Here is a 67,946-nt window from a genome sequence, read left to right on the forward strand (position 1 = left end):
GCCCACACACAGTATTATTTGCTACACAGTGGCCCCCAAACAACATTACAGTGGGGCAAAAAAGTATTTAGTCAGTCACCAATAGTGCAAGTTCCACCACTTAAAAAGATGAGGCGTCTGTAATTTACATCATAGGTAGACCTCAACTATGAGAGACAAAATGTGCAAACAAATCCAGAAAATCACATTGTCTGATTTTGTAAGAATTTATTTGCAAATTATGGTGGAAAATAAGTATTTGGTCAGTAACAAAATTTCATCTCAATACTTTGCTATATATCCTTTGTTGGCAATGACAGAGGTCAAACGTTTTCTGTAAGTCTTCACAAGGTTGGCACACACTGTTGTTGGTATGTTGGCCCATTCCTCCATGCAGATCTCCTCTAGAGCAGTGATGTTTTGGGGCTGTCGCTTGGCAACACGGACTTTCAACTCCCTCCAAAGGTTTTCTATAGGATTGAGATCTGGAGACTGGCTAGGCCACTCCAGGACCTTGAAAGACCCAGCCACGTTTCATCTTCAATGCCCTTGCTGATGGAAGGAGGTTTGCACTCAAAATCTCACAATACATGGCCCCATTCATTCTATCATGTAGCCCGGATCAGTAGTCCTGGCCCCTTTGCAGAGAAACAGCCCCAAAGCATGATGTTTCCACCCCCATGCTTTACAGTAGGTATGGTGTTTGATGGATGCAACTCAGTATTCTTTTTCCTCCAAACACGTAAAGTTGTGTTTCTACCAAACAGTTCCAGTTTGGTTTCATCAGACCATAGGACATTCTCCCAATACTCTTCTGGATCATCCAAATGCTCTCTAGCAAACTTCAGACGGACCCGGATATTTACTGGCTTAAGCAGTGGGACACGTCTGGCACTGCAGGATCTGAGTCCCTGGCGGCGTAGTGTGTTACTGATGGTAGGCTTTGTTACATTGGTCCCAGCTCCCTGCAGTTCATTCACTAGGTCTTACAGAAGAAGTTACAGGTCTGTGAGAGCCAGAAATCTTGATTGCTTGTAGGTGACCAAATACTTATTTTCCACCATAATTTGCAAATAAATTCTTACAAAATCAGACAATGTGATTTTCTGGATTTGTTTACTCATTTTGTCTCTCATAGTTGAGGTCTACCTATGATGTAAATTACAGACGCCTCTCATCTTTTTAAGTGGTGGAACTTGCACTATTGGTGACTGACTAAATACTTTTTTGCCCCACTGTATATGCCCACAGTTGCCCCTACATAGTATTATATACTCCACAATTTCCCCCACACAGTATTATATGCTTTGCAGTGGCCCCCACACAGATTTATGTGCCTACAGTGGCTCCCACACAGTATTAAAAGCCCCCATGACCCCCTCCCCTAGAGCTGGTGCTATTATTTACTCTTATTAGCTGCCTGTTTTCTTGTGACATGTAATGTTCCCAGGAGAATCCGTGCAAAGACAGCAGCTGGATGGTGAAGCAGGGAGCGGATGGCTCCCTACTTTATCACTGGCTTCTTCCAGACGCCGATGAGTTGGGGCAGCCCATACCCACTGTCCTGAACAGTGGGACAGAAAATCCAGCACTATCCCGCTGTCCAAAGGGGGCCCCAGCTGCGGTAGGGCCAATGGTACAATTACACCATTGGTACTGTGGTTAAAGCAGCCCTGAACCTAAGCCCACCCCCCTCACCACTTTCTTTTGTATATGAATAACATAGTGATTTACATGAAAATATGGCTCAAAAGATGAATGTAAAGGCATAGATGAAAATTGTGGAAAAATCCATACAATCCACTGTGATTAGGTTTATAATGAATTTACTGCTGACAGACTCCCTTTAACACAAGCTATGATCCATTGAGTAGCATCCATGCCAGCAGACCCCAGAAACACATTCTAATTCTAACACATGCTTACAAACATTGGACCTTAATGCACAACTTTGAATAAGGTAAATACATTGACCTTAGGCACGTTTTTAGCTATTCTTCTAGGTCTATACAATTTTTGCTGATTCTTTCTTTTTCTCTTCTGTATTGTGCCAATCAATGCTGGGCATACTGGTGCTATATTTCTGTATTGCATGATACATAGTGTTCCAAATAGAAGCTTTTCTCTGATTTTGGATGAGGAAGGGGACTACTATTTTTTAATGAAGAGACATGGCAGCGTATGGAGCCTTTTTTCAGGTTAAACATGTTTTTTGCAAACTGTCAAGTTTTACCAGTAGGTGGTGCTGTTATGCTGGAGCATTTGTTACATGTCATCCAGTTATGTAATTGTGCCTTGGTGCACTCTGCTGACCGTCTTGTGTTACTACAACCACCACAAAACCTTGGGAAATTTATTAAGGCTGGGTTCACATCTGCACCGGAGTATCCGATGGAGGCAAGCAGTACTTTTTTTCCCTTTCGCTGTCAGTTTGAAAACAGTGTACAACAAGCGGATCCCATTGTAGCCAATGACATACAGTCACCTGAACGACGGAGAATACAACGCTAGTGTGAACCTAGTATATCCTATGCCAGTCTTAATACAGGCGCAGTTGGTGCAAAGAATGCCTTTATTGTCAGGAGGTTCTGGTCTCTTAATAAATTAGGCAACTTGCAATAGAATGGAATTTTATACCCTGGTCTTATTACACACTCTCAAACCTACTATCCCTAGGACCAGCTGGAAATGCCTGACCGAGGAGGGTCTGTTGTTTCACATTTTCTGGAGCTGATCTTTGATTTGGCGTTTTTTGGGCAGAGGATAAAGCACCTTCTGTTTTTTGGCTTAGCTTACCTCCTCTATACCTTAACAGAAAGACCTCCAAGCTGTTGTTGTACCTCTGCACTGCTGCTAAATCACTTATAGCCCTTCATTAGAAAAGTGTGCATCCTCCTACCAGCCCAGCCCTTGTGGCTCGCCTCAAAGACATACACAGCCTACACTTCCTCAAGGCTACCCTTAACAATTCTACAGATGCCTTACAGTCTACCTGGAATCCGTGGGATACATATTGAATTCTTCATAGTCTCTGGCTCTTCCCCCTTGTCCCTTCTTTCCTCCTCTTCTCCCTTTTGTTCTCTTTATGTTTATGTGTTCTCGGTTCTCTGTCTCAGTTTTTATTACTGTTTTATTGTTTATTATGTTCTGTTTTTGGTTTGTATTTCTAATATATTTTGGGAAATTTAATAAAAAGTACAGTTAAAAAAAGTCCATAGATGATTGTTCAGGAGCATGTGCAGCATCCCAGAATGCTCCTGCTTTCATTATCTTTGTCTTTATGCCTCTGGGTTATGTTTGTATGTCCTGTCTATATGTTCTGTGTTCTATATATTGTTTGCAGCTTTCCCCATGTTATTTCTGTGGTTCCCCCTTTATTCAAAACTCCTATACTTGGTACAGCCCGGTCTATCACAGGCCACTGGATGTGACCTGGGATATGAAAGTCTCCAAGGAGACCTTTAGAGTTTAGTCTAGCTGTGTAAGTCAGCACTATGCACTGAGGCCTAGCAGATCTCAATACAGCCCCAGAAGAGGAAGATTCAAGCCCAAGGCTCATCATAAGATAGCTCTGAGTCAGGTAATCCTAGCTGCCAGCACTTTGGACATTGTGCCAGGAAGAGCAGTGGAGTCCACTGAGAGGAGGTGTGGTCCTTGGACCTTCTACAAGGTAACCAGCCCCTGTCAAGACTACCCTGGTAGCAGGGGTGAACCTGCCCTTTTCGCCACCCGAGGCAGACGACAGAAAGCCGCCCCCCCCTCGAGGAGGGGGCGGCGCGGAGGGGCGTGGCGGAGCGAATGGGGTGGGACGAAATGAAGGGGGTGGGGCTTAGCGGCCTCCCCAATCCACCGCTCGGTGCTAAGCCAGTCCAGGTCCGCTTGACCTGGACTGGCTTAGGTAAGCAAAAATGCTGCCCTCTCTGGGGCCCTGGCATAGAGCCGCCTGAAGCGGTCGCTTCATGGGAGGTGCGGCGCTGCCTGGTAGTATCTGCTACTGGAGGAGGCTGAGGAGTGGAGTACAGTACTAGAGCCTTAACATCACTGGGCTTCCTCCCAAGACCAAGGCATTAGTTCTCTTGCAGCGATGGGGGCAGGCCCCAGCGCTGAAAATGCGATGGGGGCGTCCCCACTGCTGCTCGAAAACACGCTCCAGCGACGCCTCTATCTTCAGCTGGATCCTCCCCTTCTTTCATCGTCTATCTTTGCGTCACCTCCAACGCCTGCTTAGTTGGCTCTGCCAATGAGACACCAGGAGAGCTGAGTGCGCATGCCGGCCCGCGGCCATTTTTGGGAGGCCGCTCTTGCAGTTCTTTTTTTTTGTTTGTTTTTTTAATGTAGATTGTGAGCCCCATATAGAGCTCACAATGTACATTTTTTTTCCCTATCAGTATGTCTTTTTTGGAATATGGGATGGAAATCCATACAAACACAGGGAGAATATACAAACTCCTTGCAGATGGTTTTTTTGCCCTTGGTGGGATTTGAACACCAGGACTCCAGCGCTGCAAGACTGCAGTGCTAACCACTGAGCCACCGTGTGGCCCCTTTCTTGTAGTTCAATACAGGAGCGGCCTCCCAAAAATGGCCTCCGGCTGGCATGTGCACTCGGCTCTGCTGGTGTCTCACTGGCAGAGCCAACTGCTCAGGCATTGGAGGTGAGGCAAAGGAAGATGACGAAAGAAGGGGAGGATCCAGCGGAAGATAGAGGCGTCGCTGGAGCGTGTTTTCGAGCAGTAGTGGGGACGCCCCCATCGCAATTTCAGCGCTGGGGTCTGCCCCCATCGCTGCGAGAGAACTAATTTGCATACTGGTAAAAACCGGTATTTCTAAGGAACGGCGCAGCGGAGACCACATCTAAAGGTAAGAGACAAATAGCCTTTCTAAAGGCTATTTCGACGTGTGATTGCCAAAAAAATTCATTTCAATAGTAGAATCCCTTTAAAATCTGTTTCAACTGCACAACTGCCTTCCTGATTCATTCCTGCAATTACCATCAGAGCCCTTTTGAACACCATCACACCGGTTGAGAGTAGAGAGGTCCCCTCTCCAACTGGAAGCAGCCCAGGGGCAACTTCTACTACCACCAACAGGTAGCACAGCGTTCCCACTCATCGGCAGAGGAGGAAACCTCTGATTTACTTCTCAACTACATATAACTTGCAGGCTTTCTAATGACCAATGCAGTGCTTGGAAGCCTCTCTTGTACACAGCATATGTGTACCTTCTATTCTGGTTCTTTAGAGTAGTGGACAGGGGACCCAGGAGGAGAATAGGTCCAAACAGGTCCAAACATCAGAAGGCACAGGAAGGATACCTATACAGTAGTGAAGGGACATGGTACAGAAGGTATGTGTGGGATGATTACTATCTGTGCATAAGTAACTTAAAGGGATTCTATAATTAAAAAAAAGTTTTTAAACTGAAACCACATAGGAATAGCCTTTAGAAAGGCTATTCATCTCTTACCTTTATTTTGAAGGTCTGCACCGCCGTTTTTGAATTTTGTCTTCTTTCTTCAATATTGTAACTGTGCTCAGAGCACAGACTTGTTCTCCATTCCTGTGCCGCCTCTGTCTTCTGCATCTCCTCCTCTTCACTCTTCTTCTTACACGAGACCAGTGTAAAATGGCCGTTGGAATAGCCGACTGCGCATGTTTCGTTGGCCATTTTGGGGTGGTCTTTTACACGAGAAGAGGAGTGAAATCCTTTGAAAGTTGGGAGGTATGCATTGTCAGCAGCATTTACTGAGGTTCAGCATAACACAGGCTAACATCAGTTGTTTAGCAACCAGACTCAGTTTCAGCAGCGCACATGATAGGAACAGAACTTGAGAACTATGGTCTGTAGTGCATTCAGCACTCAAAATAACCAGTTTTCAGGCTCACACTGGATTCCCCAATACTAAGAATAGGCTCAACTCTGGCATTGCACTACATGGACGGAAAGCCAGACTTGAAGGTCCAAACGGACAAAGTGTAGGGAAAACTTCTTTGTTACGTGAAAGCCCTTCTTGCCCAACTTGACAACAAGATTTCAGTTCATAACACACCAAGACTGTATACCAAAGAGATTCCACCTGCTGCACAGTCAGTTGGGCACATTTATTAGGCTACTTGTGCCTTATTTTGGCATAAATTGCGCGTTTTTGAGTTCTTTCTCTGGCTTTGTTTCATATATGAAGCATTTGTGCCTTTTTCACGCTGTAATGCTGTTCTCACCACTTTTGCTTTTTGCGTAAAAGGGTGCATGGCCTAAATGAAGAAGCTGTTCACACTGTATTTATGACTTGTGCCTTTTTAATAAAGGCGTAAAAAAGGTGCAATGTCTTCCAGTCCATGGGCTGCCAATGATTATATAGATAGTCAATCGTGGCCGCGCTAGTTAGGAACTTGGTAAGGGACAATCCAAGTTTGAGTCCTCATGGGTTCAATAGCACGTTCACTTCTCTTACGCCTTTTTGTTGCGTAGTCAAGTGATAGTAACCGAGTGTGTAGGGCAGTGTCTACTGGCTTGCAAATCCTGGGTCGAACACGTAGCACAATAGGGTTATTGGGAACTATATCCCCAAAATATAGGACCGGTCATGCGCTCCCTCAGTAGAATCAATTTCTGGTACGCAGATGTATCAACAAAGTGGTTTTATTAAGATAATGCGTTGTGGGGGCGTTTTTTTTGCGGGGCCAGCTGTACTTTTTAGTTATACCATTTTGGGGGATATCTATTGCTTAGATCACCATGTATTGAAAAAAAAACAGGAGGTGATTTAGAACTTTTATTTATTTCATATTTTTAAAGCTTTTTTTTTTTTTTTTTTTTACTATTTTATTCCCCCCCGGGGGCTTGAGCCTGCGGTCACTTGATCGCAAGTCCCATAGACGGCAATACAACTGTATTGCCGTCTATGGGACATTCTGTTTATTAGTATTACGGCGGCTGGTCATAGAGACCAGCCGCAATACTAATACAGCAGTGACAGACCGGGGAGCCTCATTAGGCTCCCGGCTGTCACCCGAACAGGTCGGCTCCTGCGATATCGCCGCGCAGGAGCCGGCCTGCATCTTTACAGGTACGGGGGAGGCACAGGTTCGGGGGAGAAGGGGCCACGGATACTGACCCGGCATCCGCTGTACTAGAGAGGCGGATGCCGGGGAGGGATAGACGCCGGGGCCTGAGACATCGCTGCGCTCACTCCTCCCGCTGCTGGCTTCATGCAGGGCAGAGCTGCGCAGCGATGTCTCAGACCCCGGCGTCTATCACTTGCCGGCTTCCGCCTCTCTATTACAGCGGATGCCAGGCGCCACCTTCAGACTATAAGACGCACCCTTCTTTTCCCCCAAAATTTTGGGGAAAAAAGTGCGTCTTATAGTCCGAAAAATACGGTAACCCCTTCATCTGCCCCCAGTATGTAAATACTGTGAAACACATACCGCACATGTTAGGTATCCCTGTGTCCAAAATCGCCTGCTCTACAAATCTATAAAAATATTTTTATACTGTACAGTATTTAATAAATGTTAATTTTTATATTTAGCAATATATGTGAATTCTTCTTTGAAAAAATAAGACACCCCCTGAAAATAAGACATGGCGCATCTTTGGGAGCAAAAATGAATATAAGACACCGCCTTATTTTTGGGGAAACAGGGTAGTAACCTAGGGGCAGAGACAGAAGGGGAACATTATACTAGGGGCAGAAATGGAAGAGGCACATTATACTGGGGCAGAGATGGAAGAGGAAAATTATACTGGGGCAGAGATGGAGGGGGAATATTATACTGGGGGCACAGATGGAAGGGGAACATTATGCTGGGGGCAGTGATGGAAGGGGAGCATTATACTGGGGGCAGAGATGGAGGGGAGGACATGAAACTGGGGCAGAGATGAGGTGGAGCATGAATCTAGTGGCAGAGATGAGGGGGGACATGAAACTGGGGGCAGAGATGGAGGAGACATGAAACTGAGAGCAGAAGGAGGGGGACATGCTACTGGGGGCAGATAAAGGGGGACATGAAACTGGGAGAGAAATGTAGGGGGGAAGATGAAACTGTAGGCAGACATGGAGGCGGACATGAAACAGGGGGTAGATGAAGGGGGATATGAAACTGGGGGAGTGAAGGAGGGGGAGATGAAACTGTGGGAGAGATGGAGGGGGGTCATGAAACTGGGGGTAGATGAATGGGGGCACTTAAACTGGGAGGAAATTAAACTGGGGACAACTGGAGGGGGGCATTAAACCCTGGGAGTAGCTGGAGGGGGACCTGTCTGCTTCTAGATGCCTGAGTTTATTGTCCCCCTCTAGTCACCCCCAGTTTAATGTCCCACTTCAGCTCCTATTAATTTATTGTCCCCCTCCAACTACCCCCACTGTTTAATGTCCCTCTCTAGCTGCTCCAGTTTAATGTCCCCTCTAGTTTCCCCCAGTTTTAACTGGGGCACCAGGAGAGGGACTTCATATTGTGGTGCAGTTGAAAGGGAACATTATAATGTGGGGACATATAATGTATGGGTGACTGTAGAAGGATTATACTGTGTGGGGGCACATGAACAAAGTGGGCGGAGCTAAATTTGTTGCGGCATGCATAGTGCGCCGCACATTTTGTCCCTCTTTCTGCTCTTCAAAAGTTGGGAGATATGCACACAGCAGGCAATGCTCACTGAGACTTCCAGGTGCACACTGGAGGCTAATTAGCATATCAATAAAAACAGGCTCATTCAAAAACGGCTGGGAGGATTTACAAACAAAAGGTATGTGTGGAATAGACTTTCTAAAGGCTATGCAAATATATACATAATTACAAATGAGTTTTCCCAACGATAGAATCCCTTTAAGTAGTTTCCAGCTAAGGCCATGTTCTGGAAAGTGGTGGCCCTAAACAGTTCCCAAGCATAACAGGCTTCATGGTTTATTTTTTATTATTATTTAAAAAGAGAATATATGAAAAAAAATTGAGTTAAAATCAAAATAAGACAAAGACCGATCAGAAGATGGGATTCATTTTATTTCATTCCCCACTGTTGCATGGTAGAACGTGAGAGTTATATTCCCGTTGTGGTGTAATAATCCATGGTCTATTATAGATGTTATAGATAGAGTTTTCTTTCTTGGAGGGAGAATATTTGCAAGTCTGTGAATATAAATGTGACTGTATATCAAACTCCCTCCCCCAATACCTGCACCCATTGAATCCCTTCCATTTTAATGCTATAATATGACACAAATTAGGAGTCAGGAGATGAACCCTGCTACGCCTGAGACACAGAAATAATTAACTTTTATGGATGGAGAAATTCATTTCCAAGTTTAATGGGGTGTGGGTCTGGAGAAGACTGGCATTATGAAAACCCCCTCAGGGGTGAACCTATCTGTATAATATTAGTCTAGGACGCACGTGTTGCCGGTGCCCTATGATTAGCACATCGGCCCCTCCTCCAATTATACACAGCAGCTGCTGCCCAGACAGCACAGAGCTGACATCTCCTGGATCTTGCAGCAGATGTTGAGCACACAATGCCATGGACAATGTGCAGTCCTGTCACCACCAACAACCCCCTTTCGCCTATGGGTCAGTGCCAGAAACACAACACTCCTTATAGCTAAGCTTACTCAAGCCATAGTCACTACTACAGTCAGTCTTTCAGTTGCCCTCCTCTTTCACCTTGTGAAATCTATCATTCAGACTAGGTTCACATCAGCAATCGGGTTTCCAAACAGAACCATGAACGGAAACCTAAAATAAAACGGTTATCCACAGAAACCAGCAAACCCCATAAACTAAAATGGGATCCGCGTGGTTTCTGTTCGGTTTCCGCTGCAGCGCTTTTAGCACTGCATTTTTCATGCGGAGAGAACAGAATCCCCATATGAAGAACAAGTGCTGGTATGAATCCAGCGTAATAAATACGGTGTGAGGCTAAGGGCCCACACTGGCAAGGGCAAAACATCTGGAAAAAAAAGGTGAAAATGCTCTATAAATAAAGTACAGGACAGGAAAAAAACACAAAAGGCATAATTATGCAAAAAAAAAAAAAAAAAAGTGCAAATAGTAATAAATGTGCCCCAGTAAGTAGCAGTCTGGTGTCTATTTAGACAGTCAATTGCTAACTAGATTTTAGCAGATATACACTTGTGTTACAAAGGGTTTCCCTGGAGACATCAGGAAACAATAGAATCACCATGACAGATGCTTCCTTCACAAAGGAAGACCACACTCCTATCCAGTACCAGGTGACTACAGCTTATATACCAGAAGACGCCCAATTTATAGTAAGTTTATATATATAACCACTTCGATACCAGGCCAATTTCTGGTTCAGGACCAGGCACGTTTTCGGTTTTTTTGTATGTGCAGTTTTGAGGGCTTGTATCATTTTTATCATATGGGTTATTCAACTCATTTCTGTGTCTTTTTTCAGTGACAGTGGCTTTATTTTTAGCTTGTTTTTCTTTTTGCATGTTTTTTTTATTATATCCAGGAAAATATGAACAAAAGAAGAGGAAAAACGTCTGTTTCTCACTTTTCATTTTATTAATTTACGGTAATTGCACAAAGTGCTACTAAAAAATTATTAATTTATATTATATTAAAAGTATTATTTTATTTTTATTTTTTACATTTCTACTTTACTTCTTTTTTTTTTTTTACATTGTTTCCCCATGAGTTCATAGTAGACCTCTTGGGGGCTTCTGAACAGTATTTTTTGGTGGGTGAAGCTGGTTTCTCCAGTAAGTGGGGCTGGTACATTTATCCCTAGTTATAGGAGAAATGCAGCCTTCTACCCATAACTATAGAGCTCATCCAGGTCTTCTAGGACTCAGCAGCTCTAACAGCCTCTGATCCTGGTAGATCACGTGACCACCGGGTTATAGGGGAGCCGCATCATGGCAGCTCCCATAGCTGTGTATATGGAATCCCATCCCAACATTATACCTACGCAGACGCTGGCGGTTTCCCTATATGTATAATAGATTTTTTGATGTGGCTTGCTATGTGGGTTCTTAGTGCTGTTTGAGCGCTGGGGACTGCCTCCAGTGCTGCGAGAGAGATCATTTACATACCGACAGAAACCAGGATTTATACTGAACGGCGGGGCGGAGAAGACAAGTAAGGGTAGGAGACGAATAGCCTTCTTAAGGCTATTCCAACATGTTAGGGAAAAAAATGTGTTTAAAAGATAGGATCCCTTTAATGTATTGTTTTTTTTAACTGATCCATTTAGTGGATCAATAAAAAAAAAAAAAACAGACATACTAGCATCAGTTAGTGTCCTTTTTCTATACTATCCATTTTTTTTGTTTTGTTTATGATTTCTGAACATGCACAGAGAACAATAGACACAAAATAACGAACAGTAAGGGGGCATTCACACTTGCGCCCCTGTGCGTCCAGTGTCAGTCCGCTGGGTTTCCATCCTAATTTCCTGCGAAACCGGATAGGGGTCAGCTTCTTGGCGGTCAGTTTTAAAACCTATTCATTTGAATGGGTTTTAAAAGCAAACCGCCAGTGTCCGCATGCTGCGTCTCCACAGGAAAACCTTTTTTTTTTTTTTTTGGTCGGACACAAAGTCCTGCATATTTGGTGAACTGACACCGGGCACACAACGTCAGAAGTGCGAACACCCCCTAACTGATGGCTATCAGTAAGGGTCCATTAGCACAGAGGAAAATGGTGCGTTATTTGGCGCTGAATTTTCAGCGCTGAAAAAAAAGCCTCCCATTGATTTCAATGGGTTCTGATAGCTTTTTTTCCCCACTAGCAGAATTTTCCACTAGTGGGAAAAAAAGCTAGTAGAACCCATTGAAATCAATGGAGGCTTTTTTTCAGCGCTGAAAATTCAGCGCCAAATAACAGAGCAGTATACAAATCTTTTTGTAGATCCAAGATTGCAGATGTCATGTGGACAAGTTTTTCGTGAAACAGACTTTGTAGACAGTAAAAGCCACTACGGTCATATGAAGGAGGCCTAAACCCAGCCGAAAAGGTTGAAAACCTTACCTGACTCAATACTGCAGTTTGTTACATTGTAAATAAGGTATGTTAAGGGGTTGTCTCATACATCCACATATCATGTACGGGTGACATTCACATTTTTGTTGGACACTATACATTCTCATTCATTTCAATGTGTTTATTCAGACAACAGTGTTTTTTTGTGGACCAAGCATCTGCAAATAAACAAAGGAAACACATCCTTCTTTTTTTTTTTTTTTTTTTACTAACAACAATGCGCACATCATAAATACAAAGATAGAAATTATATTGTACATAAACACCAAAAACATGACTAAAAATACCTAAAAGCAAAACATATATCCATAGAGGATACCACAATATAGCATTTCCTCTTGACACCTTTGTACACCAAATATAAGGGTAAGGGGGCGTTCACACTACCGTCGGTGTCCGACATGTAGTGTCCGCTCCTAGTGTCCGCTCAAAATTTGTCACGGACACTAGGAGCGGACACTAGATGTGTCCGTGACACCTGTCATTCACTTTAATGGGCATCGGGTGCGTTCTTTTGCACTCCGTGCCCGTCCTGCATGCAGGGTTCCTCTGTCCGCTTGAGAAGTCGGACATCTTCTCTTGCGGACAGGAAAGGACGGGCACGGAGTGCAAAAGAACGCACCCGATGCCCATTAAAGTGAATGACAGGTGTCACGGACACATCTAGTGTCCGCTCCTAGTGTCCGTGACAGATTTTGAGCGGACACTACATGTCGGACACCGACGGTAGTGTGAACGCTCCCTAACATATATATATAAATAGAATAACAAAATAAAAAAAATGAAATGGAAAGAACTGTCAAGTTTGGTGGAACTGGTGTATTTCTAACTCACAGGGGTAGAAACGGACAGCTGAGGACCTCTGTGCAAGAACAGTTATCGGCCCCTTTTTTCCAGTTTCTCAGCAGAGAGCACTTACAATCCACTAGTATCCATTGGCTATGAAGTTTGTTAAGTTGGGCATTTACCTGCAATCTAATAGACAGTAGAGAGTTGCTATTAAGGTTATGGGGCCCTCTGACCTATTGGGCTCTGGGCAGCTGGGTATCTGCCCCTGAAAATCCATGTTACATTGAATAACAAAAAACACAGAATACAGAATATCTATGTAATGACAATAGGTAATGAAATATCAAGATGTCCTCTTGATTGTACAGAGAAACCTGGAAAAAAGGATGCCATATACAGTATTTAAACCCAGCTGTTTAAGAAGCAAACTGATTACATATATGATTGTACTGCCACCTACAGGCCAGGAGGGGAAAAGCATCCTCAAATTAAAAAAAAAAAAAAAGTTCCCAGCAGCACCCATTATATGTTGCAATATCAGTGCAGGTATAATACTTCCTCAAGTCAGATCCTGTAAAATATGTAAGTAATGGATGCCGTCAAAGGCAGACATTGTAATCCATAACTTGCTAATGTTAGCATTTTTATATATCCGTATAAAGTTTGTGGCAATTAAAATAATACTTATAATTAGCTGCTAGAGGCGGATTATAGAGATGATGTTGGTAAAAGTTTCTTTATTTAGCTTGGCTTTAATATCCATAAAATGATTAAACACTGGTTAGGAAATAAAAAGTTAAAATAGAATTTCTCTCCTTATAGTTATATGTTCCACCCAGAATACTATTCCTATTCCGAGTCTACACTGTACACGCATGTGAAAGATCATATATTGTGGATTGATGCATTACATGGCTTAAAGGGGTTTTCTCATCTAAGTAAGTTGTCCTATGGGGCGTATCGTGCAGATCGGTGGGGGTTTACTTGCTCATTCCCCCACTGATCAGAGGCACAGGGGACTTTTGTCCCAATTTCTGAATGGAGTGGTGGGCAAGAATACACCAATTGGTTATCTCAGCACCCCCATTGAAATGAATGGAGCAATGTGCACTATCTGACCACCTCCATATTACTATATACAAGGACGTGTATAACTTACATATATCACTGTAATCGGATGTAGCTACAAGTCTAGACAGTCCTGCTCTGAGTGATAGTAACTTTGGCTTGTGCTATGAGTCAGGGTGAGACAGAATAGAATACTACACCCGGCGGATGCTTGTCCCCTTCGTAAAACACTTTCATTACCTGGAAATTTATATTCTGTATTTCCAAAACAAGTTACTTGAAGAGATTAAAAGGGCTGGATCTGGCCTGAATCACCCGTCACATGTGCCATTGATGGCGACCTATTTGTTGTGGGGATTTTTTTGTTTTGTCCACACTCTCTGTGGTGCTTTGGTGGAGCTCCTGAGTCAGTCAGCCCTTCCCTAAAATGCAGCAACATCTCCTAATGTCAGACAGGCTGCCCAGGCACAATTGGCATGTTACAGCTTGTATGCCCACAGTTACTTACCTGGCATTCTGAGATTCTTAAAGGCGTATAGGTCATTAGTAGTATTCTAATATGTTTGCTAGCGAACACTGATGCAGTTGTTATCATTATAGCATCTTCTTGAGGGTTGTATCATGCAAAAACAAAATTATTAAGCCTAGGCTGCATACAGCCACATTATGACTGTGCACATGTGGCCTTAGGACTTATTCACATAGCAATTTTTAGCAGACCTTTAAAATATAGGTTATGCTCTGTTTTTACCCATTGCCATGGATCCCTCTATACATTATAATGTATGTGAAATCTGTAAAAACAAGGGCCACTCGATTACAAAATGGCTGCTTTGCACCACACCACGACCATGTGAATCTAGGGGATGCAGTGCTGGATGTTCCAATGTCAGCTGTTTTGAGCACCACTGCTGTCACTGGTTCCTTCAGAGCTGATAAACTGCAATTATGGCTGTCTCATGGGATGGATAAATAGCTCTCCTGGTAAATATATCTATCTCATCTCTATCCATCCGATGATAAATCCATAAATGCGTTTATCCCAAATGATTGGCTCAAGAGTATTTTATTGTATTCCAGTCTTTCCCCAATATTTCCCCAGTTTATATCCTATATCATTGTGGTCAGTGGATTTTACCTGTGATATTTAGCATGCACTGTCACTGGAAATTACCTAAACTTTACTGTAGAGATCAATATACTTGATACAACTGCTACCAAGTGTGTCTGTTACTAATTAGAGATGAGCGAGTACTGTTCGGATCAGCCGATCCAAACAGCACGCTCGCATAGAAATGAATGGACGTACCCGGAACGCGGGGGGTTAAGCGGCCGGCCGACGTCAAAGCGGAAGTACCAGGTGCATCCATTCATTTCTATGGAGCGTGCTGTTCGGATCGGCTTATCCGAACAGTACTCGCTCATCTCTATTACTGATGTGCCTATGCAACTACAAATCCCAGCAGGTCAGGAAACTATTTGTTTAGCTTACTTGTATGGCGCTGTCATATTCACAGACATTGTCAGGCTGAGCCCCATATAAGGGCTCACATTCTACATTCCCAGAGGGAGAACATATAAACTGCTTGCAGATGTTGTCCTTTGGCAGGATTGGAGCCCAGGTCTCCAGCGCTGCAAGACTGAAGTGCTAACCACTGGCCTTTGCTGTACTTACTGGCTTAGGTTACTTTGCAGCTGCTCTTTGCAGCATGGTTTAAATGTTCCTCACAGCCTGGACAACCTCTTTACGGTGTCAGACCGATGGACACAAATATATGATATGATTGTCTGAAGAAAGAGAAAGCTGACTATTAATTTTTATTTTAACACTGAAGTCAGTGATGATAGTTACAAATGGAAAGTGTTACATTTGTATCCATCATTCTGGCAAGTTTAAAGAGGTTGTGTAGGACTGGAAAACATGGTTGCTTTCTTCCAGAAACAGCGCCACAAATGACATTTGGTTATACCTGGTATTGCATCTCAGCTTCATACCCATGAACTAGTATGGTGTGTTTTTATTGTTTTTGTTTTGAAAGTGCTGCTTTTTGTCTACATCTGAGGTTTCCATTCAATGTCCATGAACTGAATTGCTGATAATTGTCATTACAAAATAGGTATGATTTAGGCAACAAAATAGGAAAGCTTTTAGTAATGGCAATTATGTGTCATTCACTTTACAATGTGTCAGAGAGTGAGATGGGTTAGCAATGGTTAAATGCTGGAGATGACTGAGATTATTAGTCAAACAGGAAGAGGTGTGCAAGGCTCAGACATAGGGGGTGGAGGCTCGGTGAGAACCAGGTGAGGAGGCCACAGGCTGGGAAAGAGGAACTGAGGACTCGTACGTTGGCAGGTAAGACATGGGCTGTGGGCACACTCACATCTGCGCAGGGACATAGGTAACTGTGATAAGGTATAATAATATTAGTGTGGTAGCTTAATGAAGGGATAACACTGTTATGTAGGTAGTTGCTGTAAGGAATGACGCTGCCATGGAGGTAAGTAGCTGCAGCAAGGATGGTGGTTTTGTGGCAGCAGGTAGTTACGGTAAGTAATGGCACTGTTACGGTGGTAGCTGTGGTAATGGCGCCGGTGGTAGCTGTAGTAAGGGGGTAACAACATGTCTTGTTAGGTAAATGTGGCACTTGTGTAGTCAGGCGGCTGAATGTTTGTATAGACACTGGCATTGTAGCCCATTTCCCTGGTTCTTGGATCTTCAGGTCACTTTCTTCTATAGCTGGGGAGGGGATAATGCTTGTTTAAATGTAATTGTCTCCTTTCTCTTTATAGGATGCTTTCCCTTCCCCCATCCTCCCACCCCTCTCTTCTCTGTGTCAACCTGATGGACAGGTCATTGTGATTATGCTTGGGTGACTGAGCCCACCCTCCCTCCAACAGCACTTATCTCCCCAGAGGAGGTGGCAGAAGCGTCTGTGGCACCAGCCCCCCTTCCCAAAGAAAGCCTTTTTTTGTAATATGGGTCACCGGTTGCCCTGGTGATGCTGCCCCCCTTACTATTAGCAGCACTTTGCCATACTGTGTCCTGTGACGATGGGCTTTGTCACCCACTGTAATGACTATTATGAGGGGACGGTGTATCTGATATATCATTAGACGGCTCTGCTTCTGGCACAACCCAGGGGCTGCCTTTAGACTTTAGAAAAGTTTCACAAGCCATGTAAAATATTCATCGGCCACTAGGCCGATACAGATCATTGAATCATGTGATGTGATGCACAGATAATTCCTGTTCATAATGCAGCCAAATCAATAGATATTCCGGATTGCCCAGAGTGGAATTTTCCAGCCTTTCATTTGCAGCTCTGTAACAGATGTCTACAAGGGGGGCTCTATCAGAGGAGGGAGGTGTGGGATTGTGATCTGTAGTATTGCTGCCAGCAACTGCTACACAGGGTGGGTGGGAGCTGCACAGTTTGAAGAGGTGACCATGGCAGGGATTGGGAGAGAGGAGCAGGAGAGGGTGGAGGGCTGTACTGTGAATGTAAAGAAGGGGCCCGCCCTCGGCTGCAGCCTGTGGCTTTGTGTGTGATGCTGTCAGACCGGCAAACACTTGTAAACTGCACAAGGAAGGATGAGTTAATATTGTTTCTTCTGCATTGCACTTTTTCCAACAGGAGCGGTTTGTCAAGTCTCTTCCCTCCCGGCCACTGCAGGTTGGAATGTAAGGATTGGCTATTTCCACAGAAAGGGATCAAGATCGAGCACAGCTGAAAAATCCCCACTATGTCTGTGGGTACACTGCAGCCAACAGGGATGGGTGCACCTCTCACTTCTGTGATGCCTTTTCGTATCCTTAACAAAGGTCCTGAATATTTTCGACGGCAGGTGGAGAATGGAGCTCGGAAACCCAGTGCAGTAGAGAGACTGGAGGCCGATAAAGCCAAATATGTTAAAAGCAAACAAGTGGTCAGTACCAAGCAAGAGCCGGTGAGGCCCATGTTGTCCAGGCAGCCACTCTTCTCTCCGGGTGTTCGTAGAGTACTGCTGACTCCCAACCGCAGGGGCTCCCCAACTTCAAGAGGAGAAAATCGAGGTGCCAAAAACTCTTTAAATCTGGAGATTCTTAACAACTTGATAAACATTTGTGACAGTCCTCTGACCTCCCCTCGGGCAGATATTGTGCCTTGGCAAGAAGTGGAGAAGCCACAGAATTCATCCACCCCAAGCACTCCTGTCAGCCACCGGGCACCCAGCACAACAGCTGTACGCAGAGTGGATGTTCGTCCTGGTGATGCCCTTCATCCTTCCCCTTGTCCAGATATCATCATCACACCAGTGATTGAGTCTCCGGCCAAATTGTGCATTCCCATTGACAGTCCCCTCTGCTCACCCACTGGTACCCCAAGTGAAAAAGGTAAAAAGCAAACCCTTCTACATCGTTCCAAATCTGACCTAAGTGATCGATACTCCCGAGCCAGTGCCGACCTTGAACGTTTCTTCAATTATTGTGGCCTGGATCCTGGGGAGGTGTCCAACATTGGTGCAGAACACTTTGTCCGGGCAAGTTCAGATATCGTGTCCGTTAAGTTCCACAGCGTCAGTGCGGAAAGCTCGGAGTATGCCCAATCCCAGGTCAGTGCAGCCACCCCTGAAGAGACAACAGCAACAACACGTATTCCTTATGGGATTTCAATTATTGAACGAAACGCCAGGGTTATAAAATGGCTGTATGGATTACGCCAAGCCAAAGAAGTCCAAAAACTGTCCACATAACAGGATTATACAGGATATTACAACCTCATTAAACTGGACAGTCAATGGCTCTGTTATACACTTGGGACGACCCCTCTATGTGGGAGTATTAACATTTTTTATTTCTTAGTGTTAGTTCTAAACTATTGGTTTCCCACCTGTCCAGCGTTTGCAAACCACAACTCCCAGTGTGCCCTAATAGTTGTTGACTAGGACATAAAGGGAGTTGTAGTTTTGACATGGACGGGAGAACCCTGATATAAATGTTGAGTTTCATGTTGACTTTTATTCTACATGTACAGGTAAATTGAGACTAAGTGCAGTGCTTGTATGCTACCTGTTTAGCCTGATTTACATGTGCCAGCATACTGAGACTTGTAGTTCTTACCCACAGTATAATCGCATGGTGCCTGTCTCAGACTCAGCGTGCAATTTATACCATACAGGAGCACAACACACTTTTCTCATTTCTGTCTGATAAACGGAGCTGGACATTACTCCCTGCTCTGCTGATTTACTTGAATCCCTTCTTCTCAGTTCCGAGCAGGCGTTGGTGTTCATACTTTTCTTATAGGTGCTTATGCTTAAATTTGCAGCGTCTCGGCAAAGCACAATAAACCCTACCTGGCCCTATGGTATAAAGGGGATTATTACATAGCATAGTCATAGTAATAGAATCTGAGAATGGAGTAAACAAAGTAGAAGCACAATGCAAGCCAGCATTTCAATACTTGTACCTTTTTGACTGTGCTTGGTGTAGCAGAGCTGGATTTGTCATTGAGCGTATAAATGAATATACACTGCAGTGGATCTAGTTTAATCTGTATCCTGTAAAATCTGCATGATTTGCTCCATATAACAAACTCTGCTCTACTACAGCTGGAAAAGTTAGTTTTCAGAGTGTTCATAATGTCTAGGCAATGTTGTGTTTTTGTTTTTATTCCTCAGGAAAATGTTCAGATTCTTAGTTTATGCAGTCTGGTTTCTAAAGGTAGTGTTTGCATATGTCTGAATGGCCATTACATTTATGCAAATAACTGTATAATTTAAGTTTGTTGTTTTTTTTGTTTTTTATTTAATGGAAACAAACCTTAATCCTTTCTGCAAGTTATAACAGACTGTAATGTTTCATTTCTCCATAATTTTCCAGATATTTGCTTGCTGACTGAATGGAAATCTCTGAGGCTCAATTAGTCTAGGTGAGACAGGCGCATTACAGGTTTTTGGTATCTCTTGTAACAAAGTCCTAGCTGGACATGGCTAGGATGTTAGTCTCTGGAGTTTTTCCATTCACCGACAGCAAGCAGAGAACTTGTTTCAAATTTTGATCATTTGCAATGTGTATTAAAAGTTGTACAACTTTTTACTATACAAATAGGGTCACACGTGGCATGATTGCTGTTAGACACTGATCTATAATGGCTGCACTGCAGTTGACAAATGACTATCTCATCCATATGATTTAACTAAAACATGCAGCATGTCAATTACTGTGAGTTTTGGGCTGTGTGCCCACGATGCAAAAATGAAGATTGCCTTCTATGTAATTCACTCCTGACTTTGGCTCAAAAAAATGCTGCAAAATCTGCAAGAAAAAATGCTGCGCTTCTGCAACATTGGGTCTTAGCCTAACTAAGAGTCAGACTTAATCTTCTGGTTGCCTAAAGTCGCCATCATGTATATACTGTTTATAGTTTTATTATTGGCTTCAATGTATATTCATTAAGCTGTTAGTGGTGGCTTCTGGCTGTCATGGAACTCTGTCTCTGCAGGGCGTTTGGAGCTTTATAGCGGGCAAAAACAGATATGCAAGCTATAAACCTATTCTAAGGAACTGATCTGTACACAGTGTTGGGATACTGACAGAAGAAAGCCTCCAATATCTGTAGTGAAAGTATCATCTAAGGAAAATACACATGGGGTAGGGGTCTTGGACACACAGTCCCCTGAGACTAATCTGTGGCCTGAGGATTAGTAGGATCTGAGAGAAAGGAACCCCAATCTGGTTCTAAAGTTCGGAGGTTTGTGTAGATACACACTGCTGTACCCCTGGAGCAGGGGAAGAGAATGTGCCTGAGGGGTAAGTACTGTTGGGGGCAACAATACACTATGTGGGACCACTGCTGGGGTTATTCAATTACACATTTTTATTGTATTTAATTTAAAAGGGTTACGGTCCATCAACTTCTAATTTAACTTTTTTTTGTATATGTTTGAGAGCCCTGTTGTAAGGCAATGCAAAGATCAGATAGTTCCTGCCATGTGAATGATTCTCAATGAAAAAAAACTTATTTATATTGAGGAAAAAATGTACATGTCTTCCTTCATCTTTGTGGAAGAAAAGAAGAACTTATATCTGGGGGACATCTGGAAGTCTATGACTGGCTAATGTTACAGCTTGACAGATCCAACAGTGGATCCTATATACTTCTGTATATGTCTGTTTCCACAACCAAAAATACAGAGGAACAAATCGGATCCATCCCTTTAATTTTGACTCGGGCCTCCTTCACACGACCGTACTTGATCCCCCAATTGCTGATGCACAATTGTGGATGAAAGTACAGACACATGAATTTCTATGGGACCATACACACAGCCGTAGTTTTTGTGGTGGTTTGTCTGGAAAGTCTGTAGTGAAGAGCTGCAAAATATGGAACAGTTCCTATGCCTGTCCATATTTGTGGCCTTTTCCATTTAATGTAGGGGTCAGTGAAAAGCGCGGATGATACACGGATACCAATCTGTGTCATCTGTGCTGTTTTTACTGACCTCTACCCTACACACAGTCATGTACAGGAGGCCTAAAGCAATAACCCCAGCCTCATGTCACAGTGGACACAGCTGAACTATGTATTGATCCTTTCTGAGATATGCGGTTAATGGGCATCCATTAACTTTTTTTTAGCCCTTGGACCTTGTCCTTGTTTAGTGTACATATTATAGGTCAATGCTCTCAAGTGGCGAGTGTTGTGGATATTGAGCAGGGACAGCTCTGTGCTCACAGGGTTAATATTAGCCACTGTGTCATGCCAGTGCTGGACAGGCCACACTAAGAACAATGGGCTTCTCATTAGCAGGCTGTGGGGGCTGCACTGTTCCCAATGAGTCTTTTGTCTTTATTTGCTGCTTCCAAACAATTTAGTGTTTGCTCAGGGATTTTTATCTTAATAGTTGAAAAAGGAAAAGAATGAAGGAAAGAAAGAAATGTAATGGTGCCTAATGTCACTCTATTCTCATTTGCTTTATTTGGGGTTGTGGAGGATTTCTGTTTGCAGTTTATGTGTGTATATATATATATATATATATATATATATATTATATATATAACAATATGCGACCTCTTAAAGGGGCACAAAAGCAGTCCATACATCTTAGAAGTTGGTTTGCTGAACCAGATTTTGTTAGGTGTGGAGACATCTTATGTGTATGCGGTTCTCCCAACTCTCCTCACATGGCAGAAGTTAGAGAACAGAGGGATCAGGCAGCTGAATTTCAATGAACCAGTCTTTTGACCATGGGCAAATAAGCCAATGAGATACGTACCTGACTTCTCCTATCCTGTACATGTGTACTGCTTGGCTAAACCAGGCGTGTAAGTGTATAGGAGGATTTAGGTGAGGTAGTTGTTAGCAAACATAGTTAGTGCATATGAGATACTTGGTGCGATAGCTGTCACCTAATTTAACCATAGAGGTTTACTGCACAGATTAGTACAGAAAAAGATCTATCTATCACTTCCGGTGCAGAAAACGTCCTATGTTATGTCCCATATTTCCACTATATACCTAAATATGACTTAAAACAGATTTTTCACTTCTTTTGGTGTTTAGTGGTCCTTTAAGGTTCTCCTTTACATTACATGGCAGGTCACCTGCCTAGTCTTATCCTTGAAAGTCCTGCTTAGAAAAACAAAAAGAAATTACAAAATATATCGTAGAGACCTGGTATGGATTCTAATCTCCAGACACATGTCCACACCTATACACACACAAATTCCACTACAAACTGGCAGGCTGTAGGTATTGATGTCAATTATAATTCAATACATGTAAGGTCTCTATGACAGCGCTGCACCAAACAGAAATCAAAATGGGACAAGTATCAAGTCATCTGTCCCATACTGTATTAGAGTGGAGCAGAGAGAAGCAAGACTGAGCACGTGTGTCCACCTCAGACAAGCTGCTCAATAGATAAAGTGATGCTATTGTAACATAATTCCTGGAATATTTTAGGATTTTTGCAAGTGTTTATAGTTAAAGTTGTTTTTTTCCCCCCGCTTACTAAGCACAGCACTGTAATTTATATAGTGGCTGTGCTTGGTATTGTAGCTCATTCCCATTCATTTGGCCATGTGGCTATGATGTCACTGGCCTGTGAAGAGGAAGTAGAGCTCACCCAAGTGCATGAGGCTCTTCAAACAACTAACTTGTGGGGTTCAGAGTGGCAGAATTTACTTTGTAATATTAATGGCCTGTCCTAAGGATGATCATGTCATAGTCCCAAAAAAAAACCTTTAAACCCAGCCCATAATTACAAACAATATTCTTAGTGGGACAAACCCTTCAGTATGCTTCTCAATCATTCTCGTCGGCGGGAGGTATGTCCTAGTTTCAACCTGAATGCAGATGAGTTGAATACAATGGTGAAGCAAGTGGCTGTCCACTCCCTGCTTCACACCCCTGTCTCTGCTCTGTAAATATTAGGCGAGATGTGGTGACGTCACTTATATTGCGCCTGAAGCCTCTGGGACCAAACACAACAGACAGAATAGCAGGGGAACATGGTAAGGTGAGTATTAGGGGGTGTGGGGTTTGTTTGTTTTTTTGGTCTCACAAGAGGGACATGACATTAGGAGGGAAGCTGGAGGGGGAAATTAACCTGTAGATGCACCAGGAGAGGGATTTATACTGTGGGGCAATTGGACATTATAATCCGGGGGCATATCATAGTAGGGTGACTGTAGGGGCATTATAGGAGGAGTCAGTGGACATGACTGTTGGTAAATTTGCTGCAATGCGCAGTGTGCACCATACATTCTGTCCTTCTTTCTATCCTTTGAAAATGAACTATATGTAGGATGCAAACAGAACTCTGCACACAATACTGTCTTATATGAGCCTTACATAATTCACAGCATTTAACTCAACCGTATGCATAATTTTATTTGCTGTTAAGCAATGGGACCCAGTGGTGTAACTAGGAATGGCGGGGCCCTGTGGCAAACTTTTGACATGGGCCCTTTCTCCCCGGTAAATGCAGTAAAAATAGCACATACTTCATAATATGTGGTCCTTGAATTCGGCAAGGGCATGTGCCTGCAAAAATTATGGTTGTGTGATAGGGCTCATAGAAATTAATGGGATTGTACTCTTATCTGCAAGAAACTGTGGTTGTGTGCATGAGGCATTTGAATCCTTTCCTCTGCTGGGTTCTATAGTAGGTCTCCGTCCCATGCTTAGCAACACCTACTATCTCCGAATACAAGTTCCCTAGGTTTTGATCTCTGTCCCCAGGTCATTAAGACAATGAAGCTTTTGTGACACTGCTACTGAATCAGTAGAGGTTTGGTGACATTCCAGTTTCTTAGGTTTATGGATGGTAGAAGTCATGTCACTCTTGTTACTCATCCATCTTGTGGCTTAGTTTCAGTACTTTAATCTAAAGACGCTGGCCCTGGGGAAAATGCCTTCATTTCCGCAAGTGCATTGGGTAGAGTTGAGCTCTTATCAGGGTGAAGAAAACCTATTCCTGCTATAGAAATATCAGTAACATAATACACGTGCTATTCCGACAGCTAGCCTCACCCTCACAGGGATGTTTTATGCTTCCAACAGTCCAGCTATAGGGATCCTGAGCATTAAAGCGGTGATCCAGAGACCACTTTCTTGCCACCACTGGTCATGGAGCTTGAGCAGCTGAAGCTGCAAAACATAGATATTATTTGAGACTTGCAGCAAAGGGTAAAAGCCCCCCCTCCCCATTCTAAGCTGCCTATAAGCTAACAGTTTATCAAACTACAGAACCTGGCCATATATACAGTTGTTATTGTAGATAACATTCAGATGCAGTTCAGTATCTGAATTATGGCTACAATCCCAGACCTCCTGTGGTTCTGCTGAGCTCAGCTTGGATCCCCATAAGGTTCTGTGGTTATCCAAGTTGAACGCATTGCAGTTCTTCCCGCAGTGCTTTGAACAGAAAGTTCACAGAGTTTTCCGTCGTGGACTTTGTTAGAATTATATCTATGGGAAAGCTGCCGGCGTTTCCGTAGATATAATTGACATGCTGCAATTTTCAAAACTGCAATGGTTTTGGAAATCGCAGCGTGTCCGCACTGCGATTTTTTTTTTTTTATTTTTTTTTATTTATTTATTTTTTTTTTTTCTTTTTCTGCAAAGTAGGCATGGGATTCACATGAATCCCATCCACTTTGCAAGTACTGTAAAATGCTGTGATTTTTCCCACTGCGTTTTCCGGCCCGTGAGGCCCCGGCCTAAAGAGTAAAAAATGTAACTTAGACCCTTGGTGCACAAGCAAGTTGTGTAACTGAAGCTTCCTGACAAAGTTTCTCATCTTTTCTGTGGATCTTACTAAATTGCTGCATATACACTTGGGGATTTAAATCTTTGCAATGCATTGGAAACCAGCACCCATGAAATTAGCAGCACAAACCAGCTGTCTATTTGGATATGGGCTGGTCCACTGTGGGATGTCTGCTAAGGACAGACTTGAGTTTTCTGGTTTTACAACCACTTGTATTTTGAAAGGTCCTGTTACAGTTGAATTCTACTAATCTATGTTCATCACTCAAGCTGGAGACACACATTGGGCTAGTCTTAATATTGAGAACACGGGCAAGGCCCCAAAATTAAGAAACTTGGACCTCTTAATGATTCTGATGAACCATGGGAAGAAATTTTCACCACAACTGAAATTACGCCAATTACAGTAAATGTCGAGCAAAGGAGTATCGCAATGTCCAACATTTCTCAAAAGTGACTGGTGTAGTAGGGGCAACACGGTGGCTCAGTGGTTAGCACTGCAGCCTTGCAGTGCTGGAGTCCCGGGTTTGGATCTCGTCAGGAGTTTGTATGTTCTCCCCGTGTTTGCGTGGATTTCCTCCCATTCTACAAAGACATACTGATAGGGAAAAATAAAATGTACGTTGTGATCTCTATATGGGGCTCACAATCTACATAAAAAAGTGACTGGTGTGGCTTTCTGAAGTGAGTTATAGCATATTTGTCAGTCCAACGTTTTGTAAAAAGTGGCAATTGAGGTGTCTGAAGATCAAAGTGGTGCATCTTTGGCACAAAATAAGTCCATGCACCAAAGATGTGCCACAACTACTCCTATCTATGCCAGAATGTAGGTGCTATGATGATACTATGGTTGTTCATGATTAGCCTTTAGTCTACATGAAAAAAACAATTGGTCAAGCTAGATATTTTTGTGCCACCACCACCACCAATGGCACAGATGGGTTAGTAAATTCCCCCTTTTGTTCCTCTCTGTAAACAGCACTAGAGATGAGTGAGTACTATTCAAGCAGCACGCTCCCATAGAAATGAATGGACGGGGCCGGCGTCTGGCCGCTTAACCTCCTGCGCCCCGGCCGCTCCCATTCATTCCTATGGGAGTGTGCTATTCGAAACTGCCATTTCAAATAGTACTCGCTCATCTCTAAACAGCACCTATGTAGAGACCATGCCTCCATAAGCACATACAGTACATAATGCTTTATTTTTACAAGATCATGATACACTATCATAGCGTCAGCATATATTACATGATAATATTCTGGCTGCTGCCACAAGGGAATCTTGTTACATACATCGTTATACTGTTTCCTTTGAACTCAACATATACAGCAAGCACCCCAATAGAGAGTCTATTAGCAGATTTTACAGTAAACATACTGTGCAGAAGATCTCTCTTGAGACTCCTGGTCAAGCTAGAAGAGTAGCCAAGTATACAATATATAACTATGCTGACTGTGCCAAAACTCTGGATAATAGATGAGGATACCAGGCAGAGGAACCCCTATATGATGCTTGCATGAGCAGGGTTGTCATGATAGGACATCGTCTATGGTGTAGAACCAGGGATCACACATTCATTTCATAACATTGCTCTACCTTTTGTGATTACAAGTCCCCTATAGGCAGTAGTTAGATTCCAGAAGTAAGTGCTGGAGCGTGGCTGATGAGGGCAGCAAGATGGTACTTGCTTTTCTGTCTTTCCTTTTAGTTATGTAACCACCAGGATGTCATAACCATCCCAGTGTACTGCAGTATATACCCAGGGCTGCTCACAGTCTGGAAACTACAATTTGCTTTCTCTTACAGGATCAGCCTGCCTGCCTGTTTTTCTGAATTTGTAAAAATGTGTAAATCATGACGTGAGGGTCCGTTATCAAAGTGAAATGCCAGCCCTTTACATAATGTTAAGAGGTGGTCACTGACCAAGGAGAAATCTTAGAAGCTGTATAATGGCGGTTATAAAAGCTCCTGCGAAGAAATATGACCTATCAGGCCATAAAGGATGACGATACAAAAATCTCCAATTGCCCCACAATATGAAGTCCTTCTCCTGGTGCTCCAGTTTAAACTGGGGGAAAATAGAGGAGGAAATTAAACTATTAGGGTAGTTGGAGGGGGACAATAAACTGAGGGGGACATGTCCCCCTCCAGTTACTCCCACGGTTTAATGTCCTCCTCCAGTTGCACCCAGGTTAGTGTCCCCTTCCAACTTGCCCCTAGTTTAATTTCCCTGTCCAGCGATCCCTTCTATTTAATATCCCCCCTCCAACTGCCCCAGTTGAATGTTCCTTTTCATCTTCCCCCTGTTTAATGCCCCCCTCAATCTGTCCCTAGTTTAATGTCCCCCTTCATCTGCTCCCACAGTTTAAAATAATAAAACACCTCTCCTCACTCCCCTGCCTCTCTGTGAAATCTCTTGTCCCAGACTGTCTTCATCACATCGTTCCTACATCTCCCGGGGCTGGAGCACACAGGGATGTGTTTCACACAGGGTTGTGAAGCAGGAGCTGTCGGTGTGTGGACGGATCCTGCTTCATCATTGAATTTAACTGGGACATACCTACGACTGACCGGGACAGCAGGACAGGACCCAGAATATGGAACTGTCCCGCTGAATCTGGGAAGGTTGGGAGGTATGCATGCTGGTGTAAACATGGTGCATCTTTGGTGCACTGTGGCACATATTTGGCTCCTCTTCAGCCCATCTTGGCACCTCTAGTATGGGTATTTTTTGACATGTTGGTGTGGACTCTCAAAAAAAGGGGGGACTTGGCTTAAATGCGCTACAACGTGTCAAAGTAAAATTCTGGTTCATTATCAGCCAACTAAAGGGTGGTATATCACCCATTATAAGCCACTGTGAAAAATCTGGTATAGTATCAGAATGCCTGTCTAAGCTTACACTGTCTAACTATTAGTAAATCTGGGCCGATAGGTGTATTGGCCCTTTAAAGAATACTACAGGAGTAATTCACCCCCTCCACTACCCCATATGGATCCTGATACTATTGGCTTTCAGGCCGTTCTCACGTGCTGCATTTTTTGAATTGTGCTGCAGTGTACACGTTCAATGGAAAGACTGAGTGCAATCTGGAAATACTTAATCCCAGCTCAAATAGCTGACCATTCCCACAGTGAGAGCACAACTCAGACACACAGATCAGGTTGCAATTTTTTTAAGGTATGTTTAGGAAGAATGGTTTTTATTATATGGCGGAAGCAGAAAGCACAGGGTTAATGTAACCAGAGAGGAAGCTAAAGCGGACAGACTCTTGTATTCGATGACAATAGAAGGTTTTTATATATCAACCATTATTTAAAGAGGCCTCCAGCCTGTAAGAGCTATGACCACCTTTACAGCTCCTGCAAGGATTGTCACACAATTTTCCTTGAATTCCTGAATGCTAAGGTGCAGGGCCTGAAAGGTTCACATACATAGCAAATCATTGACACTTATGAACTTATAGAGGTCAGTGGTGGTATCTACAGTAAGTTATCTCTGATCCCGGCTGTTGTAGTAGGATGTTAACTATATATATCTGATGTCAGTCGAAGAAGGCGTCAATTGTCATATTGCATTATTAGAAGCCCATTCTCAGAGTCAATCAGGGGGCTGTCATATGCCTCTCCATTCTCTTAGCCATTTGGCAGAGTAAAGAGGATTCACATGGCCCTACAAACCTGACACCTAAATACTCCTAGGGGCGGCGATCACTTCTGACTCTTTACCTGACACTTTTGGGTACCATTTAGGGGGTGGAATTGCCTTAGTAGTTCAGATTTGATAAACACAATATAGATACCTTTACTGTTAACCGGATTCTAACACTGAGCTCTTTGGGACAGTGCTGCCGAAGGAAGGCCATCAATAATCGACCACCGATAACTCCTTTAATGTACAGAGATCCCTCTCTGGTGAGACATCCCCTTTAACTTTACATGTGGGTCAATGTCACTGCAGTACTTCAGATGGATCTGAATGTCTTTGACAGTAGTTCTGGTGTAGCTACAGGGCTTATCAATAAAATTGCTACTTGTCGAACTACACATCCAAGTATATCTAAACAGCCCAAAGCTCCAGGCTTTCCATAGTGTATTGCTGACCAGGCTGTTATGAAAACTCAGAGACCAGAAAAGGTTTAAATATAGCTGATAATCCGAAGGAAATCACTGAAATGTGACCCTAAAAGAACATGGCTTATGATAGGAGGAAGGAAATGTTGTGAATGATTGAGGAAATGGCGCTGGTGATAACAGGCTATCACTGTAACATTAGGAGTCATGACACTGGGTTCAGGGCAGGGCACAGAGAGAGAACATCCCATCCGGGCATCGGCACATCCGACCTGCTGCACCTTCACATAAACTGAATAAATCTGCTCTGCTCTGGTTCATTTTCTAAGACCTACAACCTATTCAAATTCTCCATACGCGTGTTCTATTGCATCTTAGGAGGTTCCAATATATCTGTCTTAGTAAATACTTGTATTCCCCATGAAATAACAATTCTGGAGCATGTTTCTAATAAATCTATGTTGGGTTGGTTGGTTGAAATGTATGAATAGTTTGACAAAGTCTGACACTAGCAACACTGGTTGGACATTGAAAAAATGTGCATGGAAACACCTCAAACGTGGACACCCAGCTGTCCAAGAGGAATAACAGAGGAATTGCACAGTGCACAGATCTAGGAAAAGATATCAAAGCACTGCAATATTGTGGGAAATCTAACTATACCAGACCTGTCTGGAGTGCTCAACCAGTTTACCCCCTACTGACGCTAGGTTCACACCTGTGTTCAGGTTTCCATTCGGAGGGTCCTCTTGGAGAACTATAAGGTACTATTATTTATAAAGGGGGGACTATTACTGATAAGTGGGAATATTATTTATAAGAAGGAACTATTTAGAACGGAAAGCTATTAATAACAAGGGAGGGGGCTATTATTTATAAGGAGAGACAATTACTAATAAGGGGCACTACTTATAAGCAGAGACCCTTATTTATAAAGGGGCATTATTATTTATACGCAGAGATTATTATTAGAGATGAGTGAATGGCATTCGATGGAATTGGTATTCGATGGAATATCAGGCTGTTCGAGGTATTCGATTCCAATCACACTAAAAATTTGTATCCCCTCCCACCTTCCCTGGCGCTTTTTTTGCACCAATAACTGCACAGGGGAGGTAGGATAGGAAGTAGGAAAACGTAGGCATCAAAAAAAAATCAGAAAAAGTAATTGGCTGGCTAAATCAGGTGACCTCCACTGTATACGAATAGTGGATTTCAGATTCGATTCATATGAGACTGTAAATTAGACGGGGTTAGCTAGGAATTAGCTTTATTTAGGTACAAATCTTACTCAAACAGCTCTTTGGTGCTCTATATACCTTCCTTGCCAGCCCAAGATACATGCAAGAGTACGGTCAATGCATTCCTATGGGTAAAAGTCAGCTCCCGCATACTGCAAGCTGCCAGCGATCCCGACTAGCATATGGTGCGCTGCCACGATGTGTTTGCATTGAACTTACTCTCGCATTTAGCTCGGGCTGGTAAGGTCTCATCACTTTCAAACTTCACCTGCAAGCACATTTCGTGGCAGCCCATTATATGCTAGTCGGGATCCCTGGCAGCTTGCGGTATGCGGGAGCTGACTTTTTCTAAGGAATGCATTGACCAGCGTTGATTGGCCGAATGCCATACAGTGTACAGCATTGGCCAATCAAAGCTGGTTCTGCCAGAGGCTCGTCTGTGAGGAGGCGGAGTCTAAGATCAGACCACAGCAGTCTCCATTGTGGTCCGATCTCAGATGGAGCAGAGTTCAGCACACAGCTCTGCTACATCGCAGATGTAGCATAGTTGAGCGCACAGTTCTACTATATCTCAGGTGTAGCAGAGTTCAGCGCACAGCTCTGCTACATGTTAAGTATAGCAGAGTTGAGCGCACAGCTCTACTACATCTCAGACGCTGAACTCTGCTATACCTGAGATGTAGCAGAGCTGTATGCTGAACTCTGCTACATCTGAGATGTAGTAGAGCTGTGTGCTGAACTCTGCTATACCTGAGATGTAGCAGAGTTCAGCGCACAGCTCTGCTACATCTCAGGTATAGCAGAGTTCAGCGCACAGCTCTACTACATCTCAGATGTAGCAGAGTTCAGCACACAGCTCTGCTACATCTCAGGTATAGCAGAGTTCAGCGTTTGAGACGTAGTAGAGCTGTGCGCTCAACTCTGCTATATCTGAGATCTAGCAGAGCTGTGCGCTGAACTCTGCTACACCTGAGATCGGACCACAATGGAGACTGCTGTGGACCGATCTTAGACTCCGCCTCCTCCGGCAGAACCAGTGTTGATTGGCCGAATGCTGTACACTGTATGGCATTTGGCCAATCAATGCTGGTCAATGCATTTCTATGAGAAAAAATCAGCTCCTGCATTATTAGTGGTGTAATACAGTGACTTGGGCGTGTTAGATGCCCCCAGGCATGCTTCCCCTGCTGTCCCAGTTGCATTCCAGAGGTGTTGTCATCATTTCCTGAGGTGTCATAGTGGACTTAGTGACCCTCCTGAGTCGAATAGTGGTTTCCTCTGAAATGAAGCTTTTTTTTCCCCATAGACTATAATGGCATTCAATATTCGTCGAATAGTCGAATATTGAGGGGCTATTTGAAATGAATATCGAATATTTCACTGTTTGCTCATCTCTAATTATTATTAAAAAGGATGCAACATTACTTATAAGTAGAGATGAGCGAGTATATTCGATCGAATACCTCCCCTCCATAGACATTGGTGTTAAAAAAAAAAAAAAGGCGCCAGGGGAGGTTGGAGGGAAACGAATATTTCCTGCCTTTCTGCGTGGTATTCGACTGAGTACACCAATAACTATGCAAATGGAGGTTTTTTTATTGAATACTACTATTCGATCGAATACTACTTGATCATCTCTATTTATAAGCAAGGAATCTCGGCCCCCCCCCCTTTTAAATAATAGTCCCTGGTTATAATAATACCCGCCTTACAATTATTATTGATAAGGGGGCAGTTAGCTGTGAACAGGACATATTATTTAGAAGGGGGGACTATTTATAAGTGCAGGGACATGGCCACTTATATTGTATGGGACAGTGGCGTAACTATGGCGGGGCCCCGTGGCAAACTTTTGACATGAGGCCCCCTCCAAGAGGGGTACATGGGCGTGCAGGCTGTTTGTGAATAAGAGGGTGACGTGGGGTGCAGGGTGTGTATAAGCAAGAGGGGAAATGGGGGTGCAAGCTGTGTGCGAGCAAGAGGGTGATTGGGAGGGGGGAACCCCCCATTCCACAACACTCTTTCTCACACACAGCCTGCACCCTAAGGGCACCCTCTTTGCTCACACACAGCCTGCATGCGCATGTACCCCTCTTGCTCACACACAGCCTACACCACCCATTCCCTCCTCTTGCTCACATAGGGCAGAATGGGGGGTGCAGAATGTGAGTGGGAGGGGTACATAGGTGTGCAGGCTGTATGTGAGAAAGGAAGGAATGGGGGTGCAGATTTTTTCACACACACCCTGCACACCCATGTACCCCTCTTCCTCACAGCCTATAACCCATTCCCCCCATTGTACACTGACCTGTACAATCCGGGTAGCTCCGCCCACAAACGACACTGAGTCTATGTTAGTAGATTAAAGGACCTTTGATGACGTCATGCCTCAGGTCCTTCAATCTACTAGTATAGATGCCGGCACAGGGCCTGGAGACAGCAGGCAGGAGATTTCTCCTGCCCGCTGTCACTATGCAAGTGCTGGGAGGCAGCAGGGGCCCGGACAGCAGGCAGCCCCTGCTTGGGTGCAGTAGTAAAGGTAGCAATTGCTGACTTTACTACTGTTAAAAGATGGACTGTGGAGGAGGCAGCTCCTCTCCATCTTCAGGCAGCCCCCGGGGCTGCAGTAAATAGGGCCCGTTATGTGATGGAGTTACACCAGCAGGTAACGGCCTATTAAAAAAAAAAAAAAAATCCACAGCGGTAGCAGCTGTCACCAGGCCCCCTAGTATCCCGAGCCCTGTGGCAGCTGCCTCCACTGCTACCACGGTAGTTACGCCCCTGGTATGGGACCGGTAACAAGGAATTATACTATGTGGGGGCGATTTTAATATGGGTGGGTCAGGTATGTTTAGGTGGTGGTGATGGGGTGGGGGGTTGTTCAGTTATGAAACCTTTGCACTGGGCCCACCAATGTGTTAAAATGTCCCTGCATACTGCCCATAGTTGTCTCCATGCCCCTTTTACCTCTCCAGTTGTTGCAGCGTTCAGGACCTATCTACTTCATAGTCTACAGTCCTAATATTGTAAAATGAATTATGTAATGTTCAAGAAATAGACATGGGTGACAGGTACCAGGCATGGGAACAAATACTAGATATGGGTGACCACATCAGTAATAGGAGATTTTAACATACTTCAATGACTACCTTGAATAGCTGGAAAAAAACAAACAAGAAACACTAGAGTATCACTTCAAAGGTACCTGTTACCTGATATCTCCTTTTATTGTAGGAGATCTGTACGAGGCACTTATACAGAAAAACCTTCTAAGGCTAAGGCCCCATGTAGCGGACTGTAGCGAAAAATCGCTGTTGGAAAAACTGTGGTAGAAACGCATGGAGGTTTTTCCCACAGAGTTTGTTACAGAAAGTGTGTAAAGGTTTCCTATGTGGACTTTCTGTTTTCATTTTAGGGAGCGTTCACACTACCGTCGGTGTCCGACATGTAGTGTCCGCTCCTAGTGTCCGCTCAAAATCTGTCACGGACACTAGATGTGTCCGTGACACCTGTCATTCACTTTAATGGGCATCGGGTGCGTTCTTTTGCACTCTGTGCCCGTCCTTCCCTGTCCGCAAGAGAAGATGTCCGACTTCTCAAGCGGACAGAAAAACCCTGCATGCAGGGTTCCTCTGAACGCACCCGATGCCCATTAAAGTGAATGACAGGTGTCACGGACACATCTAGTGTCCGCTCCTAGTGTCCGTGACAGATTTTGAGCGGACACTAGGAGCGGACACTACATGTCGGACACCGACGGTAGTGTGAACACCCCCTTACCTATAGGGAAACCGCCAGCATTTCTGTAGATATAAATGACATGGATTTGGAAGTCTCGTACTTTTCTGCAATATGTGGATGGGATTTGCTGGTAACTGTAAAACGCCGCCTTTTTTGTAGCGGCATTTCTGCCACAGCCAAACTGTGGTGTTTATACCATGTGTGGCCCTGTCCTAAATGATAGGGGATAAAATCACCATTGCAATGCATACCTATTGCCTAGATCAGGCTTAAAAAGGTTTTTTTTTTAAAAAAGGCTTTTATATGAGGGAAAGAAAGGTGTAAAAATTAAATCCATATATAGGGCTCATTCACATCTGTGCCTGTACTCCGTTCTGCAGGTTTCTGTCTCCTTCACAAAACAGGTGCAGGAGACGGAGACCTGCCGGCATGTTTCAAGCCCATTCATTTGAATGGGCTTGAAAAGTCTCCAGCTGTGTGAAGCCGGTTTTTTTAAACCGGACACAGAGTCGGACATGCAGTACTCTGTGTCCGGTTTTAAAAAAAACGGTTTCACAGCGGAGAGCATAAAATGCTCACCAGCGCTCACGGCATGACAGGTTTCCGTCTTCTGTATGCAGAAGACGGAAACCTGAAAACGGAGTTCAGGCGCTGGTGTGAACCCAGCGTTACCTGTCCTCAGTGCTCCAGAGTGTCCCAAAGCAGGACGGTCCTGTTCCTCCACTTGTTTTGCCGGAAGTCCCCGCCGGCTGTGACATCCCATGTCCCTTTCCTTAGGCCGCTTAAGGAAAGGACACATGATGTTATAGGTAGTGACATCCCGCGTCCTTCACGGAGGCCGATGTTTGGTCTCAGTGGTCACATGCAGCGGGAACTTCCTCCAGAAGAAAACACAGGAGCTGCAGTACCGGACCAGGACCGGACCACACTGGGAGGCACCGGAGCATCGGGACAGGTGAGTATGTTTTTTTAAAAAAAAATTTCACCTTCACCCGCCTATAATAAAAAAATATCCTGAACAACCCTTTAAGTTAAATTAACACTATCCTATTCATTGTTCTGGTCCGTCATTTTAACACTGAAACTGACTGAGCAAAAAGTCCTGCATGAAGGAATATTTTAGGACATTGTAGGTGTGAACTACGCCTTATATTGCTGTCTTCCATTACTGAGTAATAGCATTTCTTTATTGGCATGCAAAGGGAAATGTATTAGTATTTTTTAAACCAAATAGTGAAGTAGAAATTCTTGCATGACTCAAAACAAGCCCAAGTCTCCTCACCATGAATATTCCTTTATCTTCCTCATCTCTCCTTTGTGGTTTCCTGTATTGATTCACAACACTGCATTGTGCTGTGCTCGGAACTGCTCGGCTCTCTAGCGGCATCTAGTGGCGTCGTACACACAGAACAGCAGCACTGCGCTAGGACGGAGTCAGTCAGTCAGGGATATCTAGTGACATCTATTGGCCATGTTAAGAACTGCACACGGAACCATTTCCTCGGGTCTTTGTGATCCCGGAACTGTAGGTTGCCACTATCCGCAAACATGGCGTCCCCCGGCTTAGAACTGTTGTTTGGGCTGGTTTCGTCTGAGATCACTAAACCTCAGGACCCGCTCGTCTGTTTCATCCACTGGGAGATGATTAACCATGGCTTCCGCTGCTATGGCATAGGCGAGCAGGTAAGTGATGGTGCAGCCTCTGCCTGCTTGTACACAGGAAATACAACGCTGTCTGTACAGTCTGCCTACATAGAATAGTGTTACCCCTGCCTGTTTGTATGTAACTGCCTGCCTATAATGTGCTGCCTGCCTACATGGAATGGTGTTTTCCTGCCTGCCTGCAATCGGCTGCACTGCTGTCTGCTTCCCATGAGTAGCTGTCACCCCTGCCTGCCTGTAATGGGCTGCACTGCTGTCTCCTTCCTATGAGTTGCTGTCACCCCTGCCTGCCTGTAATGGGCTGCACTGCTGTCTCCTTCCTATGAGTAGCTGTCACCCCTGCCTACCTATAATGGGCTGCACTGCTGTCTCCTTCCTATGAGTAGCTGTCACCCCTGCCTACCTATAATGGGCTGCACTGCTGTCTCCTTCCTATGAGTAGCTGTCACCCCTGCCTACCTATAATGGGCTGCACTGCTGTCTCCTTCCTATGAGTAGCTGTCACCCCTGCCTGCCTATAATGGGCTGTACTGCTGTCTCCTTCCTATGAGTAGCTGTCACCCCTGCCTACCTGTAATGGGCTGTACTGCTGTCTCCTTCCTATGAGTAGCTGTCACCCCTGCCTACCTATAATGGGCTGTACTGCTGTCTCCTTCCTATGAGTAGCTGTCACCCCTGCCTACCTATAATGGGCTGCACTGCTGTCTCCTTCCTATGAGTAGCTGTCACCCCTGCCTGCCTATAATGGGCTGCACTGCTGTCTCCTTCCTATAAGTAGCTGTCACCCCTGCCTGCCTGCCTATAATGGGCTGTACTGCTGTCTCCTTCCTATGAGTAGCTGTCACCCCTGCCTACCTATAGTGGGCTGCACTGCTGTCTTATTCCTATGAGTAGCTGTCACCCCTGCCTACCTATAATGGGCTGCACTGCTGTCTTATTCCTATGAGTAGCTGTCACCCCTGCCTACCTATAATGGGCTGCACTGCTGTCTCCTTCCTATAAGTAGCTGTCACCCCTGCCTGCCTATAATGGGCTGCACTGCTGTCTCCTTCCTATGAGTAGCTGTCACCCCTGCCTGCCTATAATGGGCTGCACTGCTGTCTCCTTCCAATGAGTAGCTGTCACCCCTGCCTGCCTGTAATGGGCTTCACTGCTGTCTCCTTCCTATGAGTAGCTGTCACCCCTGCCTACCTATAATGGGCTGCACTGCTGTCTCCTTCCTATAAGTAGCTGTCACCCCTGCCTGCCTATAATGGGCTGTACTGCTGTCTCCTTCCTATGAGTAGCTGTCACCCCTGCCTACCTATAGTGGGCTGCACTGCTGTCTTATTCCTATGAGTAGCTGTCGCCCCTGCCTACCTATAATGGGCTGCACTGCTGTCTCCTTCCTATGAGTAGCTGTCACCCCTGCCTACCTATAATGGGCTGCACTGCTGTCTCCTTCCTATGAGTAGCTGTCACCCCTGCCTACCTATAATGGGCTGTACTGCTGTCTCCTTCCTATGAGTAGCTGTCACCCCTGCCTAGCTATAATGGGCTGCACTGCTGTCTCCTTCCTATGAGTAGCTGTCACCCCTGCCTGCCTATAATGGGCTGTACTGCTGTCTCCTTCCTATGAGTAGCTGTCACCCCTGCCTACCTATAATGGGCTGCACTGCTGTCTCCTTCCTATGAGTAGCTGTCACCCCTGCCTAGCTATAATGGGCTGCACTGCTGTCTCCTTCCTATAAGTAGCTGTCACCCCTGCCTACCTATAATGGGCTGCACTGCTGTCTCCTTCCTATGAGTAGCTGTCACCCCTGCCTACCTATAATGGGCTGCACTGCTGTCTCCTTCCTATAAGTAGCTGTCACCCCTGCCTACCTATAATGGGCTGCACTTCTGTCTCCTTCCTATAAGTAGCTGTCACCCCTGCCTACCTATAATGGGCTGCACTGCTGTCTCCTTCCTATGAGTAGCTGTCACCCCTGCCTACCTATAATGGGCTGCACTGCTGTCTCCTTCCTATGAGTAGCTGTCACCCCTGCCTACCTATAATGGGCTGCACTGCTGTCTCCTTCCTATGAGTAGCTGTCACCCCTGCTTACCTATAATGGGCTGCACTGCTGTCTCCTTCCTATGAGTAGCTGTCACCCCTGCCTGCCTATAATGGGCTGTACTGCTGTCTCCTTCCTATGAGTAGCTGTCACCCCTGCCTACCTATAGTGGGCTGCACTGCTGTCTTATTCCTATGAGTAGCTGTCACCCCTGCCTACCTATAATGGGATGCACTGCTGTCTCCTTCCTATGAGTAGCTGTCACCCCTGCCTGCCTGTAATGGGCTGCACTGCTGTCTCCTTCCTATGAGTAGCTGTCACCCCTGCCTACCTATAATGGGATGCACTGCTGTCTCCTTCCTATGAGTAGCTGTCACCCCTGCCTACCTATAATGGGCTGCACTGCTGTCTCCTTCCTATGAGTAGCTGTCACCCCTGCCTACCTATAATGGGCTGCACTGATGTCTCCTTCCTATAAGTAGCTGTCACCCCTGCCTACCTATAGTGGGCTGTACTGCTGTCTCCTTCCTATAAGTAGCTGTCACCCCTGCCTACCTATAATGGGATGCACTGCTGTCTCCTTCCTATGAGTAGCTGTCACCCCTGCCTACCTATAATGGGCTGCACTGCTGTCTCCTTCCTATGAGTAGCTGTCACCCCTGCCTACCTATAATGGGCTGTACTGCTGTCTCCTTCCTATGAGTAGCTGTCACCCCTGCCTACCTATAATGGGCTACACTGCTGTCTCCTTCCTATGAGTAGCTGTCACCCCTGCCTACCTATAATGGGATGCACTGCTGTCTCCTTCCTATTGAGTAGCTGTCACCCCTGCCTACCTATAATGGGCTGCACTGCTGTCTCCTTCCCATGAGTAGCTGTCACCCCTGCCTGCCTGTAATGGGCTGCACTGCTGTCTGCTTCCCATGAGTAGCTGTCACCCCTGCCTACCTATAATGGGCTACACTGCTGTCTCCTTCCTATGAGTAGCTGTCACCCCTGCCTACCTATAATGGGCTACACTGCTGTCTCCTTCCTATGAGTTGCTGTCACCCCTGCCTACCTATAATGGGATGCACTGCTGTCTCCTTCCTATGAGTAGCTGTCACCCCTGCCTACCTATAATGGGCTGCACTGCTGTCTCCTTCCTATGAGTAGCTGTCACCCCTGCCTACCTATAATGGGCTGCACTGCTGTCTCCTTCCTATGAGTAGCTGTCACCCCTGCCTACCTATAATGGGCTGCACTGCTGTCTCCTTCCTATGAGTAGCTGTCACCCCTGCCTGCCTATAATGGGCTGCACTGCTGTCTCCTTCCTATGAGTAGCTGTCACCCCTGCCTGCCTATAATGGGCTGCACTGCTGTCTCCTTCCTATGAGTAGCTGTCACCCCTGCCTACCTATAATGGGCTGCACTGCTGTCTCCTTCCTATGAGTAGCTGTCACCCCTGCCTGCCTATAATGGGCTGCACTGCTGTCTCCTTCCTATGAGTAGCTGTCACCCCTGCCTGCCTATAATGGGCTGTACTGCTGTCTCCTTCCTATGAGTAGCTGTCACCCCTGCCTACCTATAATGGGCTGTACTGCTGTCTCCTTCCTATGAGTAGCTGTCACCCCTGCCTACCTATAATGGGCTGCACTGCTGTCTCCTTCCTATGAGTAGCTGTCACCCCTGCCTACCTATAATGGGCTGTACTGCTGTCTCCTTCCTATGAGTAGCTGTCACCCCTGCCTACCTATAATGGGCTGTACTGCTGTCTCCTTCCTATGAGTAGCTGTCACCCCTGCCTACCTATAATGGGCTGCACTGCTGTCTCCTTCCTATGAGTAGCTGTCACCCCTGCCTACCTATAATGGGCTGTACTGCTGTCTTATTCCTATGAGTAGCTGTCGCCCCTGCCTGCCTATAATGGGCTGAACTGCTGTCTCCTTCCTATGAGTTGCTGTCACCCCTGGATGCTTAAATGTTTTTATTGAGGACATTTTCTACATGATTTTTTTTACATTTATTTTATGTCTTTACGTTCTGTATATGTATGGACACCTGCTCTATCTGCTTATAATAGCCATGTCCCCCCTGCCTGGTTGTACATAACTCTGCCATCTATCTACATACATATTACTAGCCCCTCCATGTGTATAAGTAGCATTTACTCCCTTCTAGTTAAATACCGCCTGTGTATATGTTCGGCCCCTGGGCCATTGCTTTTCCCCTCCGTCCTGTGTGACTGTAGATGTCAGTGGACATTTGTAGCTGCTTTTCAGTGCAGATTCTTACATGATGTGCCCACCCATCTCCACAGCTTCTTTCACCTGCAGGCTGGAGCTCAGGAGATCGGCACAGAGCGGCTTCCAGATGGATGGGCTAACAACAAGGAGTTATACACGTTGCGCTATGGACATGAGACAACACAGATCCTACTCAAGGCACTCACTGTGGATGGCACCCTGATAGTCAATGCCATGGTAAGCCTACATGAATTCATATATACACTGCTATGCTATAATAATGCATTATGGGAGGAAACTATTAAGAATGGTATTTGCCACACCAATTTGATTTAATTCACACCTGTGTCGGAGTGTCCGTTGTTCTGGTCCTCTGATGGACTAGGACAACAGACAAATTGGCCGCAAAATTAACAGATGCATATGGAGTCCGAGGGATCCCATTGATTATAATAGGGTCCACCGGACTCTTTGTGTCTATTTTTGAGTACATGTTGTCTTTAAATTGAAAGTGATGGAGTGATTTGTGTTTGCAGTTCACAATCCAGTGATTTTAGGCAAACCGTGGCCTAGAATCTCCGAATACTGATGTTAACATAGCTTTAATAAATTCCTCTACTGGCTTAGGATGTGACAGAATTTTTAGGAGGCTCCCACTTTGGCACATTTCGGGTGGTGCTATACACCAGAATTAAAATCTTTGCCAACATATCTATGCCAACATGGCAAGAATTTGTTGTTTTTGGTCTGTGTTCTCTCCATATACTACACATAGTAATAAGGGAAACACTGCTTCATATAGAATTAGAGAAAATCCTTTCTTTACTCCTTGCAGGACCTGCAGTCTGAGAAAACTTCTGATGTCACACTGAACATTGAGGACTTCATAGACAGCAGCCACCTACAGCAGTACCACAGGTCAGTTCAGTGTAAGAAAAGTAGAGAGCAGGGGAGTGAAGAAAGACCCCGACTGTAGGATCAGACTACAAAGGATTTAGTTGTAGTCTGTGGAGACTCATAGGTCTGCAGAAAAGCTGTTTACACAAAGATGTCAATTGACTGTTTGCAAAGTTAACTATATTTTTTTAGCATTTTAAATGCATTACAAATGGATGCAAAATCCTAAACCCCTTTAATTATGTCTGAACGGTCTGGTAATTTGATGATTTGTGGTTAATATGTTCTCCTGTCCTTTCATAGCATCTATAAAAATCCTGTGGAGTTGAAGCGCCAGTTAGAAGCAAAGCTTTTATCCCCTTTACTTGGCTCTAAAAAGGAAAATGTTACATCTGAGAGCACAAGGGAGAGAGCTGTGGATGATGACCCACTTAGAGTTCCCACCAGGGCTCCGACATCACATCGCCATCCCTGGTATGTGTTCACTTTGTTCTCCTAGCTCATTTCTTCTTGCCTTGTTTTGAGTATCACCTATAAATCTCTCTTACTTCTCTTGTCTAGGATAGACCCTCCTGGGCACTTTCCATATGGAGCAGCAGACCTAGACCCACTGGGGTGAGTTCCTCAGGCCCATGTGTTTGTATGTGTAAGAATAGTGCAGATTCCGTCTACGCACAGATATCCATTGCTGAGCCATCAAAGCAAGTATATCCAGAATAAATAAATATAAGAGATGTACTTTGAAAAGCACTCCAGCAATTCCTTTTGCCTATACAGAGCAGCATATACTATTATTAAAGAACAATCTAGCGGATTTTGTGTATACCTTGTATATACTTGTTTATGGTGATGATTAGAGATGAGCGAGTACTATTCGAAACTCCTGTTTTGAATAGCACACACCCATAGGAATGAATGGACGCAGCCGGCAAGCAGGGGTTTAAGCGGCCGGGCGCTTCCATTCATCCTTATGGGTGCGTGCTATTCGAAATATCATAGATCAATGGAACAGAACTTCTGTCCCGGAAATCACACTTAAGTCTCAAAAGTGTATTGCTATGTGATGCAGTTTTGGCTTGTCTCCTGTTTGTAGGTTTCTTGCTGTCAGTTTTTACAAGCAGGAGGAAAGGAAGAGTAGTATAAAACTGAATCTCCTAGAAACACACTAGACGCTATACACTTATATCCCTGTACTCCTGTTGCCTTGGCCAAAACAGAAATAAAATCTTAATGGGAGTCTATCACTAAGAAATCACCTTTTGAACTAATAGCACATTGGAATAGTCTTTAAAAACACTATTCTACTCCTACCATTTTCTTCTCCCCGCCGTTTCTGTAAAAATCTGTTTAAGAAAATTACGCACACGGAGCACAGAGGGCGTTCCCCTTGTGCTTTGAGCTTCCCCGCGTCATAACCTCTTGCCACCCCTTAGTTAATTGAGCTCATCTTCATGTTCTCCTAATCTTCTGGCATCCAACGCTGTGCTATTTAGGTGAATACAGTGTTACATTTAGAGGCTAACAGGTGACGTCTCTGACTAATCTTTCACATTTATCATTTCTTCCCTTTGGACCACCATGACCACTTCATCCAGCTGTGACTTCTCTCTCTAAAGTTTATAGCACAGACATCTTTGGTTCCTCACTTCTCCAGGCACCTGACCCATATTATGCTCACCTACACAAAGTCCCCATCCTGCTACTACCCCAATTATATGAAAATCCCCTCTAAATGAATAATACCCCTGCATGTATCTTTAAATGTGTGCCCTTTTTGACGTTGTCCAGGGTGAAACATTTTAATTAATGCAGCAGGGGAGGGTTAGAGAATTAAAAAAAAAAAAATGCACTGTCCATTCTGTTCCTGTGCTGGCCCATCTGGCACCTTTATTTGTCTGTATACGGAGCAGCTGCAGCAGAAACCACTAGAGCCAATCATTACACTTAGCAGTATACATTGTTTGGCTGTCCACGGTCTTGTTGACATTACCGCTGCTCTGTATATATATATATATATATATATATATATATATATATACTCCATAAGTTAATGCCCCCTTACATAAATGCTGCCTGCCAATGTCAATCAAAAAAATAATTAAAAATACTTACCTGCCTTCAATCCCCGATGCACTTGTCTTGCCAATGTCACTTCTTTGCAACCCTCTTCACACACCTTCAGCTTCCCGGCTCAGGAGAAGTAATGCAGTGATGTCATCGCGCCCTCGGTCAGGACAGCGGTTGCCAGGACATCTGGAGGCCACAAACTCCCACAGGACTGCAGCCTCCAGGTTACAGAATGGTAGAGCAGGAAGCTGTTTTTCCTGCTCTACTTTTTATTTCAACTGTATCGGTGTCCTGGAGATGCAGATGAAATATCTGTGCTTGTTTGCAAGAATCAAAATCTCCCCTGCCATGCATTCTTCCTCCCCTAGCTCCCTGATAGATACACCTCTGGGTTACCTCTTATGGATATGTCATGAAGCGATTATTGCAACCAGTGACTGATTAACTGTAGTAAGTATAATATGTATGTATAATACATACAGCCAACTCTTACTGTCTTTCTCTAGGGGACGCTCTGGAGGTATGATAATGGATCCATTCCATGCTGGCCGCACCAGACCCAGGCCTGATCCATTAGGTGGCCTTCCTCCTGGAGCAGTGCCTCCTGGTGCACGTTTTGATCCCTTTGGGCCTATTGGTTCTGGCCGTCCTGGGTGAGTATAGTAAGGATAAGCCATTTGTTTATGCGGTATGAGTTGAGGTGTCAGTAGTATACAAGCTATTAATGTCTGTTTTCTTTCACAGGCCAGATCCTGATCATATGCCACCCCCAGGATATGATGACATGTTCATGTGATACACCACAGTGGCCATTGAGCTAGAGTTGCACTTTACATGTTGTTTGGTCATTTGAGTCTATATAGAGCATAACAAGGATGTTCCTTTGCCTCTTTCTGTTTTGTAGCACAATAAACTAGACCCCCAGGCATCATACTAAACCTGGCTACTTCATTGCTGCTACGTGCGTGACATCACTTCAGTGCCTCTTAACAAATGGGACAACTTCATTTGGTATAAGTTAGTTCTGCATATCCTTAGCTGAAAACAATTGTACCAAAAATGCTGGTGGAAGCACGAGGCAATCCTACAGTCCGTCTTCTCACCACATACAGTACAGTATACCATAATCTACTTTTATCTGTTACCAGTCATTTCGTGTAAGAAGACTGTCTATAGTATTCTTCAGTGACATGAAGCACCCTCCGTGCCCCCCACGAACACCCCTTCTATCACTTATTCTCAGTGCTGAGAACCTCCAGAGACCTTTATACCCATATTGTGTGACTGATATCAGCCACCGTCCCAGCACTGTTATAAGCTATAGACTGTAAGGTTTTTATGTGAAATAACAACACAACAACAGCGGTATTATTCAGCTTTTCTTTTTTTAATATAAATCTGTAACAAGACACAATGGCAGAGAATCCTTGGCATGTTTCTCTGATGTATGGTGCTGGTGGAATGAGACGTGTATTCATGTAAATACTACTGACAGTGACACATGGTGAGAGTGCTTCCTGATCTTGCCCTGGATATATGTCCTTCAATGTCTCCTTGCTATGTATCTTACTTCAGATTGTATTGCTTCTGCTGTTATTCATGGTTTGTGAACTTGGCAATGAATAAATCAGTAGAATTCACATTATTAGTTGTTGGTGTGACAGTAATTCCATCTTTGCGCCTCTATATGATTCATCTTCACCTGATCCTAGCCTTACAAGTTAGGCCCTGTGCACATCTTATTTTGTTCTAAATTACGCATATATTTGTATATGAACAAGGTACCTAAGCATATTCCTCTGAGTTAAATGTATACATCAAACCCAGGAACAAAAGGTGATGCAAACAGTACCTTATGTTGTCATTGTCACATTCAATGCACTAGTCACCCTCAGCAAAACAAAAAAAAAAATTACATACCGTATTTTTCAGACTATAAGACGCACTTTTTTCCCCAAAAATTTTGGGGGAAAATGAGGGTGTGTCTTATAGTCTGAATGTGTGCGGCATAGCCACACTCCTGCCGCTGCTGGCTTCCTGCAGGACAGGAGTGTAGCGATGCCAAAGGCCCGGCACCTGTGTCAGTGTCCTATAAACTTCCCCGGCATCCGCCGTTCTATTACAGCGGGTGCTGAGTCTGTAATGGCGGCTGCTCTGCTGCAGAGCGGCCACCATAGCAATCGGGTCCCCACCAGCCCCATACCTGTAAAGTTGCAGGCCGGCTCCCGCGTGGCAATATCGTAGGAGCCGACCTGTTCTGGTGTTCTACTGAAGGCTCCCAAGCCTGTCACTGCTATATTACTATTGCGGCTGGTCCATGACCACCCACAATAGTAATGTATAGAATCTTCCATAGACTATAATACAGTTGCATTGCCGTCTATGGGGCTTGCAATCAAATGATTGCAGGTTCAAGTCCCCTAGGGGGGGCTAATAAATACAGTGGGGCAAAAAAGTATTTAGTCAGTCACCAATAGTGCAAGTTCCACCACTTAAAAAGATGAGAGGCATCTGTAATCTACATCATAGGTAGACCTTAACTATGAGAGACAAAATGAGAAAACAAATCCAGAAAATCACATTGTCTAATTTTGTAAGAATTTATTTGCAAATTAAGGTGGAAAATAACTATTTGGTCACCTACAAACAATCCAGATTTCTGGCTCTCACAGACCTGTAACTTCTTCTTTGAGTCTCCTCTTTCCTCCACTCATTACCTGTAGTAATGGTACCTGTTTAAACTTATCAGTATAAAGAGACACCTGTGTACACCCTCAAACAGTCAGACTCCAAACTCCACTATGGTGAAGACCAAAGAGCTGTCAATGGACACCAGAAACAAAATTGTAGCCCTGCACCAGGCTGGGAAGACTGAATCTGCAATAGGCAACCAGCTTGGATTGAAGAACTCAACTGTGGGAGCAATAATTAGAAAATGGAAGACATACAAGACCACTGATAATCTAACTCGATCTGGGGCTCCACGCAAAATCTCACCCCATGGGGTCAAAATGATCACAAGAACGATGAGCAAAAATCCCAGAACCACGCGGGGGGACCTAGTGAATGAACTGCAGAGAGCTGAGACCAATGTAACAAAGCCTACCATCAGTAGGTACTACGCCACCAGGGACTCAAATCCTGCAGTGCCAGGCGTGTCCCACTGCTTAAGCCAGTACATGTCCGGGCCCGTCTGAAGTTTGCTAGAGAGCATTTGGATGATCCAGAAGAGTATTGGGAGAATGTCCTATGGTCTGATGAAACCAAACTGGAACAGTTTGGTAGAAACACAACTTTTCGTGTTTGGAGGAAAAAGAATACTGAGTTGCATTCATCAAACACCATACCTACTGTAAAGCATGGGGGTGGAAACATCATGCTTTGGGGCTGTTTCTCTGCAAAGGGGCCAGGACGACTGATCCGGGTACATGAAAGAATGAATGGGGCCATGTATCGTGAGATTTTGAGTGCAAACCTCCTTCCATCAGCAAGGGCATTGAAGATGAAACGTGGCTGGGTCTTTCAACATGACAATGATCCAAAGCACACCGCCAGGGCAACGAAGAAGTGGCTTTGTAACAAGCATTTCAAGGTCCTGGAATGGCCTAGCCAGTCTCCAGATCTCAACCCTATAGAAAACCTTTGGAGGGAGTTGAAAGTCCGTGTTGCCAAGCGACAGCCCTGAAACATCACTGCTCTAGAGGAGATCTGCATGGAGGAATGGGCCAACATACCAACAACAGTGTGTGCCAACCTTGTGAAGACTTACAGAAAACGTTTGACCTCTGTCATTGCCAACAAAGGATATATAACAAAGTATTGAGATGAAATTTTGTTACCGACCAAATACTTATTTTCCTCCATAATTTGCAAATAAATTCTTACAAAATCAGACAATGTGATTTTCTGGATTTGTTTTCTCATTTTGTCTCTCATAGTTGAGGTCTACCTATGATGTAAATTACAGACGCCTCTCATCTTTTTAAGTGGTGGAACTTGCACTATTGGTGACTGACTAAATACTTTTTTGCCCCACTGTAGTTGAAAAAAAAAAAAAAAAAGCGTTAAAAAATAAAATAAAGTCCTAAATCACCTCCCTTCCCTAGAATACATATAAAAGTAGAAAATTACTGTGAAACACATACATATTAGGAATCCCTGTGTCTGAAAATGCCCGGTCTACTAATAGTTTTCCTGTACGGTGAATGTCAAAATCAAAAGTGCTAAACCTGCCGGGTTTTTCTCATCGTTTTGCCTCTGATTTAAATAAAAGGTGATCTAAGCAATAGACATTCCCTAAAATGGTATAACTAAAAAGTACATCTGACCCTGCAAAAAAAACGCTCTATGTGTCCCCGTACAGCTGAAGAGTCACCTGTCAATGCGGCCTTGCAACTGTTGCAGAACTACAACTCCCATATATTAAATATTTTACCATTTTTTGCTTCAAATTTTTTTTTCCCTATTTACCTCCTCTAAAACCTAGGTGCGCCTTATAGTCCGAAAAATACGGTATTTTTTTTTAAATACTTAAAGCCTAGTCAGAAATATATCACAGTTCCGATTTCTTTTTACCAGGGGTGTACTTCTTTTATAACCCTTGCAGGAAATAATAAGGAACATTACACCCTTTTATAAAAAGTGCTCCATTTCTAGCCTTGTGTCTACATTCAGAATATTGTGAGAGGGTCTATTCACCAACTGTACTTAATATTATTTTACTATCATCTTCTACTTCAGCTGGATAGATGAGAATCTTTACACAGTGACCATTCACACCAGTGAGTTGTTCAGGACAGATCTTCCAGAGCAAGAGACACTCTTTGTAACTTTTGTACACTCAAAGAGGAGAATTCTCTTCCAAACATTGCCCCCTAGTGCCCTGCACTTGTATAACATAGCATAGTGCTAGACCAAGAAGGCAGAGAATGTGCCATATTTATCACAGTGTTCATTCTGTATGATAAATTTGACATATCTTCCTAGATACATTTAGACACTTGACACTTTGGTTGATTTACTTTATTCCAGTGGTTTGTCACAAAATTGTGGCACATTTTAAGCCACATCCCCTTTTATAGTGAGGCACAAAAAGTGTCAAAAGGTAAAACAAAACTGCCTCAACCTATTTTTGGGGGTCCAAACTTAGCCACAATTTTGTCACATTTAGTTTAACTTCAATTATTCTATTGGTTTTGCTTAGAGAAAGACATCATATATCCCAAGCTTTAACCCTTCCCTAAAAAAATCTAAGAAACTAGCCATTTCCTCTTCAGCACCTAGAGATTCAACCTTAGCAAAATACAGACATTGACAAAATTGTTGGTATATTTCATTAAATAAAGAACAACCTCCAATGGTTTGAGGCAATCTTTAAAATCAAGCAATTTCTGTAACTCTCAATGAGACTTCTGGCCCTCTCCTCCTCAGGAGAAGACTCCTCTACCCGTCTCAGTTTTTCAGGGTCCTTTCTTCAGACTTGTTTCGGCTCCATTCACAGATGTTCAATAGGATTTAGATCAGGATTCATAGAAGGCCACTTCAGAATACTCCAATGTTTTCCTCTTAGCCATTCTTGGGTGTTTTTAACTGTGTGTTTTGGGTCATTATCCTGTTGGAGGACCCATGATTTGCAACTGAGATCAAGCTTTCTGACACTGGGCAGCGCATGTTGCTCCAGAATGCCATGATAATCTTGAGATTTCATTGTACCCTGCACAGATTCAAGACACCCCGTGCCAGATGCAGCAAACAGCCACAAACATAACCAAGCCTCCTCCTTGTTTCACAGTAGGGACAAACTTATTTTGTTTGCTTCTCTTTTGCATCTGCGAACATGTAGCTATATGTGACCTTGTCAAAAAAACTCCAGTTTTGTATCACCTATACAAAGGACTTTCTCCCAGAAGCTTTGTGGCTTGACAATATGCATTTTGGCAACTTTGTCTCACTTTTTTTTTTTTTTTTTGTTATCCTTTCACTAGTGGTTTCCTCCCTGGTCGTCTTCCACTAAGTCCACTTTGTCAAAGACAGCGATAGATGCTGCGATCTGACACTGATGTACCTTGACCTTGGAGTTCACCTCTAATTTCTTTGGAAGTTGTTCTGGGCTCTTTGGATACCATTGTGTTATCCGTCTCTACATTTTGACATCCATTTTCCTCTTGCGACCACGTCCAGGGAGGTTAACTACAGTCCCGTGGAGCTTAAACTTCTGAATAATATGTTCAGCTGTACTAAGAGGAACACCAAGCTTTTGGAGATGGTCTTATAGCCTTTACCTTTAATGCGTTTGTCCATAATTTTCTTTCTAATCTCCTTAGCTTTCTTTGGTCCATGTTGAGTGTGTTATACACCACAATACCAAACAGTACATTGACTACTTTCACCCTGTAAATGAGCAGACTCAATACAAGTGTGAAGACATGTGTGATGCTATTTTCAATGCACAATACAGTTTAGGGCAGGGGTCTCAAACTTGCGGCCCGCGGGCCAACTGCGGCCCTCAGGATGAAAGTTTGCGGCCCCCGTGCAGCTCCCTGAATGTCCCGCTATAGTCATCTTTCGGCTGGCACACTAAGACACGCCTCCAATAGTCACGTGACGTCTGACATCACACACAGGTCCTTGATGCCTAAACTTCAGCAGTACTAGCTTTCCACTGATCACCCATCGCTTTTATTGCTGTTATAAGAGCGGGGGAGTGATCGGAGGAAAGTTTAAGTAAAACAGTTAAACTTTCCTCCGATCACTCCCCCGCTCTTATAACAGCAATAAAAGCGATGGGTGATCAGTGGAAAGCTAGTACTGCTGAAGTTTAGGATTCAAGGACCGGTGTGTGACGTCAGACGTCACGTGACTATTGGAGGTGTGTCTTAGTGTGCCGGCCGAAAGATGAAGAGATGTAGTACTGAGAGGAATGTGAGATGGAGTGTGTGTGTCTGTCAGTGTGTGTGTGTCAGTAACCTAGGGGCAGAGATGGAGGGGGGGACATGAAACTGGGGTCACAGATGGAAGGGGGACATGAAAATGAGGGCAGATGAAGAGGGTATCTGAAACTGGGGGCAGATGGAGGGGAATATGAAACTGGGGCAGATGGAGGGACGACATAAAACTGGGGACAGATGGAGGGGGGACACAAAATGGGGCAAATGAAGGGGGATATCAAACTGGGGGAGAAATGGTGGGGGGAGATGAAACTGAGGGTAGATGAAGGGGGGCACTTAAACTGGGGACAACTGGAGGGGGCAGTAAACCGTGGGAGTAGCTGGAGGGGGACCTGTCTGCCTCTAGTGGTCCCCAGTTTATTGTCACTGTCCACCTACCCCTACAGTTTAATGTCTGCTTCTAGCCTCCTGAGTTTAATGTCCCCCTCTAGTTGCCCCCAGTTTAATGTCCCACTTCAGCTGCCATTAATTTATTGCCCCCCTCCAACTACCCCCACTGTTTTATGTCCCCCTCCAGCTGCCCCAGTTTCATGTCCCCTCTAGTTTCCCCCAGTTTAAACTGGGGCACCAGGAGAGGGACCTAATACTGTGGGGCAGTTGGAAGGGAACATTATAATGTGACATATAGTGTACGGGTGACTGTAGGAGGATTATACTGTGTGGGGGCACATGAAAAATGAATAAGAATGGGTGGAGTCATCATAAAATTGGGCGGAGCTAAATTTGCTGTGGCGTGCATAGCTTGTGGAAAACTTGAAGCGGCCCAGCCTCACCCAGAATCTACCTCCAGCGGCCCCTGTGTAAATTGAGTTTGAGACCCCTGGTTTAGGGGTACTATCAGTTTTGTCCAAGCCGGATTCATTTGTTTTGCTTTTTTTTTTTTTTTTTTTTCTTTTAAATAATTTTTTTTCCTTTGATCCATATTTCAAGAGCAATTTCTGATTTTCATTAGTTCATTTTAAGTAAAATTAAAATTAATAATTGTGTTGGTTTCAAGCTATTTCAGTAACCATTGCGGGTTTTTCTTTAATTAATGAGTACCAACAATTTTGTCTGTGTATGTAATTATTTACTCTTATTTCAGTGATATTATTACACAATGTCCTTATACAACCTATAGTTACTAATCATAGATTTTTCCACCAACACAATACGATCTAGTGAAAGTAAATATATGCTGCATCCCCTGTTGAGTAAAAATGAATCACCATTAGGTTAATTTTACCTATGACTACAGTACTAATCCAACTTACCGCAGAATAGGCATTTATAATGAGATTTTGTGTAGCCCGATGTTGCAATGTAATTATTATAGGGTTTGTAAATGGGCAGTAGCTGTACACAGACAATTTCTTCATAACATTGCTCATATAGTCTGACATTCGGAGAGGTGTTCATTCTTAGGGTGACTTCACACATTGCAGTTTTTGGGGAAAAAAAAGTTTGATGCATTTTTTTTTTTTAGGTACAGCCAGGAGTGGATTTCAAAGGAATAGAAACTCCCCTACTGCTTTTGGCTCAAAAAACTGCAGTTTTTCTAAGGAATGCTGTGTGTGAAATGCTTATGCTGACAATTGAAAGAATTATCTTAAAATTTTGGCCTCTCTGATGCTGCACAATTTACCATGACAAATTGCTTACGTTACATTGGCAGTAATTGCTATTGGTCATTATACCTGCTTAACTGGATCGCACACAAATGTGTAGTGTAAAACCACCCACAATGGCTCTTGACTGATGTAGAAAGAAAATCTTTGAGAACAATAATACCTTCTTCCCCTCCAACCATTACTAAGTCAGATCCACATATCTGGCCTGTTAGTGTAAAGGGGATTGGAAACTGAACATTCTCCTTATTTGAACATTCTACACCAGAAACAGATGTATTGTTGTGGAACTACAAGTAACATCAATTAAACTATATTGACATTCTGGAAATCGTGATTCCATTACAGTGGGTGCAGCCTATAGACTGACTTATGCCTCTTCTGCAGTGTCACTACCCTTCCCCCTTCAACGCTCCTGAGATTGGAACAGCAGGCACCTCTCAGGACAGGAATAATCTGACCTCATTAAACATTAATACCACCATACCAGAATAATTTGCTCATCTGTAACATTTAACCCTTCACATTCCAGTATTTGTAAATGATCCTGATACATTCAAGGCTCATGTTGTTGCTGGTTAACATGGTTTGTTATTTCAAGAACTTCATGTTCCACCAGCACCTGCCCACCCTCTGTAGTCATTTGTCTCATCCTCAAGTTGAGGGAGCCGTATTTGGTCCTAGGTCCTCTGGCTGTGGTGAATTTCTTTCTGCGGTACAGCTCCCCTTTACATATAGAAACCATTAGTAGCATAGAGAGTAGTGTCCCTCCCAAAGTGAGCAAGCCTAACCCGGCAATAATGCACTTGTCTAGGTGTGAGCTAAGATGTGCATAATACAGTTCCAACCTCTCCATCTCTCGTGCAGATACAGAATCAGGGCTTACCCGTACTTCCCGTGGTATGGTGTATGCCACAGCCACAAGAACTATGCCACTGACCAACAAGACCAGCGAGCAGATAAAACCATAATCCACAGAGTGAGTTCCTGACTCTCCTTCTCGACTGTCCTCAGAATGAGGAGATCCATTCTCCTTTGCAGCCCATCCCCTTACTTCAGACAATGGGCTCAAACCCTGGACATCCTGTGAGCGGTGGCCAAAAGCAGTCTCCCCAATCTCCTCATAGGCTGGATTCTCGAATCCTCTGACAGTAGCCGAGCTCCCATGATAAGTGTGGTCATCTGCGCCATGTCCTGGACTGAGATCTCTTAGCTCCAAGGTGTTTGAAGAAGCCATTTATGGATTTTAGTTCTTTTCATCCTGATCATGCAGAACTTCTTTCAGGCTGTTGAATTTGGTAGGAACAGAAATAGCTTAGAAACAATGTGCATACAATAACTGAGCAAGAGGCTTTCTGTACAGTGTTAGGCCAGTGCCAGTAACATAGGTACATTCTTGTGTCCACCACATCAGGACTTTTCAAGATTTTAGTTAACCAGAACTATATATCTATAAAGAACTAAGTTAATTTCACTTGAAAACATGAGGGGATAAAAAAAAGTCACATCTGAACTGTAAGCAATAAATAAGGCAATGTTCTGATTACTATTTTGCATCAGTATTTGTAAGCCAAAACCACTGGAGCCTACCCCGAAAAAACTGTAAAACTGAAAATACCTTTATCTCTTTGGTGATTTTGGCTAATACTGAAGTGTGAAATTGGCTGTTGGTTGAGCCTTAGTACAGAACTTTACAACTTCTGTCCTATGCACTTTCTATGTGAGAACAGTAAGATCAGTGACTGACAGAACATAGTCCCGAGTCCCCTGTTAACCCAACCACAAGACTCCAGCCTAAATAAGCTGAATAGTATTGTGAGATAGAGCTATACAGCCTCTCTGTCCTCCTCACTGGATAGATGATCACAGTAAGATCAGTGCCCCACTGACCAGGAGAACATGGTCCTGTCACCCCAGCCACAAGATTGGCCAGAAGGACGTGAAAAGTATGGTGGTCAAACAAGATCCCTGCCATTCCACTTAAACAGGACCTTCCACCATCTCCACTACCTCTATGAGTTAATTTCATAAGTGCTGCTTCACTGATTCTGATGCATTTGGAATCTGCTCCTGCCCATGACCATCACCTGGCCGTAGAGCGCTTTATTGGATATTGGTTGCTAAACTAATTTGCACCAATTGCTCAAGAACGGTGTGGGGGGTATGGTTGTGTTAGAGAAAATCAGTGGAACAGTGCCTATTGAAGGACTTGGTGGAGATGGTGAAAGGTCCACTTTGAAGTGCCACTTTATGGCACTGTATAACAAAGCTTAAAGCTATATATGACATCTTTGGCAGTGTGATAGATCTTGAACAGAGGATCACGAAGCATGCTATACTTTCACTCCATGGTGGTCAAAGCAGCTAAACTTCAACTGATTTCACATTTATCACCTATTCACGTATTTGTCAAAACTAGAATATCCCTTTAAGTGAGCATCATAAATGGTGGCCACATACACACAGTCTGCTAGAGGTCAGATGGACATTACAGTGCGTATTAAAAATCAAAACATTTAGCTTTGGGCCTCAGTCAAATGACCATAATGCAGATACAAAACCTGACCCAATGGCGGGTCTGACTGAATTTCCCAATGATGCTGTGAGTTCAGGTTACTGGACAAATAACCAGGATGTGTGGTTGTTATATAGATGCAAAGATGCGTCTGCATTAGGCCATCTGAATAAAAACCTAAATCCTTAATGTAAAAAGATAAATCACTAGGAGAAATTGGGACGCTGTCATTCAAATAGTATTCTCTTTTATAGCAGATGCACTATCAGCTATATCAATCTGCATGTCTGTGGCCCTGTGTTCCTAGAGTATAGTTAATACACCTATGATGACATCTATGATGACATTTGACCTGTAGATCTACTCAATATCACCAAGTACCACACCAATTTTTTTAAATTTATTCCTCTTATTTATATTCCGCATCACTTTTCAGACATCTTATAATGTATTGTTATTTTGCATATTGTATAATGTAACAAGTATTTGCATATCTGTGAGGGTTCCAGTAATAAATGACATGACATGAGATAGGACATGCATGCAGGAGGATGACAGCAACCTGACATTCCAGCTCATCCTAGCAGCAGCAGTACAGGGAGTACATAGAGATCAGCCAAGGAGCTGTCCATTCAGCACCACACAACCTAAGCAGTCATTGCAACTTCCCAGCATGAAAGCAAAGCATACAAGACACTGCAATAAGACAACAACCCCATCAGCACTGTGCACTGCTGCTAATACCACTACCAGCCTGGACTAGATCATAACATACACATACTGCATGTACCATTCATATTCCTGCCTGTCTGTGATAGTAACAGGGTCCCTGTGGTCGGTCCCTCCACCCCTGGGAGTCCTCCAGGCGAGTAACAACAACAGTACACATCACCATACTACACACAACAGGCAAAAAGCAGCAACTTCTCATTGTAATCTATAGTCACAGATCGCCAGACTGCTACACAAAGAAGCTGGGCAGAGCATAATAGCAGACACTGGAATCCCCCACCCCAGACACTGACCTGTGCGCACCCGGGGGCTCTGTGGCATGGTGACCCTGACATTCAGTGCCAGTCAGAGGGGGCACCCTTGTATATACAGTGTGGCAGTCAGCAGCTTGGACAGGCAGCGCTGGGCTTGCATTAAGAGATGTGCGCTAGGTTATAGCTCGTATTGAATGACCCAATACATCGGCTCCATCATGGACCATGTGGGAGGAGACAGGAGTCACAGCGCCCTCTGTCGGACAATCCTAACAGTAGTGTCACCGTGTCCTTAACAGGCATCGCCATCTTAAAGCCCCCACTGCAGTTTGGGCATTTAATGGGTTGGCAACACTAGCCAGCTAGGCAGCTGTGGAATTTTAAAGAGAGTCTTAGGATCCCTGTTTTGTTCAGTAACTGCATCCTCTACAGATGCCATGATGCCCCTGGAGTGGGCGCATAATACCCCCCCTCAGGGCTCTCTGCCCTGGTAGCTGGCAGAGTAGGACATATTGCATTATGGAGCTGACCCTGAGACCCGCCCTGTCCTGGCTGAAGAGGGAGCTGGTAAGATTAGTGCTGGGGATGGGTCATCCACCATCTCATGTTACTGCAATCACATCTCATCTGTGATGTAGTAAGATTATACACATCCCACCCCTACCCGGCACACAGCTGCCGTATGTGGAGGATAGACAGGGAGGAGTGCAGCACCTATCCAATGGGATCAAGAGGATGCAGGGACTAGAGAAAACACAAGGAAAGAGTGCAGGGACTAGAGAAGACACTGACACATACAAGACACTGCAATAAGACAACATCCCCATCAGCACTGTGCACTGCTGCTAATACCACTACCAGCCTGGACTAGATCATGATATACACATACTGCATGTACCATTCATATTCCTGCCTGTCTGTGATAGTAACAGGGTCCCTGTGGTCGGTCCCTCCACCCCTGGGAGTCTGGAAGTCCCTCAACCGTATAGGGAAAGGGACAGGGACTGTTGGGCCGGCATCTTAAGGGTTAAAGGAATTTTACATTAAAAAAAAGTGATGACGTGCTCGGTCACATGTATGGAGGTGGAGCTATGGTGAATAAAACTGGGGACACGTGTGTGTGTGTGTGTGTGTGTGGGGCTCCCCCTCTGCCAGTACTGAAGTGTGGTGAGAGGAACTGCATGTTGACTTACCATGACATGGCAGATGACATGGAGAAGAAGCTGTTGGCCAGGCTGCAATCCGAAGGTACCAGCTGGTTGGAAGAGCTCCTGAAGAAAACCGGTTCACGTTTGGTCCCGTCGTCGGCTTCTGAGGGGGAAGAGGTCCGTAGGTCCAGGAGGGATGCCCGCCCGCCGCGTCGTCTGAGCCCCAGCCCGCCGAGAGCAGGTAAGAAGAAGCTGGGCGCGTCGCTCTCGAGCGGTAGCAGGGCTGTGTCTGCTGAAGTGCCAGGGGAGGTTCAGAGTGCTGGCTCAAAAATGGCTGCCGGAGGAGAAGGAGGAAGAGTGCATGGCACTTCTGTGAGGGAGCAGCGTCCACTCTCTGGAGAGAGTGTCACGCCAGGAGGTGGGTACGGCCCTTCTGCCACCTCCTGGGCTACTAGTCCGTCTGCTGCTACTGGGAACAACATGCTGGAAGCGCTGGGTCCGAAGTTGGAGCAGGTTCTGGACCCAGCAGCTGCTCTCAGTTGCTGGTTACCTCCGTTGCAGTGTTTGCCTGTCGGTTCGGAGCGAGTGAGCAGGGGGGGTGGAGGGGAGTCAGCGTGGAGAGAGTGAGTAGGGAGGGAGGGAGGGGGGAGAGAGCGGAGTGAGTGCCTTGCATGTTTCCAGCTTGCCTCCATGTCTAATGTCTGTTCAGAGGTCTGAGGCTTTTCCAGAGTCTGTGCCCTTAGCCTTGCAAGTGTCCCCTGCTGACATGTCACGCCTGGTGTTTCTACTGTCATTACCCCGGGGAGCCACAGTGGATTTGTACTGTCCTCTCCTGCGGGGGCAGTTGGTATGTCTCTGTCACAAGGGGTTAAAGGGGCTAGGGAGAACCTGCGAGTGGATGGTTCTACTGTTGTGTCGCCACCTCCTGTGCATACTCCTTTTCCTGCCTCCTCTTTTTTGCCTTCGGCAGGTTCCGGGGAACGCCGTTGTGTCGACCGGGAACGACGCGACCATGGATGGCGTGGTTACTCCCGTGATTGCCGCAGGAATTGCAGTGGTAGCTGTCATCGTCTTTCTCCTTCGGTGTCCGGCAGAAGGCGCTACTCCAGGTCTCCTTCCCGGGGTTCCAGTTGTCAGTCTGGCCGCAGTCGCAGGCAGTCCCCACGTCGTGCTTCGAGACGTTCTTCCAGAACTTCGTCTCGTCACCGTTCCAGGGCTCTTCTCCATCCCACAGTCATTCCAGTCTGCAGTCATCTCGTAGGAATTCTCCAAGGGAGGATCATCCGGAGGTGGAGCCGCCATTTTGCTCAGCTGCAATGAGTTGTCCGCTGGCCTTGGACACAGGGACCAAGACAGCAGGTTTTCCGATCTTTGTTGCCAACGGTAGAGGAGGATGGAGTTCGGTGCCCGGAGTACTTATGGAAGATAGTAGAGGATGCTTGATCGATCTGCTTCGTGGCTCTGTGTCAGCGGCTATGTGGAAGTGTCATGAAAAAGCGTGGTGTGATTGGATTTCTTTCTCTGGCGGTACAGTACCTGCGGAGGAGAGTCGGCTCCTGGCTCTTACGTTGGATTTTCTGAGCCATTTGCGTCTGAAAGGCGTTTTGGCAGTGATGGCCAAGAAGAGCATGACGGGAGTTGCTTTTATGTTAAAGTTGTATGGGCTTCCGGATGTTACGAAAGCGTTTATGATACGGCAGATTTTGAAAGGCTGGGTGAAAGAGAGAGTGAGTTGTGATATGCGTCGGCCAGTTTAGTTGCAGCTGTCGCAGCGTTTGGTTGCGGTGGCTGAGGTAGTTTGTATGGATCAGTATGAGGTGAAGCTTTTCCGGGCTGCTTTTGCCCTTTCATTCTTTGCGGCTTTGCGCATCGGTGAGTTGGTTCCCGCAAGTGCATCTGGTAAAGGAGGTTTGGCTGGTATGGATGTGGTTTGGTGTGCTACGAGCAGCGCCACACCTCCCATGAGGCGACCTGAAGCGAGCGCTTCAGGCGGCGCTATGTCAGGGCCTCAGGGAGGGCGGCATTTTTGCTTCCCTAAGCCAGTCCAGGACAAGCTGTCCTGGACTGGCTTAGCACCGAGCGGTGGTTTGGGGAGGCCACTGGAGCAGCGCTGCTCCAGCAGCCTCCCCTCACGCTCAGGCAGAGAGCAGACAGTCTCTGGGCCTGAATCTCTGCCGGCGAACGGCGCTAAGCCCCGCCCCCTCCGCTCGGCCATGCCCCCTCCGCTCAGCCACGCCCCCTCCTCCCGGCGGGGGTGGGGGGGTGGCGGCGGCTTTCTATAGTTTGCCTCGGGCGGCGAAAGGGGAAGGTTCACCCCTGGCTACGAGTGTTAAGGTCTGTGTGCGTAAGTCAAATACTGATGTGTATAGGAGAGGCTGCTGGATTACGTTGAATGCTGTTGGTTCTGAGTGTTGTCTTGTGTCAGTGGTTGGTGCCTTTCTGGCGGTTAGGGTGGTTGGTGATTGTTTCTTGATTCATCGTTCTAGGTCTCCGCTCACTAAATTTCAATTTTGTTCTGTGTTTAGGTCTTGTCTGGTGTCCTTGGGTCTCAACCCGGCTGATTTTGGATCGCATTCTTTTCGCATAGGTGCTGTGACCATGGCTGATATTTGTGGTTTGAATGGGGATCAGGTGAAGCGCTTGGGTTGATGGAGGTCGGACTGTTATCAGTCATATATCCGGCCGGATTTGCTGACATCTTAGTGCAATTTTGGTCTTTTCTTTCTTTCTCCTTTCTTTCTCTCCCCCTCTCTACTCAACCTTTTTTTCTCTGCTTTTTTCTTTTAGGTCCAGGAACTCTTCCGGTCTTGATTGTTGGCCACTCATATGTCTGTTGGGCTGAGCGGAGAGTATTGTTGTGCCTTGGTGGAGCTAATATGGGCATTTCAGGAGTGGAGGTACAATGGTGTGGTATTAGAGGCCTCCGCTGGTTGCGTGTCCTTCCTCAAGTCACTGTAATGAGCCGATTGGTTTCGGGCACTGTGATTTTGTTGATGCATTGTGGGGGAAACGATTTGGGGAAGGTTAAATTGGGCGACTTGATTGCCGTCATCAAACAAGATTTCATTTGTTTTTCCCATTTGTTTAGTAAAGTCATACTCGTATGGTCGGATATGGTGGAGCGTTGACGGAGAGTATTGAATCTCTGTGTTTCTCGTCACGTTCAGGCTTTGGGTGGCATTGCCATTCCCCATACGGAGCTTGAAGGTGATAACGGTAATTTGTTGCTCCGAGATGGAGTCCATCTCAATCCGATAGGTTTAGATATTCTCTTGGCAGGTTTTAGAGATGGTGTTGAGAGGGCAGTTTTGTTGACGAGTGGGGTTGGTCAGAGTGAGGAGTAGGGATACTCCTCCTCTTCCGTGGCGGAAGGTCCATGCCCCTTGGGAGGAAGTTTTGGGCCTCTACTGCCCGCTGTCAGACAGCGGGGCATCATTACAGGGCAAAGGTCAAGAAGGAAGAGGCGGGGCATGTTGGGCTGGCATCTTAAGGGTTAAAGGAATTTTACATTCAAAAGTGATGACGTGCTCGGTCACATGTATGGAGGTGGAGCTATGGTGAATAAAACTGGGGACACGTGTGTGGGGCTCCACCTCTGCCAGTACTGAAGCTTGGTGAGAGGAACTCCCACCCACCCTTGCCCTCACGGTTTGATTGTTTTTGGTCTTTCTTTTGTTTTTTTGTCTTTGTTTTGTTCTTTGTTTTTCAGTGTCACAGCAGACGGAAGGTTCATGCCCCTTGGGAGGAAGTTTCGGGCTTCTACTGCCCGCTGTCGGACAGCGGGGCATCATTACATGGCAAAGGTCAAGAAGGAAGAGGCGGGGCATGGGAATGGTCTATTTTCCTGATTACTGTTTTATTTACGGTTATGTAATCTGGTTTAATAAATTCTGTGGCCAACCTCAGCATCAACCATAAAATAAGTGCTGGTGTGATCTTTAACTCTTAATAAGGTGGGGTCATCACAGGTTTTAAGTTAAATGGGTTGGAAGTCCCAACAGTCCTCCAGGCGAGTAACAACAACAGTACACATCACCATACTACACACAACAGACAAAAAGCAACAACTTCTCATTGTAACCTATAGTCACAGATCGCCAGACTGCTACACAAAGAAGCTGGGCAGAGCATAATAGCAGACACTGGAATCCCCCACCCCAGACACTGACCTGTGCGCACCCGGGGGCTCTGTGGCATGGTGACCCTGACATTCAGTGCCAGTCAGAGGGGGCACCCTTGTATATGCAGTGTGGCAGTCGGCAGCTTGGAAGGCAGTGCTTGGCTGGCAGTGCTTGGCTTGCATTAAGAGATGTGCGCTAGGTTATAGCTCGTATTGAATGACCCAATACATCGGCTCCATCATGGACCATGTGGGAGGAGACAGGAGTCACAGCACCCTCTGTCGGACAATCCTAGCAGTAGTGTCACCGTGTCCTTAACATGCATCGCCATCTTAAAGCCCCCACTGCAGTTTGGGCATTTAATGGGTTGGCAACACTAGCCAGCTAGGCAGCTGTGGAATTTTGAAGAGAGTCTTAGGGTCCCTGTTTTGTTCAGTAACTGCATCCTCTACAGATGCCATGATACCACTGGAGTGGGCGCATAATAACCCCCCTCAGGGCTCCCTGCCCTGGTAGCTTGCAGAGTAGGACATGTTGCATTATGGAGCTGACCCTGGGACCTGCTCTGTCCTGGCTGAAGAGGGAGCTGGTAAGATTAGTGCTGGGGATGGGTTATCCACCATCTCATGTTACTGTAATCACATCTCATCTCTGATGTAGTAAGATTATACACATCCCACCCCTACCCGGCACACAGCTGCCGTATGTGGAGGATAGACAGGGAGGAGTGCAGCACCTAGCCAATGGGATCAAGAGGTGATGCAGAGAGATGCAGGGCCTAGAGAAAACACAAGCAAAGAGTGCAGGGACTAGAGTAGAGTCATACTGAGAGGGCAGAGACTATATAAACCAGGTTGTCAGAGTGCAGGGACTAGAGAAGAGGGAGACTGAGAGGGCAGAGACTACATAAACCAGGTTGTCAGAGTGCAGGGAATAGAGGAGAGTCAGACTGAGAGAGCAGTGACTAAATAAACCAGGCTGTCAGAGTGCATGGACTAGGGAAATCAAGTTGTCAGAGTTCAGGGACTATATAAAGCACAGATAGCAGGGACTAGAAAAATCAGGTTGTCAGAGTGCACGAACTAGAGAAGAGTGAAACTGAGAGGGCAGAGACTAAATTAAACAGGTTGTCAGAGTGCAGGGACTATATAAAGCAGGGGCTCGAGAAATCAGATTGTCAGAGTACAGGAACTAGAGAAGAGTGAGACTGAGAGAAAGCAGAGGCTGACAGGGAAGAGACTATATAAACCAGGTTGTCATAGTGCAGGGACTATATAAAGCAGTGACTAGAGAAATCAGGTTGTCAGAGTTCAGGGACTATATAAAGCACAGATGGCAGGAACTAGAGAAATTAGGTTGTCAGGGTGCAGGGCCTATATAAGGCAGATTCTGAGAGGGCATGGACTATAGAAATCAGGTTGTCAAAGTGCTGGGACCATATAAAATAAAGGCGGGGACTAAAGAAGGGTGAGACTGAAAGAAAGCAGATGCTGCAAGGGTTGACTGAGTGAGCAGGGACTATAGAAAGCAGTGACTGAGAGAGCACAAACTATAGAAAACAGAGGGTGCAGAGACTACAGAAAAATGAGAGTGAGCTACAGTAGAGGCTGAGAGGGCAGGGACAAGAGAAATCAGGTTGTCAGAGTACAGGGATTATATAAAGCAGAGGCTGAGAGGGAAGGACTAGAGAAATCAGGTTCTCAGTGCAGGGATTTTAGAAAGCAAAATCTGAGAGTGCAGCACTAGAGAAGGGTGAGACTGAGAGAAAGCAGAGGCTAAAAGGACAGGGAGGCTAAAAGAACAGATGCTGAGGATGCAGGGACTGAAAACTGCACAGGATGGAAATGCAGGGACTATAGAAAACTAAGGCTAAGAATTCCAGGACAAAAGAAAGATGTGGCTGAGCAAGCAGGGATTTTAGAAAATAGACATAGAGAGTATAGAAAGAAGCAGAGAGTTTAGGGACTATAGAAAGGAGAACCTAGTAGACTATAGAAAGCTGATACGGAGAGTGCTTGAACTATAGATGCAGAAGATAAGGATGTAGGGACTATAGAATGCAGGGTCTATATAAAGCAAAGGCTAGGTATATGGACTATAGAAAACAGATGGTAAGTATGCAGGGATTATAAAAATAGGGACTGAAAGTGCACGGTTTATAGAAAGTAGAGGCTGAGGGTGCAGGGATTGTAGAAAGTTCTTACAAGAAAATATGGCTACTAAATTTTGATTGGTCAATAGGACATACAATTTTAGTTAGCTGAATTTCATTGTATGGTACCACTGACATGACAACTATGACACTGTCATTATAGAGTTAAGTGACTCTCGACTACCCCACTCTTTACCTGGTGGAGGGCACTGATCATCCCTATTTGTTTTGTCCTAGTCTGAGATGCGTATGCAGGACCAGAGGCTGCTGGCACAGTTTAGGGACATACATGCAAGGATCCAGGAGTACAGACTTGAATCTACATTCTGGTCAGTCGTGCACCCTATTCAGCAGTCACATGGACTCAGAGGTCGTTCCACATCAGAGGATTTAAGCCCAACTGCTCAAAAGAAAAATGGATCTCCATCTACTTTACAGATGGTTCTCAGAAGAAATTCTGTCCCATAGTGCTTATCTTTAAAAGGGGCGTATGAGATGAGATGAGATAAAACAGTCTGCTTCTTTTTCCCCAGAAACTGCACCACTCTTGTTTATGCACTGTATCTGCAGGTTATAAGGTAATGGGGATGAACTGCAATACAAGACATAGCAACATGGAGAAGGAATGGCGCTGTCTTGTCAACACCTGTGCCTGATCTCCGCCCGGGGATTCTGTTCCCCATTCCGCTTTAAAAATACAAGCAGGACTTTTATCTCCACATTTTTCAGGCGTGAACCCTGCAGGTTTCCGCGGGTAACCACTTTTTTAATCAGCTTATGTTTACATTCTTGGGCCCCCACAAAAGGAAAACCGAACACAGGTGTGAACCTAGCATAATACAACGATTGATGAGACATTAACATTGCTGGTCAGTTTCGCCAAAGTGTACTATGCATGTACGTATGTATGCATTTTTGATTCTGTCCTATGGCTCAGGTCAACTGTGGGTCTAATGACTTGAAGTAATGATTTAGGTTGCTATTATATAGTACTAGCTTTTACCCGCGACTTCGTCTGCGGTGAGTTGAGTATTGGGCGGACACAGATGTGTGAAACTGTAAAAGTGCTTTAAAAAGTTTGGTGGGCTAGCAAATGTGATTTGATGTGTTATATTGTGTATGTTGTGATAAAGACAATGTAATGTGTTATACAGCCTGTGTACAGGAGTATATATGTATCAGGTACTGTATATAGCAGTGATAGGAGATACATGTAATATATAGTATATACAGCCTGTGTACAGGAGTATATATGTATCAGGTACTGTATATAGCAGTGATAGGAGATACATGTAATATATAGTATATACAGCCTGTGTACAGGAGTATATATGTATCAGGCACTGTATATAGCAGTGATAGGAGATACATGTAATTATATAGTATATACAGTCTGTGTACAGGAGTATATATGTATCAGGTACTGTATATAGCAGTGATAGGAGATACATGTAATATATAGTATATACAGCCTGTGTACAGGAGTATATATGTATCAGGCACTGTATATAGCAGTGATAGGAGATACATGTAATTATATAGTATATACAGTCTGTGTACAGGGGTATATATGTATCAGGTACTGTATATAGCAGTGATAGGAGATACATGTAATTATATAGTATATACAGCCTGTGTACAGGAGTATATATGTATCAGGCACTGTATATAGCAGTGATGGGTAATACATGTAATATATAGTATATACAGCCTGTGTACAGGAGTATATATGTATCAGGCTCTGTATATAGCAGTGATAGGAGATACATGTAATTATATAGTATATACAGTCTGTGTACAGGGGTATATATGTATCAGGTACTGTATATAGCAGTGATAGGAGATACATGTAATTATATAGTATATACAGCCTGTGTACAGGGGTATATATGTATCAGGTACTGTATATAGCAGTGATAGGAGATATATGTAATTATATAGTATATACAGCCTGTGTACAGGAGTATATATGTATCGGGCACTGTATATAGCAGTGATAGGTAATACATGTAATGATATAGTATATACAGCCTGTGTACAGGAGTATATATGTATCAGGTACTGTATATAGCAGTGATAGGAGATACATGTAATTATATAGTATATACAGCCTGTGTACAGGAGTATATATGTATCAGGCACTGTATATAGCAGTGATAGGTGATACATGTAATTATATAGTATATACAGCCTGTGTACAGGAGTATATATGTATCAGGCACTGTATATAGCAGTGATAGGAGATACATGTAATTATATAGTATATACAGCCTGTGTACAGGAGTATATATGTATCAGGCACTGTATATAGCAGTGATAGGAGATACATGTAATTATATAGTATATACAGCCTGTGTACAGGAGTATATATGTATCAGGCACTGTATATAGCAGTGATAGGAAATACATGTAATTATATAGTATATACAGCCTGTGTACAGGAGTATATATGTATCAGGCACTGTATATAGCAGTGATAGGAGATACATGTAATTATATAGTATATACAGCCTGTGTACAGGAGTATATATGTATCAGGCACTGTATATAGCAGTGATAGGTAATACATGTAATGATATAGTATATACAGCCTGTGTACAGGAGTATATATGTATCAGGTACTGTATATAGCAGTGATAGGAGATACATGTAATTATATAGTATATACAGCCTATGTACAGGAGTATATATGTATCAGGTACTGTATATAGCAGTGATAGGAGATACATGTAATTACAATGTGATGTGTTGTATTGTGTATGTATAGTGGAAAGCTATATGTAAATGTGAGTGAGTAGAGTGAGGGCTACTCCTGAGGAGACAGTAAGGAGTGTGCAGGCAGGTTGAGGCAGGAAATGCCAGGCAGTGTGTGTGAGTCTACAGCTGGGGCTAGGAGTCCTGCTTTTGTGAGTCTCCTGCTAGGAAGCCATGTTTTTTAGTGGCACCAAAAGTAGCCTGTGACTCAATCCTGAGGGAAAACTATGTTTGTGGAAAATTGCACGCAAATCCGTCCAGGCGTTTTAGCGTGATTGAGGAACAAACATGCAAACTCACAAACATCCAAACACACAAACTTTCACATTTATAATATTAGTAGGATCATTAACGCCACAATTGGACTGGGAGTTTCATTGTATTCCTAGTCACAGTCCTGTACATAGTGTTGTGGTTGTGCCTGGTACTGCAACTGCTCATTATTGAAGGGGTCTCAAAGCATTAAACATCTGTTTTCTTCTAAAAACAACATCACACCTGTCCACAGACTAGTCAATTTCATTGAAGGGTATTGGGGTGAGCTTCAATACTATGCAAAAAATGTACCACCTTTCTTCGGGGAAATGTATTTCCTAACCTATATAATCTACTTAAGGCTGAGGCCCCACGTAGCATCCCAAAGCAAAAAAGCGCTACAGGAAGAACCACGACGGCAATGCATTGGGTATTTTCCACATCGCTTTTCACAGAAAGTCCGCAAAGGTTTCTTCTATGGACTTTCTGCCTCTGTTATACCTGTAGGGAAATCACCAGTGTTTTCGTAGGTATAATTGACACAGTGCGATATCTAAAACCATTGCGATTTTGGAAATTGCAGCATGACTGCAGTGCTTATTTTTTCGCAAAGTAGGGATAAGATTCACTAGAATCCCATCCACTATGCTGGGACTTGTAAAACACACTAATTTTTTCTGCGACATTTACACCACGTGGGAGCCCATTCTAAGGCTAAGGCCCACGCAGCAAAATGCAGAAAAAATAAACCAATGTGGACAAAAACTTTTCGCATTGCTGAGTTTTTCTCTGTGGACTTTCTGCCCTTAATATACCTATACGGAAAACGCCAGCATTTCCACAGGTATAATTGACATGATGTAATTTTCAAATTTGAAAATGCAGCTTTTCCTCTGCAGATTTTTTCTGCAATGTGTGGATGGAATTAGCCAGAATCCCATTCACTTTGCAAGTACTATAAAATACAGTGTTTTTTTGCTGCAACGTGGGGCTTCAGCCTAAGGGCCTTTTCACACAGCAGTATTTTAGGAGAGAAATATGGTCCATTTGTTGGTAATATTACATGACCTAACCGTTGCTCCGGTGACCTGAATTTACATCATCATACTGATTTATGATGTTGTAATTGTCAGAATTACAGTGGCTTTCCTGTCTTTTACGAATAGCATAAAGTCCAGCACACAGAACTGCATCACCCCATTGGTATGCCCACTGGGACAGTCATGGGCACTGGTACAAAACTCAAGCATGGGACCTCACCTGATTGAGTTGCACACTCAGCTCTGCTGCATCAGACTGCTACATCGGACACTGCTACATCGGCCAGCACTGCTACATCGGAGATGAAGCAGAGCTGGCTGTTCTCTGCGCTCGGCTACTCCGGAGCAGCCGAGCTGAGTGCACGGCCCGATGTAGCAGTGCTGGCCGATGTAGCAGTGTAGTAGTGTCTGATGTAGCAGTCCGATGCAGCAAAGCTGAGTGTGTAGCAGGTTCAGCTGAATCTGCTGCACACTCAGCTCTGCTGCATCGGACACTGCTACATCGGACACTGCTACATCGGTCAGCACTGCTACATCGGGCCGTGCACCCAGCTCGACTACTCCGGAGATGCAGCCAAGCAGAGCGCATGCCCAGCACTGCTACATCGGAGATGCTGGTTCTGCCGGTGGAGGCGGAGTCTAAGAGCGATCCACAACAGTCTCCATACTGGTCCGACCTTAGACTCCGCCTCCTCACAGACCAGCCTCCGGCAGAACCAGCGTTGATTGGCCGAATGCCGTACTCTGTATGGCATTCGGCCAATCAACGCTGGTCAATGCATTTCTATGGGAAAAAGTCAGCTCGCGCATATCACAAGCTGACAGGGATCCTGACATAATACAGTGACTTTGGCATGTTAGATGCCCCCAGATATGCTTCCCCTGCTGTCCCAGTTGCATTCCAGGGTGTTGGCATCATTTCCTGGGGTGTCATAGTGGACTTGGTGACTCTCCTGAGTCAAATGTTGGGATCCCCTGAAACGAAGCATTTTTCCCCATAGACTATAAATGGGGTTCGATATTTGTTCGAATAGTCGAATATTGAGCGGCTATTCGAAACGAATATCGAACTATCACCGCACCACCATCTGTACAGTCTCCCCCTCTCCTTCTGTCTCTACCCCCCTTCCCTCATAGATTGTAAGCCCTCGCGGGCAGGGCCCTCTACCCCACTGTGCCAATCGGTCACTGTTAGTATTATATCTACCTGTATATTCTGTGTATTGTATGTAACCCCCAAATGTAAAGTACCATGGAATTAATGGTGCTATATAAATAAATAATAATACTAATAAAAATAATATCGAACATTTTACTGTTCGCTCATCTATAATAGTGACTAGAAGTCACAATTACAGCACCCTTGGACTCACAAT

The 67,946-nt window shown here is 44.6% G+C and overlaps 3 protein-coding genes across 3 annotated transcripts; 2 read left to right on the plus strand and 1 right to left on the minus strand.

The window, feature by feature from the left end:
• Window positions 1–16,121: 16,121 nt before the first annotated feature.
• Window positions 16,122–19,286, plus strand: FAM110A (family with sequence similarity 110 member A). The gene is made up of 2 exons (XM_075276895.1): window positions 16,122–16,197; window positions 17,480–19,286. Exon 2 carries the CDS (start codon window positions 17,589–17,591, stop codon window positions 18,576–18,578), a length of 990 nt encoding a protein of 329 aa, XP_075132996.1. The 5' UTR covers window positions 16,122–16,197; window positions 17,480–17,588; the 3' UTR covers window positions 18,579–19,286.
• A 16,379-nt stretch (window positions 19,287–35,665) lies between these two features.
• PSMF1 (proteasome inhibitor subunit 1) lies at window positions 35,666–44,799 on the plus strand. Its single transcript, XM_075276896.1, has 7 exons — window positions 35,666–35,841; window positions 40,172–40,318; window positions 40,917–40,999; window positions 41,282–41,452; window positions 41,540–41,593; window positions 43,552–43,698; window positions 43,790–44,799. Exons 1-7 carry the CDS (start codon window positions 35,707–35,709, stop codon window positions 43,839–43,841), a joined length of 789 nt encoding a protein of 262 aa, XP_075132997.1. The 5' UTR covers window positions 35,666–35,706; the 3' UTR covers window positions 43,842–44,799.
• A 6,725-nt stretch (window positions 44,800–51,524) lies between these two features.
• On the minus strand, window positions 51,525–55,440 carry TMEM74B (transmembrane protein 74B). The gene is made up of 2 exons (XM_075278624.1): window positions 55,140–55,440; window positions 51,525–52,885 (listed from the first exon to the last, which is right to left on the minus strand). Exon 2 carries the CDS (start codon window positions 52,834–52,836, stop codon window positions 52,156–52,158), a length of 681 nt encoding a protein of 226 aa, XP_075134725.1. The 5' UTR covers window positions 52,837–52,885; window positions 55,140–55,440; the 3' UTR covers window positions 51,525–52,155.
• Window positions 55,441–67,946: the final 12,506 nt, after the last annotated feature.

This window comes from Leptodactylus fuscus, chromosome 6 (assembly GCF_031893055.1).
Source record: "Leptodactylus fuscus isolate aLepFus1 chromosome 6, aLepFus1.hap2, whole genome shotgun sequence".
Taxonomy (NCBI): domain Eukaryota; kingdom Metazoa; phylum Chordata; class Amphibia; order Anura; family Leptodactylidae; genus Leptodactylus; species Leptodactylus fuscus.

Coding starts and splice junctions, on each gene's coding strand:
- FAM110A (XM_075276895.1), top strand. CDS start 17,589: ATGTCTGTGGGTACACTGCAGCCAACAGGGATGGGTGCACCTCTCACT.
- PSMF1 (XM_075276896.1), top strand. CDS start 35,707: ATGGCGTCCCCCGGCTTAGAACTGTTGTTTGGGCTGGTTTCGTCTGAG. Junction 40,319..40,916: donor CCCTGATAGTCAATGCCATG/GTAAGCCTACAT, acceptor TACTCCTTGCAG/GACCTGCAGTCTGAGAAAAC. Junction 41,594..43,551: donor GCAGACCTAGACCCACTGGG/GTGAGTTCCTCA, acceptor GTCTTTCTCTAG/GGGACGCTCTGGAGGTATGA.
- TMEM74B (XM_075278624.1), bottom strand. CDS start 52,836: ATGGCTTCTTCAAACACCTTGGAGCTAAGAGATCTCAGTCCAGGACAT.